The 72089-nt window shown below is 39.1% G+C and overlaps 1 protein-coding gene across 1 annotated transcript; it reads left to right on the forward strand.

Annotated features, from left to right (window-relative positions):
- Positions 1-3456: 3456 nt before the first annotated feature.
- LOC149782399 (heat shock 70 kDa protein 12A-like) lies at positions 3457-58089 on the forward strand. Its single transcript, XM_089935129.1, has 5 exons — positions 3457-3507; positions 9878-10186; positions 12557-12778; positions 32690-32846; positions 56327-58089. Exons 1-5 carry the CDS (start codon positions 3457-3459, stop codon positions 57394-57396), a joined length of 1809 nt encoding a protein of 602 aa, XP_089791255.1. The 3' UTR covers positions 57397-58089.
- Positions 58090-72089: the final 14000 nt, after the last annotated feature.

A 72089-nucleotide genomic window follows, 5' to 3' on the forward strand; every position in this document is an offset into this window, starting at 1 on the left:
TTTACAGTAGTATTACCTAATACTGCTTGTGTTGAAAAATCACGTTGTTGTATTGGTATATGGATTTTTTTTGTAACTGCATGAAAAGGTTTCATATTGGCTGTTCGAGTAATCTCATTATTTATTGCAGTTATCACATTTGGTAATCTTGCCACCCATTCGCGAGATCTTTTATCTTGAATAAATTCCTTCGCGTATTAATAACCAAATAACCGCTCAGCGAATGTTCGATTAAATCGTTCAACAATTTCCTCATCACGATGAACTGCAGCATGTCTTCGTCGTATTTTGACATTATGTTGTTTCATCAACGATGATACTGGACCAAGAAATTCTTTGCCAGGATCAACTTGTAATAATCGTGTCCATCGTAAACCACCTCGCTGATAAATTCGTTCAAACACATCGGCTATTTCAGATGCTGTTTTAGTTGATAGCGGTTCTGCATCTTTGTATCTACTTGCAACATCAACAACAGTTAGCGCGTATTTGTATGTTATTTTGACGTCGACCAATTTTAACGGTATCATGTGGTAGAAATATTATATCAGCATGATGAACTTCATTAGGAACACTAACATCAAAATGTGCAAATCGAATTTGATTAGGTAGCGGTAAATAAATTTGCCATATTGCTTGTTTGGATAACCACACTTTAGCAGTAGAATACTTGACTTTTGCTGCATCAGCAAGTTTACTAATTGCTGATTTACCCCTCCAGTATCCAATTGGGGAATAATAAATCGATTCCATTTGTATATTACATCCCCCTAGAGCTAATTTACCTTTCATCGCGGATCTTACTTAGCAATTAGCTAATGACTGTCTTATATTTTTATTTTTTACGAAATTTAATGAATGAATCAATTTCACATCTGCAATATGTCTGTCATGTAGGTGTTTGCTTTTATAAGCTACATCATGAACATGACACGCTTCATCAACAGCGTTTATTGGTTCTTCGCCTGGTTCTGGTTGATCCTGATTATCAAGCCTGATATCAAGTAGAGTACCAGGGCCACAGTAATTATATCCTGGAAGATGTTTTTCTCCAGAGTATTTAGCCCATGGAGTTCCTGGGAACTTTTACATTAATTTAGCAATATCACCACCATCTTTGTTAAGTAAAAACGAAAACGTTTTATGTTGCATAATGCACATTTTCCACCATATGCTATTCTCGCAGTTTTTGTTGTAACCGTGGATAGATCATTAGTTGAGGTTTTAGTTCTACAGCGTAAACAATATAGATTCATGTATTTATATAATATGGATATAATTGATTTCTCAGCGACTCGAAAACGAGAACCTGTGAAACACCATCCTGCGTTACCGAACTCAATTAGGATGATAATACTAGGACTATCTGGAAGTGAAAACACATAGTTGTTACTTAATCTTATAATGATATTGCTAAAATGGTATTTGGTAGCACCGTCTGTAGATGATCAGCGATGTTATGATGTGCTTAAAGATTTTAATGAAAACGCAAGATTATTGGATAAAGATAAAGATGTTATCGAGTTTATAACCGATATTGATGAAGGGCCATCTGTTGATTCCATAGACGGATTTATTAATAATTTAGTTGTATACGATGATGTGATGATGAACAAACAATCAAATCCAGCTAGGATTTTTTCCTGTTGTAGACATAACAACACTGATGTGATTTATGTTACTCAGCGATACACACAAATACCAAAAGTAATTAGATACAATTGCAATATTTTACTTGTGTTTAATGGAGTTGATACACATACGTTGCGAAATATTCATCAAACTTAGTGTGGCGGTGACATGGATATAAATAAATTTAGAAACATTTTTTCACGAGCGCAAGCTACTCCGCATGGATTTATAACAATATATTTACATGATCCTCGAACAAGATATAGAATCGGACTTGATAAAATATTTGGATAAATTAATAGCAACAGGAAGGGCGCGACCTCATATATATAAACAAAGTACATACTTTTTGTCGTATGATGTTTTGTTTTAAGCAAATTATATTTCAACCAAGTAGTCTGTTCGCCCTTCCTGCTGCTTGGTGTCTGTTGTATTTTCAATTTAACTGCTTCCAAATAGTTTAAGGTCATTGCTGTAAAGCTCGCACTATTTGATGTAAAAGGTGTGTTCGTTTTACATTGACGGGGTGGGTGGTTTCGGGCGTGGGCAGCTAGTAGCTTAGGTATTTCAACAACATTGTGGGACGTTTTAATTTTGGACCCATCTCGAACTGTTAACGTTTACGGCCATTGCCCGATTATCCATTCTAATCGTTTACGTTTATTCACCTATTCTTCGCGCCAGTTGGTTGATAGACTGTACTGACAACATTATTAAACATCCTTTACGCAACGACCGTTAAATAGAGAATCCTTTCGTTCTGCTTTTAACCCGTCAGTCTGCACTTTAAATGATTATTTTTGTAAAATGTAGTTACCCACTTACAAAAATGAATTTCTGATCGAAAGTGTCTTAATAAATGTTCCATATATATAATATATGTATATATTATTGCGCCTCGGTTGTCTTAAACTATGTAACAAAAAGCAAATACCATCAGGATTTGAAAAATTCAACAAAGAATTTAATTTCATAGGATGCAAAGTAAACATTTATGAAGAATGCATAGTATTGTTGTTGTTGTTGTTATTGTTGTAGGGCTTATAGCAATTTTTCAGCACACGATAGGCTTTACATTTCAGCCAGTATTAATGGTGGAGGAAGAACCCGGGAAAACCCCGGAAAGAACCACCGACCAACGAGAAGCTACTGGCAAGCTTTCTCACATACCCACATTAGCCGAATCTGAGACTCGAACCCACATAGACAGAGGTGAGATGGCAGTGATCCGTAACGGATAGCACTTTAGACCACTCGGCCACTCGGGGCCCCCATAGTGTTATGAATTAAATCACAAATTGTACTAAAATGCATGTGTGTTTGTTTGTTTGATTGTATTTTAACGGCGCATCATTGTTAGGCTATTTAGCGCCAAACAGTGCTATATGTATAATCTTTTAAAGTTACAAAAAGTCTTATATCGACCAACGATAGAAAAAAAATGGTTGAAATGAAAACGATAAGATGGTAGCGGTGAAAAATAAAACTTCCCGATCAACGGATGATGTAAATGGTTTATGTTAATGAAGAATGATGAAAAGGTATTGAAAAAGGGACTATATATGTTGCATAATAGTGCACAAGGTGATAGCATAACAGTTAGAGTTTATAGTAAATATTCACTACTTTCAGGAACTCTATAATACAAGTATGTTTATTGTATCAAAACGTTCCTTCATGTCATGCACATTGTAATACTGATCGCGCTTAGGTTGCAGGTCAAAACACTATATCATAAAAGTGCTTAACAGTGAATGGTTCATTACACGAATCGCACACTGGTGGGTCTTCACCTTTAAGTATGTTGCAGTGGGTAATATAAGTATGGCCAATTCGGATTCTTGCAATGACTATTTCCTCCCTACGCATGGTTATGTAGGAGGGAGTCCATTTTCCTAGAGTTGTCTTGATTGCATGAAGTTTGTTAGTCACTGCATTATTCCATGATGCCTGCCATTTATGCACAAAGACTTTTTGACCCTAGGTTTAAAATTTAGTATACGGTATTTCAAAATCAGATGGCTATTGAGTAAGGGCCATTTTAGCTACGCGATCAGCTTTTTCATTACCTTTAATATCAATATGGCTAGGTAACAAATCGTATATTATATTGTGGGAGACACTCAGCTCGGTATTTTCGACGAGTATGTTTTTTAATAATGGATTCTCCAGTTTTCTGTTGTGTAGTGACTAGAGTACTGATAGCGAGTTGGAGAAGAGGATACTGTTTAAAATATGTTTATTTTCTATATGTTGCAGAGCAAGGTCTATTGCTCTGATTTCGGCTGAAAAAATTGATGTTCCATTTGGTAAGCGAACTTGCGTTGTGTGATTTCCACAAACAAAGGCTGCAGAAGCCTTTTCCTCATCCTTTGATCCATCGGTGTAAATTTTTGTGTAGTTGTTAAATTCGGTGAGGAGTTCACGGTAAGAGTTGTGGAAGACAGAAAGATTTGTTTCGGATTTTTTCCATCGTCTAGCGTAAAAAGTACTTTTCGTTGTTTAAGTTGCCAGGGTGGTGTTTCGGAGATGGACGTTTTCTGAATTTTAGAACGATCCATTTTTTACTGTCAAGGCTGGATGATATTCTAATGACAACGGAAGGTATGGCGTTTGGTTTATTTTCGTATAAGGTTTTGTATTTGGGTTGAAAAACAGCCTAAAAAGCAGGATTCAGAGGGTTTGATCTTAATGTGAGAACATAATGTGCGGAAAGCATTCCTCTACGATGCAATAACGGTGGTTCGTTCGCTTCAGCTAGTAGGCTTTCACACGGGGATGTTTTAAATGCTCCCAGATCCAGCTTATTCCCTGATGATGATTTGGATCAAGCATTTTAAGATATGATTTTCTGGTTGAACCATACACAACGCAATCATAGTCCAGTTTGGAGCGTATATACGTTCTATATAAATTGAGTGTGACTTTTCTATCAGCACCCCAGTCAGTGTGCGCTGCTACTTTATGTAGATCGAGAGATTTTAAGCATTTAGCTTTTAAGTTCTTTAGGTGTGGAATAAAGGTCAGTTTTCTGTCAAAGATTATACCTAAAAATTTGGTTTCCTCAACAACTGGAATAGGAGTTCCGTCCAACGTGAGGTTAGGTTCATCGTAATGTTTTCGTAACTGACAGAAATGCATGCATACTGTTTTGGATTTCGAGAATTTTAAACCGTCTGCAGTGGCCCAATTTTGAATCTTGTTTTTATTTTGCTGTAGTTGTCTGTATGCATGTGCTTTGATCGATAACGTATTAGAAAATCATCAACGGATAACGAGCAATCCACACGAGGAGCCAAACACTTGGTGATGTTATTAATTTTGATGTTGAAAAGCGTCACAGATAAATTACTGCCCTGGGGCATACCCATCTCTTGCTCGTGCAGATCTGAGAGGGTAGAGCCCACTCGTACTTTGAATTATCTGTCTGAAAGAGGGCAGACGGCCTTTTAGACCTAGATCTGCAGGTCATTTAGTATCCCGTACTTCCATGTCGTGTCATAGACCTTTTCTAAATCAAAGAAAACCTCTACTAAATGTTATTTCTGGATAAATGCATCGCGAATAAATATTTCCAGTCTAACCAGATGATCATTGGTGCTACGGCCATATCGAAAGCCACTTTGGAAAGGAGATATTAAATTGTTAGTTTCCAAGTACCATACAAGCCGAAAATCGATCATTCGTACCATTGTTTTTGCACACACAGCTGGTGGGTGCAATAGGTCGGTAGCTGTTGGGATCTTCGCTATCTTTACCTGGTTAGGGAACTGGTATTACAGTTGCTCTTTCAAAATTGTTGGTACATTACCAGTAATCCATTAATCACTGAAGAGTTTCAAAAGAGATGTTAGTGACGATTCTGGAAGGTTTTGAACTAAAATTGTTATTGTTCAATTTCAGATGTCGGAGAGGATTTTGTTTTCTCTTTCCGTTGATTTTGCGTATAGTGTCCCAAACTTTCTTAATAGAGGAAAGAGAGTTTAAAAAAGAAACATATAGCAGCAGGCAGGGCGAACAGACCAGACTCGTTTTCCATATAAAAAGCTCTACAGAAAACTTTGTTCGAAGAAGGGCTGATTTACCAAAATAAATGCTTCCACGATGATTAAAAATCGCCATAATATCCGAAACACACTATAGGTCAGCCCCCCCCCCCCCCCCCCGCTGCTGTCTTTGTAATCTTTTTTTGTATCCAAATACTTTGTCAAGGCCAATTCGATATCTTGTTCGAGGATCATGCAAATTTACAGTTATAAATCAGTGAGGAGCAGCTTGAGCATGACTAAAGAAATTTCTGACTATTTCTTAGAGTGTGTGTATCTATGCCGTTAAAAACAGCTAAAATATTGCAATTATCTCTAATTACTTTTGGTATCTGCGTGTACCTCTGAGTTACATAAATAACATCAGTGTTTTTGTGTCTGCCTCGGGAAAATATTCTTGCAGGATTGGGGCCGATTTTTGATTTTTGAGAACTTTATTGATCGCGAATGATTCTTTAAAAATCTGAAATAAATTTAGGACACTTCGCCCTGCCTGCTGCTATTGAAACAAATCCATAACGAGGCTAAATGTCCGCTGATGACATCACTGAAAAACAAAACAAATCGCATCGAGGCTAAAAAATCCATCTTGAGGCATTAATTTCATGACATAATTAGATCATTTTGGGTTATGGGGAAATGCACGATATTCCTATAATAATAATATTTTATCGCGCATTTCCCCACATCATAAATGTCAAGATGATGACGATCAGATTTTTGTTTTCTGATTTATAAAGTCATCTATTGATGGCTGGGTATTTCGTCGAGTAAAGTATTCAGGAGATCTTGTTATGTAATAACAACATGAAGAACGATAATCTTTTCCACCACAATCTTGGTATATCTTAATTTTACCTCGCAATCCCTGTTGGCAAATTATACATGGTTGAGGCCCTAAATAGCCTTTTCTGATTAAATTATTATGATACCAACAGTATTCGCCGCGGCAATTTTGCCCACAAATTTCTACTGATTTTAAAGGTAGCCAGACGCATTTGTTCATGATATATATATATATATATATATATATATATATATATATATATATTATTTACGTTAAAATTTATTTTTTAATTAGAAATATATCTTTAAGTCCGTATACTATAGGATGGGTGAAAAAAATGTTATGTTGGTGATTTAACCTGAATAATTGATATTGTTCTATAAAAATCTAATTCATGGCTGTAACATTTTATACAGGTTTAATATTAGGATCACCATTAAAACAGTTGAACATGTATTTTCGTAAGGGTTTATGTTATTTGTATTCCCAAATACATAGTCTACCACTCATATTACACGTTTTATGTTATAATTTTAGTAATATGTTTCTAATTATAACTAACATAGTATATTGTAAACATTATGAAAGATTCCATTTGGTAATAGTTTTATTAGAAAATGCTAATAGCGACCTGAGGTCAAGTAGAGAACTATATTATCTTGTCATGGGAAAATATATACATAAGTGCTTTAAGATTTAACAAAATCAGTTTATATTATTCCGTGACCATTTTATCATTGGGGCTGAAATTTATATTTGTATTTCTTCTCTGGAAATATAAAAGTGCTATGATAACATTCTTGGTAATAGAGACTTCACTTTATAGTGAAATTTCAATAAGGATTAAATCTTCGATTATATTATTGTGATTCAACAAAAGATTGTTGATACATCAACACTGTTCCAACCAACACAGACACATCAACACTTTCGGCGTTAGATTTAGTTTGGAATTCCACGGATGTTAATGCAGGTGTATTATTAGGACTTGTGTCTGTAATTCGAGGATTATTTTCGGATTTAACTCGCAGTGCCGTCAATTATTTGTATTTTCACCTTGTATGCTAGGGAAATAAATTTATTTCATTTTACAAAACTTTTAGTTTTGCACTATTTACGATTACTATATTTTAAGACCAGTGAGTCTTAATAGCCTGGCAGAGGGAAGTAAAATCAACTTTGCCATATACAGTCTTTAAAAGTGTAATTTGATAGAGATAACTCTGTCACACACAGTGAGGATGTAAATGGTGGAATGCAATCTGTAGTGACTCTGGTTTAACCTTAATCTTAGGCATTAAGAAATGTTATACAGTCTGGACTCTAAACTGTATTATATATAACAGTTGTAAAAGAGTTAACGAAACAGCTATTCCATGAATATGTAATCCAGTTTACTGATGTTCCAACGCGAAGGAATAAAGTCTATAAGAACGTTTATATTGTAGATTCTCCATTTGTGAATCAGCATCTATATGGAATGAGTCCTTTCAAACAGGAATATTTGACAAAAGAAATTCAGTATTCTGTGAAGATTCATTTAAAATTCCAAGTAATACGTTATACTTCAATTATCCATGTATTCTTCCAAAGAAAAAGTCTGGATTTGCAGCTCCAGATGGACTTGATCAGTTTAAAGTTATACCCTTGCAATGAAAAGATGTCCAGCAACATTCCAAAATTTGATGAATTTGTTAACATCTGGTCTGGATAATTGAAACGCATACATGGTTGACATCAACTACAACCATACCTACTAAGACCACTTTGAAACCATTTGTACATCGGCTCAATGATGCAGATTGGATGGTTAATATAGGTAGAAGTGAACTAGCCGTGGACAAGTTGAACACTTATAAGTTAATATCAAGTCTCTCTCTGTATTCCCAGTTACTGTTAGAAGAACGAAACATATTCGATACTTAGTTATTACTGGATGTTGTCCATAGTATTTCCAAAAAGTCTTCCATAAATCCAAAGCCTCTGACAAATTCATTTTGGAAAGAAATTAAAGTGTTGTTGGTCTGAGAAATGTCCGGAATATTGTGACAAGTTAGTGACCATACCTAAAATTGCACCTGTTCTTTCCGCAGTCAAATTTAGCCAATTATCTAAAATATATGTTGATGCAAGTGATGTAGTGATTGATGGGATAGTATTTCAAGGAGATACGAATTGTGTTGATTATCCAATGTTTCGGAACATAATCAAGCAAAGGTACATTATTCCAGAATCCAGAATTAATGTTTGGAATTACATTTTGAGGTGAATAATATTTCAGCTCTTTCTCTGGTAGCTAAATTTAGAAATCACGATATCCATACCTTTCCTAGCTAAAATACACATGAAAAACCTGGAAATTGTTGAGGCTCAGCTTAATCCTGCAAGAATGCAAAATTGATATTACATGTAAATACATCATGGAAAATATAATATGATACACTGTAGCATATGCACTATAACATGTACATAAGTGATATATTGCTTTATTTTGTGTAATTAAGTTTGGTGTCATTAGTAAGAAAACCAAGCTAATGAAAGTCAAATTATTATAGAATTATATGCATATCTAACAAGACAATTGTAATTCATTAGGAACACCTTTGGATAATTAGGAGAATTTGGATTGTAATTTAAACTACTGCAATTGTTGGCGCTATAATTTATATTGTCGGAAATAAATCGCTTGCTGACTTAGCTTACATGATTGGTTTCAGTTTTGTTCTGTTACAAATTATATAAACATACCAATAAGCACTTAACATCAGGTATATATATATGAATAAGAGAGGGTGCCCTATAAGGCAAGACACTTCAAACAATGTATAAATTTAACTACAGTTGAGGTGAACTGCCTCTAACAATGTTACCCTTTATCCCCAGTCTAAGCATATGGTCATTTTAGCAATATTTCCCACAAGTACCCATACTTGCGGTCCACAATTTCCAATCATACTATCATTTACCCACAATGTTAAACGTATGAACCGATTTAACATAGGATTTCTCCCATGACCCAATATCGCCCTAGCATGCTAACCTATGGGCTAATGTTAACTCGTGTACGACTCCCAATCCTCCATACAGCTACTAGTATGAAAATACGTTATTATCTTCTTGCATCTGCTCCTCATGGTGGGTTGAGTTGCGATGGTGTAAGAAGTAAAGACAAATTCGTGGCAGATACAATGCTATGACTTAGATCAGTAACCGAATCCAAATTAATCATACTAACAAAGAAACGTGTTGGTTTTTAAACCGGTGTTTAAAAGTATTATTGATATTACAACGATAAAGGGAGTAAAACCACTTTGTAAATGCAACCGAGCAAGTACTCTCTCTCTCTTTCTCTCTCACACACACACACACACAAACATTCATCGTTCATAATGACTATTTATATCTTTTCTAGGCGGCATCAAAGGAACTAGAGCATATTATTGTTGGAGCCATTGACTTCGGGACTACGTTCTCGAGTTGGGCATTCTCGTTTAAGCATGACTATCAGTCTAATCCAACAAAAATTTACACAAAATCCTGGAACAGTGGGACAAATATTTCTGTTAAGGCACCAACAACAGTTCTCATCCGTCCCGACCAAAAAACATTGGAAGCTTTTGGATACGATGCTGAGGACAAATATGCGCAATTGGTTGCAGATAATCAACATCATGATTGGTACTACTTCAGGAGATTCAAAATGAGCTTGTATGAAGATAAGGTATGAGAACGCCTAAAAAGAGGACGAACATATATATATATATATATATATATATATATATATATATATATATATATATATATAAATATATATATATATATATATATATATATATATATATATATATATATATATATATATATATATATATAAAGAGTACAAATCGTATGTCATATGGCGAATACCAGTCATATCAAGTGCATTGGATCCAGCAAGGGATCACGTTTGTCAGGGATTGATTAAGATAAATGTAATAAACTGACTACGAACCATGCAAAACTAGTATCTAACTTGATAAGCGTGTTCGACTCTTAAATGAGTCTTTCTCAAAGGCAAATACAAAACATAGACAAGACAAACAAATAAAACAGAAAAACCGTTATCTTAGCAAAAGTGTATGTGACCCAGGACTTGCGACGTGTAACAATGTGCGTGGTTGTCATGAGTGAGTGAGCGAGTGATCGATCACGGTGCATGATTCCCGTGCGTCAGGAGTATTACAATCACTTCCCCGCCAAACTAACAAAAAAGCTTCAGGCATTCCTACTCTAGATTGGAGACGGACAACACCTCGAGTTTTGCGAGTTGCGAAGAGCACTGGTCTTTCACGCAAGTGAAAGACAAGGGATTGAATACAATTTTTAAAAAAAACTAACCTTTCGAGTCTGTATTACCTCGAACCATTAATAAATCCCACAATCGACGAGCTAGTTTATTTCAACCCGAAACGATATAGAGCTCACACGTACATGACTATGACTTGTTGCATATGCATGAATATATTTTATATTGACATAGAAATCGATGACCCATAGAGACATCTGTTATTTTATGCAAATTTATGTACGCGCACATTATATCTCCGATACTGTACTGTTATGGTTGTAATTATAGGCTATTGGGTGACTAATAAGCACATATAAGATCTGTAGCATCCAGTATGTCGGAGAAACAGAAAAACTACACAAAAGGATCAATCTTCGTAGACCTGAGTGGATGAAATAGAAGCTGTACAGAAACCCAGTCGCAGGGCAAACCTTCAGTGATATAACACTTAAAGCAATTGCTCATAGCCCCAACTGGACTTCAGAAACCAGGAAAGAAAAGGAATATTACTGGATACGACGCCATAGAACACTGAAACCATGCGGTTTAAACAAAGAAGACTAGAAAAAGACAACCGTTCACAAATAAAATTATCTCTTTGCAGCCGACATGTTTTCTTTTCAATAATTTTCTAAATGTGCTTATTGGTCACCCAGTAGCATATAATAACTAATTTGCGCGTACATACATCTGCATAAAATAACCGATGACGCTATGGCTCATCGATTTCTATGTCAATATAAAATATCTTCCAGTATCCGCAACAAGTCATAGTCATGTGAAGTTTTGCAAATACAACAGATTTTCTGTTTTAGTTGCTTGTCTTGTCCATGTTTTGTGTATGCCTTTGAAAAAGACTCATTAAGAGTCGAAAGCGCTTAGGGTAGTTAGATACTAGTTAAGGAGATAAGTGGAATATGTAATGTCTGTAATATTTGCACACTATCCAGCATCAATGATAAACAAAATGCACGTAATTTAGTCCATTCATTAATTCATAATCTTTTACCTGATTGTCGCCATGTAGTAATTAGCAGTATTAGTTTATTCGCATTTCAAACTAAAGAAAAGCCCTCGATGTAACAAGCAAACAGACTGGTAACTGTTCTTTTCTTTTTCAGTAAATGACCTATTTCAATAAAACAATGTTTCGTCTACCTCCAATTTTTAATGTCTAATGTTATGACTTCTAAAACAAATTAAGTAAATAAAATGGAGGGACTGTTGTATGAATGTGTACAAATATTTACGGACTTTTTATATATTATCAAAGACAGTGAACTACATCACATCTGTTTCTTGAAAACATAGACACGCCCATGCAAATATGAAGACCATATATTTATCAACAAACTTGTGTTCGATTCTAACTGCCAATACATTGACAGTGATTGGGATCCCTTTGCCACAATCAGCTTTGAAATTATAAATTGATGATCAAATTTACTGTTTTATGCATTTTTATATCCTTGATGCCGTTTGTTTTTTAATCGGTAGGTGGGTAAAAACAAACTGGAAAGTGTATTGATATTATAGTTAGCATAATTCCACCAATGAGGCTTATATTACAATATAACCCCAATAAGGATTGCATTATTAAAGATTAAAACTTTTGTACATTGTAATATTTACAATTTTAAAATACGTGCCATGGCAATTATTCCTCATTATTCAAAATATATTCGAACAGCTGTTAGGATTCTTCATCCATTGTAAATGACGTATCAACCATTACAAATCAAAGGAATATCGTTGTGATTGCAGACACTCAGTCGTGTGAAACAGATTGAAGATGAAGAGGGCAAGACACTTTCTGCAATGACGGTCATCAGTCTAGCCATAGGACACTTAAAGAACGACTTATTATCCGTGTGTGCAGGACAGATAACAGGAGGGATGTCTGAAAAAAGCATTTTCTGGGTCATAACTGTTCCAGCTATATGGGACGATAAAGCTAAGCAGTTCATGCGTGAGGCTGCTATAAAGGTTTTGAGTTTGATTTCGTTTGAAAATAATTACATAAGTCTTATGATAAAAGGAAAATACCTAACTTTCATCGTACGTCTACATGTAGTTTGAATATATAAAGAAAACAGAAACCATACCAAGAAATAAAAAACACAATCCCTAACATAATTGATTTTGTAATTGTAAGTCGCTAATACAATGTTTGGAAGCGAACGTTCTTAGCCTTTCCTTAAAAGTTAAAGTAGACATACTTTATTAAAAGCTAAACACAACTACCACTCGCTCGGACATGAAGGTTTTATTGCCCGATTATCCGTCTCTTCTAAATTGAATCTATCCATACTTTCAGAATTGTCAAAAACACCAGACTAAATTAAATAATTGAAACCGTTTTTGCGTTGAAACTAATTTGCATTCTTTTTTATTTCACGTTACTTCACGCCGTTCACTGTAACCCACGTTATTAATACTAGAGAAACTCTTGATCAAAGTTTGCATTCATAGACTTTGCATCAAAACCTTTCGAGTTTAATCGCAGTTGATCTTGGATCTTCGTCTAATATTGTTTCATTTGCTATAATTTTACATATACGACTGTATGAACAAACCCTCTTTTAAATACTTATTATTCAACTTTAGCAAACGGATTGTCCATGTAGCCAGACCTCTCAATTATTTGCTAATACAATAACTCTTTACACCTTAGTAAAAAAGCGTCGTATTCATAAATACTCCCGAAGTTTGAAAACCGAACTGAATAAATAACATAAAATGTAACAATACCTGGGTAACTATGGTCACAAGCTAAGATAAGTTATCCTTGTTGAAGCCATTCAGTTGTATCGAAAATTATCTTTCTTTAGTCAAACGTTTTCAAAGTAATTAAAATAGAACACACAGTGAACACATTCTCCTAGAATCTAAAATTTTGCCGTTGATACGAATATGTAATCAATAGGCCATACGTTTATGGTTCCATTCAGTTTTTCTTCTTTGTGTTTTTCTTGTAGTAAGAGATAAATAAGTTCATTAGGGATTTGGATGATCAAACTTATGTTTGTCTCAAACTATTGTCATATTGATCTGAGCTGTGTTGTTACTACTAACATGTTTCTTTTTGATCACTAAGGGGACGTTGTGGCCATTTTTATGTGGTCGTCTGAATTCATTGTTCCGACTTAATAGTTCATGTGTCTTATCTCGTTTATAAGAACGCGGAACGATATTATAAACTGAATATCCCTAAACACCAGCACTATGTACGTCGTCAAAAAGGGAATTGAAACATAAAATGTTTCAAATAAACATAAATCGTTGGGTTTTTAAGTCTATGTTAGAACGCGAAAACGCACACCTGACAATGCAATAATCGGCAAGTTGTCTTAAATGGTAGGCGCAGTTTAAATGATAAGGAAAAGGGTTTATTTTACAATGAATTACACCAAACAATTTCCAGTTGTATATGCATTGCATATCAGCGCGTCTGATTGATTGATCTGTAACTAAATTCTAAATGGTGATTCCCTGCCCACTTTTTGCGTATGAAACAGTTATGTTCAACAACATGCTGAAATATATTGAAGAGTACCGTTGGATTTTGAACAGATTATTTTTCTTAATGTCGATCAAAGTTTCAGAAGTAAAGTATCATGCTTTGCTATTTCCGACAATTGCATTTACAAGGATTTCGCAATATATTATATTGTTTCTTTAAAGGAACTCCATGCAACGAGGTGTATAACTATAGTAATAATAATAATAATAATAATAATATATTAAAAACTACATGTAATAAAACAAAGTAGTTTCATGTGACATAACCTTTACATTCAAACGTTTCACTTGCATTTTGTCATATTGTGCATGCCTGCAATAAATGCTACGATAAATCATGCATTAGTTTAAATGTAGTAATTTACATGTTTACATGTGTTTTTTCATTACGCATAATATTTTATGAGTTATGCAGGTGAGTATTCTGTAGATGAAATTAAAGTGGACAGTTAATTGTAAATTTAAGTTGTCATTAATAAACCGATGTCATCTTCAGAAATATTAATTTCTATTTTTTTAAATTACCGGTCAGTGTCAAAGTTTCTATTTCTCTGTTTTTGAAGTACATGTGAAAGTAGTTATATATTATAAACGCTGTGACACAGCAATTAGTTGCTCAAAAAATTTAAATTTTTATGATATTTCAAACGTTCACAAATTATACGCATGACTATTTTAAATCAATTACAGGCACATTCATTTTCATTTTTTTTAAAAAATGATATGACTTCATTTTCATAGTGAAATTCCAAACTGTAGGTTGTGTTTCAGGTTCATGTGCTATTAGATACGATTTTAAATATTCAAATGGATACTATGTTTAAGTCGGATGATATGTTTGGTATCCTTGCTTACTTATGATTATCGATTATCATAACGTGCTCTCTTTCTCAGCACCAAGTCGGTGGTATCAGGTGGCCAACCTGAAAATATAGCAACGACAATTTATGGTCCGATTGACAAAATGACAGACCATGCTGAAAAGGTGTTTATTTCCCAGTTACCTGTTCATGGTTACCATACATCCTGGTATAAAAAAAAACAAATCTGCGAACGGAACATAAATCTTTGCCAGTAGGATATGTTCTCGGTGTACTAGCACACCGCAAGTCAAGCAGCGAAATAAACATATGGAGGTAGAATCACCGCCTTGCTATTTACCCCACAAAAAAAAATTTAGCACGACGAAATGAATTAATAACATTATACTAGTAATACATATGATTGGAAAGGATCAAAGCAACTGATCCAAAATGGTGAGGACAACTGGCTGTGGCCAACAGTATGTCAATGAATATTGATAGGTAAACGCCCATCATTTGAAAAAAGACGGCGTTCTTTACCCATATAACCAATGCTGGTTTGGTGCAAGTGGGAAAATTCGAACTACAATGGAAACTCTGGAATCCTCAAAACTGTGTGCATGTAATAAACTGTTCTGTGAGAAATGCTGTCAGAGACCATTTTATTCATTCATTCATTCATTCGTGTGGTCGTTGGGCACAAAACGAGTATTTCACTCACTGGCATACGACTTCCCTGGTAAGGGCCAAATTTAGAACTAATCGACCAGTTTTAGAAGCTGGGAAAGATTCTTCGTGATCAGGGAAGCAAACAGTGATTCTGACACAATTCAGCAGTGACGAAGAAGCAAATCTGGCACTCTAAAGTTGCAAACGGAGGAGAAACCTAAAGGCTAAACGAAAACGTTACATTTTCACAAGTATGGCTGTGGATGCTCGAAGCTGACGCCGGCTCTCGCTGAAGAACAACTATCAAAGACTATAGGTACAGTCAAGGTGATATTAACGTGAACGGTCGCGCGACAGCAAGGTGTTTCTGCGTCCATTCGTAGCGTTTCAGGAGATTGATCGATTAAACTTGGAACAAAACACCCTGTGACGTTTCATAATCTCGGTGTGTCATGGAGACTAAATGGTCATCACGGTCCAACCGAAGAAACTCAGCTAGATTTTGATCATAGTCATGTATCATGTTCTTGTCGCTTGCTTTTGTCCTTATGTTGCGTGCTCATAACGCTGACACATAGCTCCATATATCTCAGAAGGAGTTCACAGTCTTGTATCTTATATGCTACTTTTCATTGGAACATCTGGATTAATTCGGATAAATTGCCGTTGTTGTACATATCTGAGTATGTGCGGACAAGACACGTACAGGTATCGATGACTACAGATTTATTGCGGTTATATTGTCGGACAAACACTGTTTCACGAGTGGAATAGGTGGACTAATGAAGGTCGACAACAAAAAAAAAACATGTAATATTTTCTGAATATTTAGCCAAGTGAGCTAGATCATCACGTGTAGTTGATCATGCGCGTAATTCGCATATAAGTATGCCCAACAACATAAACAACCTGAGTCAATGCCAAATTACAAAAATATGATCAGAAACCGACAGAAACTGTAGAGCAACACTACGATAAGCGGCGTCGCAGTTGCATTCAGCTATACATGGCAGGCCAAATACAGTTGTACTATATGAGCGACATATGATTTATTTTAATAACGCGCGAAAAGCACATTGTGGAGTGCAAATAACATTGTCGGTCTCAGAGGTTTCCGATATGGCCACTATCGCTGAAATATCTGGTTGATTTTCGCTGCAGCACTAGCTGTTTCAGTGGCCGCTGCTTTGGTACTCTTGGGCATGCCAGACACGAAATAGTATAAGACACAACGGGAGGCATGAAACAAAGAATTTTTCAAACCAAAAAGGAAACGTTGCAGGGGCAAAGAAGAACACCATAACATTAGCGAGCAAATAAAACTCCGGGCAGTGAAAATATCTATGTGGAATTTTGATTTGCTGGATACGGTGCGGAACAAAAACAAAAGCAAACTTAAGAGCAGTTACATGCATGATTGTTTACCGGCGGCGACAAATATACGTGAAATAGAGCAGAGGGGGCGAATCGGACATTTTGTCCAATCGTCATTTGGCTTAATTAATACTTTCTGCACTCAGCGGATCCGGTGTCGTCAGCGCCTGGTAAAAAAAAAACGACGTCGTCGTCGGGGGATCGTCCAATCGTCATTTGGTTTAATTAATACCTTCTGCGCGCCGATCTCCAGCGTCGTCAGCGTCCGGTAAATACATCGACGACCGCGTCGATGTCATCGCCCCCTCTGCTGCTATGATCTTACAAACAGAGTGATCACTAACTCCTCCTCTTGTAGATCAATTAGGTTATTTGACTGATCGGTAAGTCTAAAATTAATTCTCGTTAAAAACCGATTATGGCATCGCATATAGACCGGATTAATCGGGTTCTCAACGATAAAGAATCCCGGAGGGGCTGTTGGTGAAAATGAATAAAGGATATACCCCTGTTGAGCTTGATTTGATTGCTTGGTATCTACCTGGTAACTCCCTTCGATAGCATCACACACTAGATTGATTGCTATCACCGATGCGATATTTACGTTGTATGGAGCAATATGCCTACCACCATCTCCGTTATCGTGTCTGAGGATATAAGTTGACGGGCCGAGAAAATCATTAAGAGATTTTCTTAGTTCTGGTGCGTTGTATCCTGGAAACTTGAGATCGGGTAAATCGTCTTCTGTGATATTATACTCGGTTAAAAATTTTTGTTTATTACCATCGCTGTTAGCAGATATTGTCTCAACGATTCGCTTATTAATATATTCCATGTCTGATATAAGTTGGTTTAACACCTCAACGTGTTTTCGTGCTTTTGTTTTCCGTAGCTGTTTTAGTTGTGATTGGTAAATATAATTAATCTCGGTAAACGCACCAGTGATATCATTTAAACTAACTGTGGCCGCGGCGGACAATTTAGGAGTTTCCTTATACGGAAAATACCATTGCATGGTATTCCTGTCTTGAAATATAAACCCGCTGGGTAATAACGCGCCTTTTATAATAGACAAATCAGTTCGATACCGGGGATTAATCTCGTGATACGATTGCGCATTCGTGTGCAAGTCCGCGGAGATTTCATGAGGTGGATTCTCGGGCCAACCTAGTATGGTTCTTATTGAACTGTTATAGATATCAACCATATACCCCGGTGTGCTTATTTCAATCGTCGACGATAACGTCGGTTCATGAACCGTAATAGCGATTTTTGATTCTTTTCCTGTGATTGATTTTACCCTGCGTTGAAATTCTTTATTGATTTGTTCCATTTGGTATGACCCAGTTGGTATTGTGACCTCCTTCCAGTCTGGGGTCCCATCGGGTTTATTTGTCCATGCAAAAACCAGCGAGTTATTAGGTTGTTGTCCGTTAAATGCGTCCGATGGTCCGATGATAATTGTTTGGTCGGCGTAAAATGGGGAAAGTGTGGTATTTATTTTTTTATAGGACTTTCTACACTTTCCCCATACACGGAATTTTGTTGGGGAAAGTGTGGTATTTATTTTTTTATAGGACTTTCCACACTTTCCCCATACACGGAATTTTGTTGGGAAAAGTGTGGTATAGGATTTTCCACGCTACATCTGTCCCGAAGAAATGGGCCGCCCGGGTTTAACCTGACTCAATTGGCGAATTCGGGTTGTTGTTGTTGTTGTTTTACAAAATAAAAAAATTTCCATTGGAATAATGCCCCATCGGCGAATGCTAACCGACGAAGACGTCAGGGAAATCATGCGGCTCCGTGGAAAAACACCAATATCGGAAATAGCTGATCGGTACCGAATCAGCTACCAGCGTATCTACAAACTATGGAAAAACGAACCCGACAACGATATCAGAATGATAGATCTCAGCATCGACGATGAAATAAAACAAATTGTTGACGCACCCAGTGATGCATCGCCGGTGATGAATTCATCCATGGACGCCATCGTGGATAAACAAACCATTCAGGACTTGCAATGGCGGTTAAATAATTTGTCCAACGAGAATAAATCATTGCAACGGCAACTCAGCGCCGCGTTGGTGCAACAGAAACATGCCGCTGATAGTACAGTCGCGTATGATCGTGTGCAACGTGATTATGATCTGCTACAACGGCGTTACGATGATGCGCAACGGCGTTACGATGATGCACAACGGCGTCATGATGATGCGCAACGCAGCGTTGATAGACTCCAAAACGAGCTTAGGAGCGCTCAACGAGAACTTGCTGCAGCGAAACATGATAATGCGCTACTGATTCAGCGAATCGATGATATAACGGATGAATACAACATGTTGGCCGCAACCACGACGCAGACACTCGACACAACCACCGACAGTAAAAAAAAGAAAAAACCTCGTGAGGATAAATTCGTGATGGAGACAGTTCCCGGTGTAATATCTCCCGAGGACATTAAATTCGTGACCCACATGGACAAGGCGTTGCGTTGAACAAAGTGTTATTCCTTTGTAATCGAAATTCCGCCATCGATGCGCTCAACGCGATATTTATTTCCAATACTAGCTAGGACAGCCGCCAGTATTCTATAGTCCTCGCGGCGTCTTTGCTGATATTTCTCCCTCAGACGGGCCCGGGCTTCAGCTTCCCTGTTTTCATGGACATAACATATATGAGTGACGCCATCGGGACCTTTTTCAGTAATTATTCTTCGGCCGGTGCCAGTAGTCCTGTCACGAACTGCGATTCGCGGGTTACGACGCCTGTAATCATGAAGTGCAGCCTCAAATTCTGACATTATTATAATAAGAGTATCTTTTAAATGTTAAAAGATATTATCCCCGCAGGGGGCATACGAGGCGATAAGTTACCACCGCGGCGTCTGGCGACGAAATAAATATTTCGAAGAAAGAAATCATTGAATGAGGCGCCTGATGGAAAATACCTCCGTTGCGTTGTCGCGGCGACGGTGGGTTAGTTTTTAGCGGGCGTCACAAAATTTGGGGAAAGTGTGGAAAATCCTATAAATAAATAATACCACACTTTCCCCAGTGGCTTTCGTGTACGGGGAAAGTGTGATTTCCCCGCCGGCAACGCGGGGGATGTTTGACCGTTTTACCTAGGGGTCGCATGCGAAAACACAAGTCCGACTTGTCTGTGGGACCGTTTGAGGCTTCTACGCGAGCCACAGTCGCGATGAATGGGTCGGTTGTGGCAACGGTCGACGAGGTCATGTTTCATCGATGGGGAAAGTGTGGTATTATTTATTTATAGGAATTTCCACACTTTCCCCATTTTACGCTGGCCAATCTGACCCGTCATATCGAGAAAACCAGCCGTTGACCGACCACACATGAAATCGTAACATTGTAGTGTGCGTGTCCACCGCGATGACGTCCCTACCGGCGAATCCATCGTCGCTGACGGTTGTTAGGTCGTCTACGAGGTCGGATCGGGGCCACTCAGGATAATACAGCGTGTAGTTAGATCGCTCAGCGTGTTTAGTATCATCCGATTGTAATCTTCCACCGAACCCCTTGTAAATCAATTTAATTTTTTCAATGATGTGTCTTGGCGTCAGGGTGCCCTTCCTAAAGAACTTTACGTCCGGAAATATATCGCCGAAATGTTTCAACAGCGCGTTGTACTTGTCAAGTTGATCCGGTTGCGCCAACATCGCTGAAATATTTTTGATCAACTCGCCGCGGTTAACTGGCACACGCGCCGCATCTAATCGATCCGGGACAACATCGGGTAGTCTTAGCGCGTTAAGGACATCGCGAACTATTTCAAGTTGTTGTCGCGGAGTGATTTTATCGGATCGACACGGAGTCGTTATAACAGCGCTACCGTTATTATGTTCATCAACGAGAACCCGCTGGTATCGTTGTAACCGTAAAACGTTCCTATCGAGATGTTCTATCCTGTCGCTGTCCAGTTTGCTTACATCGGTTTGAAATACGTGATTGAGATACATCAATTTTTTCTTGTACGGTTCTAATCGTTCATCAGGGTTATATTGATGGTATTTTCGCGCTATACCATCCCCAGCCGCGGCTATTCTTTCGCCGACCGATGTCTTCAGAAATTCATCTACGGCGGGGTCATCATTAATTTCCGCGTCGATGACGCGTCCTTGTATTCGTCGTTTTTTTTTTCTTCCATGTTTCGTACTCATCTGGTAATTCCCACTCAACTGAATAGCCGGTTCGTTTCATCATTTCAACAAGTCGCCCGGTAAAATAACACTTGGAGTTGTTTTCGTCGATGATTGTACTTATAAAAGCGTACCCGTAGCCGGAATTCACATCGCTGAGATTCGGCGCCCTGAACAACAACTCCGACGACGATAAATTCCTTTCATGTGATTCGATTGCGGAAATAATTCCATCGCGGGTCAGTGGAAGCTCCGTGTGAATCCGTTTTGTTGCCGAATAATGTATTTCCGAAATATTTCTGAATCGATGAATTGCCTGTTTGGTCGCCTCCACGGACCCCAATTCTTCGGAAAACACCGCCATGTACCCGAATCGCGGGTCCACGATGGATACTCCGGCCTCGACGGTATGATTGTAGATCACCACGTCGATGTTTTCAAACGCCGCAGTGGTATCAGCGAAATCTCGCTGTTTTTCGGCCGAGTCAGTGTTCGCGTGATAATATTTTACTCGGTATCGTAAATGCTGTAACACCTTAGCGATGGACTCCACAGAATAATCTCCGCGTCGTTTGTTATGCGTGAAAACCACTGTGGGGATTCCACGCGTCAGCGTTTCTAACAGTCTATTATAGTTATCGCTGTGAGACCGTTCCACAATAAACCTCTTTCCATGATCGGGCTGATACGCGTTAATAATCAACTTCATGTCCTGGCGATTTAAGTGTTTTCTGAATAATTCTAAGTCATCGTTGTTGGCGTCCGCGTCAAGTACAATTACCCGTCTCGCGGATGAAATTAGCCATGTCAGTGCGCCCCAGATCTCTTTGCCGCGACTCGATGAGGCCACCTGTCGGAGAATTCCGTGCCACTCATCCAACAATAATACATCAGGAATCCCCCGGACGCGTACAATCGACTCTATTTGTGAAACGACTCTACGAGGCGTTTTAACGTTGAATATAATATCCCCATGGATATTTTCGTACGTTTCGAGACTATGATCGATGGTGGTTTTTCTAGTGAATGTTTTTCTGTACGAGACGCACAACACAGACTGATCGTCTCGTATTGATTTCCACGCCGACTCTGACTTGCCGAGTCCACAGTGGGATCCGTCCATGTAGTCATCGTTGAAAATAATTTTACATCCCCGGCCGCCTTCATGAACAGGTGGCTCGCAGTAAGTGTAATCGGGAGTCCTCTTGGGAAACTCACCACTGTAGTCTCCGCGGCGATAATTAAAACTCCTTACATACCTTTCGTAGAGGGTTTTATCGTCACTAGCGGCTCCAATATTACGCGGTATTATTATTTTTTGCGTGCTTCTGTAACAACCGATTACAAACTGATCAGAATAAACGCATACAAACGCGTCAATAGCCTTCCCCTCGATGAATCCACCGATCTCATTGTATCCGTGACGTCGCCGGCATATGCTGCAAAATGAGCCCGCAACTCGCCCCAGCGATATCATGTTGCTGAGTTGGTTTGTAGTCCCGGTGATCTGATCGGGCTGTCCGGACAACAACGTGGAAATCTGTCGAATTTGTTCAGCAGTAAGATCATCACACTCGGTGATTTCAGGTTCCGGTTCGGGTTTAAACTGTTCGTAACACGGCTGAATAGAGACCGGACAAGATAGCAGCGTGCCGGTGAATCCAACAGGATAGATTAATCGCTTATCAACGCTGTTTGGTTTTGCCGACCTGGTTCCGGGCAATTTGATGCTATGCAGCCCAGCTTGTGTATCAACATTCCATGTTGGTCTATCCGCGGCGACTTTCTTTAGCAGCGCCCGATGTTCCTCGAAATCCACCGGGATCGTTTTCAACAGGATGTGATAACCGCCGCGGGTTTCAAAAATCAAAACATCGTTGATAGAATCAACTAAATCGTTGAAATACGACAACAACTCGGCCAGCGATGGCGTCTTGGAATCCACGTCGATGGTAGGATATCTACATCGGTGTTTTGGAATGATTTCATTGACCGCGGAATACCCCCGAAATTCCCTTATGTCCGGATCATCTACAAACACGTAAAATTTCCCCATTTGTTGGATGATTACTCCACGAAACTGATAGTCTGCGACGGTGAGAAGGTCAATTGCGGATTTTTTACTGGAAACGCCCCAAGACGGCCCTAAATGCCTTCGGTAGTATTCTCGCACGTCGTGATACGTTTCCGGGGACGTAAAAAATTCATCCGGGGACTCCTCGTAGTAAGATGTTCCGCGCCCCAACGCGTCGATGAAGGTGTTATTGGAATAATTATTATCCATTATACTGTATACTTTTTAATATTTAATTGAATGCTTATTAATAGTTAATAATAATGGTTAATCCGGCGCTTGCTGTCAATAAATGTAAATGGCTTCCCCAGGGATCAAGGGTCACGTGTGGAAAAAAACTGCTACGGTGAGTTTTGCGGGGTACATAATTGTAGATCAAAACAGGGGAGCAAGGACGGTCCTCAGCCCTGTCTCGGATGTGGCAAGGGCGTCCGAGGAAAGGTTAGAATTTGTATCGGTTGTGGAAGCCCCCAGTATCGGTCAGCGGTAGAATACTGTCAACGAAAGAATAAACCGATACCATCCCCGGAAGAGTTTTAAAATTCCTATACCACACTTTCCCCAACAAAATTCCGTATATGGGGAAAGTGTGGAAATTCCTATACCACACTTTCCCCAACAAAATTCCGTATATGGGGAAAGTGTGGTATTTATTTTTTTATAGGAATTTCCACACTTTCCCCACACACGGAATTTTGTTGGGGAAAGTGTGGTATAGGAATTTCCACACACGGAATTTTGTTGGGGGAAGTATGGTATAGGAATTTCCACACACGGAATTTTGTTGGGGGAAGTGTGGTATAGGAATTTCCACACTCGGAATTTTGTTGGGGAAAGTGTGGTATAGGAATTTCCACCATCGTTCAACTGCGTTCTGTTTCCTTTCGAGACTTTTAAAACTCTTCCGGGGATGGTATCGGTTTATTCTTTCGTTGACAGTATTCTACCGCTGACCGATACTGGGGGCTTCCACAACCGATACAAATTCTAACCTTTCCTCGGACGCCCTTGCCACATCCGAGACAGGGCTGAGGACCGTCCTTGCTCCCCTGTTTTGATCTACAATTATGTACCCCGCAAAACTCACCGTAGCAGTTTTTTTCCACACGTGACCCTTGATCCCTGGGGAAGCCATTTACATTTATTGACAGCAAGCGCCGGATTAACCATTATTATTAACTATTAATAAGCATTCAATTAAATATTAAAAAGTATACAGTATAATGGATAATAATTATTCCAATAACACCTTCATCGACGCGTTGGGGCGCGGAACATCTTACTACGAGGAGTCCCCGGATGAATTTTTTACGTCCCCGGAAACGTATCACGACGTACGAGAATACTACCGAAGGCATTTAGGGCCGTCTTGGGGCGTTTCCAGTAAAAAATCCGCAATTGACCTTCTCACCGTCGCAGACTATCAGTTTCGTGGAGTAATCAACCAACAAATGGGGAAATTTTACGTGTTTGTAGATGATCCGGACATAAGGGAATTTCGGGGGTATTCCGCGGTCAATGAAATCATTCCAAAACACCGATGTAGATATCCTACCATCGACGTGGATTCCAAGACGCCATCGCTGGCCGAGTTGTTGTCGTATTTCAACGATTTAGTTGATTCTATCAACGATGTTTTGATTTTTGAAACCAGCGGCGGTTATCACATCCTGTTGAAAACGATCCCGGTGGATTTCGAGGAACATCGGGCGCTGCTAAAGAAAGTCGCCGCGGATAGACCAACATGGAATGTTGATACACAAGCTGGGCTGCATAGCATCAAATTGCCCGGAACCAGGTCGGCAAAACCAAACAGCGTTGATAAGCGATTAATCTATCCTGTTGGATTCACCGGCATGCTGCTATCTTGTCCGGTCTCTATTCAGCCGTGTTACGAACAGTTTAAACCCGAACCGGAACCTGAAATCACCGAGTGTGATGATCTTACTGCTGAACAAATTCGACAGATTTCCACGTTGTTGTCCGGACAGCCCGATCAGATCACCGGGACTACAAACCAACTCAGCAACATGATATCGCTGGGGCGAGTTGCGGGCTCATTTTGCAGCATATGCCGGCGACATCACGGATACAATGAGATCGGTGGATTCATCGAAGGGAAGGCCATTGACGCGTTTGTATGCGTTTATTCTGATCAGTTTGTAATCGGTTGTTACAGAAGCACGCAAAAAATAATAATACCGCGTAATATTGGAGCCGCTAGTGACGATAAAACCCTCTACGAAAGGTATGTAAGGAGTTTTAATTATCGCCGCGGAGACTACAGTGGTGAGTTTCCCAAGAGGACTCCCGATTACACTTACTGCGAGCCACCTGTTCATGAAGGCGGCCGGGGATGTAAAATTATTTTCAACGATGACTACATGGACGGATCCCACTGTGGACTCGGCAAGTCAGAGTCGGCGTGGAAATCAATACGAGACGATCAGTCTGTGTTGTGCGTCTCGTACAGAAAAACATTCACTAGAAAAACCACCATCGATCATAGTCTCGAAACGTACGAAAATATCCATGGGGATATTATATTCAACGTTAAAACGCCTCGTAGAGTCGTTTCACAAATAGAGTCGATTGTACGCGTCCGGGGGATTCCTGATGTATTATTGTTGGATGAGTGGCACGGAATTCTCCGACAGGTGGCCTCATCGAGTCGCGGCAAAGAGATCTGGGGCGCACTGACATGGCTAATTTCATCCGCGAGACGGGTAATTGTACTTGACGCGGACGCCAACAACGATGACTTAGAATTATTCAGAAAACACTTAAATCGCCAGGACATGAAGTTGATTATTAACGCGTATCAGCCCGATCATGGAAAGAGGTTTATTGTGGAACGGTCTCACAGCGATAACTATAATAGACTGTTAGAAACGCTGACGCGTGGAATCCCCACAGTGGTTTTCACGCATAACAAACGACGCGGAGATTATTCTGTGGAGTCCATCGCTAAGGTGTTACAGCATTTACGATACCGAGTAAAATATTATCACGCGAACACTGACTCGGCCGAAAAACAGCGAGATTTCGCTGATACCACTGCGGCGTTTGAAAACATCGACGTGGTGATCTACAATCATACCGTCGAGGCCGGAGTATCCATCGTGGACCCGCGATTCGGGTACATGGCGGTGTTTTCCGAAGAATTGGGGTCCGTGGAGGCGACCAAACAGGCAATTCATCGATTCAGAAATATTTCGGAAATACATTATTCGGCAACAAAACGGATTCACACGGAGCTTCCACTGACCCGCGATGGAATTATTTCCGCAATCGAATCACATGAAAGGAATTTATCGTCGTCGGAGTTGTTGTTCAGGGCGCCGAATCTCAGCGATGTGAATTCCGGCTACGGGTACGCTTTTATAAGTACAATCATCGACGAAAACAACTCCAAGTGTTATTTTACCGGGAGACTTGTTGAAATGATGAAACGAACCGGCTATTCAGTTGAGTGGGAATTACCAGATGAGTACGAAACATGGAAGAAAAAAAACGACGAATACAACGACGCGTCATCGACGCGGAAATTAATGATGACCCCGCCGTAGATGAATTTCTGAAGACATCGGTCGGCGAAAGAATAGCCGCGGCTGGGGATGGTATAGCGCGAAAATACCATCAATATAACCCCGATGAACGATTAGAACCGTACAAGAAAAAATTGATGTATCTCAATCACGTATTTCAAACCGATGTAAGCAAACTGGACAGCGACAGGATAGAACATCTCGATAGGAACGTTTTACGGTTACAACGATACCAGCGGGTTCTCGTTGATAAACATAATAACGGTAGCGCTGTTATAACGACTCCGTGTCGATCCGATAAAATCACTCCGCGACAACAACTTGAAATAGTTCGCGATGTCCTTAACGCGCTAAGACTACCCGATGTTGTCCCGGATCGATTAGATGCGGCGCGTGTGCCAGTTAACCGCGGCGAGTTGATCAAAAATATTTCAGCGATGTTGGCGCAACCGGATCAACTTGACAAGTACAACGCGCTGTTGAAACATTTCGGCGATATATTTCCGGACGTAAAGTTCTTTAGGAAGGGCACCCTGACGCCAAGACACATCATTGAAAAAAATAAATTGATTTACAAGGGGTTCGGTGGAAGATTACAATCGGATGATACTAAACACGCTGAGCGATCTAACTACACGCTGTATTATCCTGAGTGGCCCCGATCCGACCTCGTAGACGACCTAACAACCGTCAGCGACGATGGATTCGCCGGTAGGGACGTCATCGCGGTGGACACGCACACTACAATGTTACGATTTCGTGTGTGGTCGGTCAACGGCTGGTTTTCTCGATATGACGGGTCAGATTGGCCAGCGTAAAATGGGGAAAGTGTGGAAATTCCTATAAATAAATAATACCACACTTTCCCCATCGATGAAACATGACCTCGTCGACCGTTGCCACAACCGACCCATTCATCGCGACTGTGGCTCGCGTAGAAGCCTCAAACGGTCCCACAGACAAGTCGGACTTGTGTTTTCGCATGCGACCCCTAGGTAAAACGGTCAAACATCCCCCGCGTTGCCGGCGGGGAAATCACACTTTCCCCGTACACGAAAGCCACTGGGGAAAGTGTGGTATTATTTATTTATAGGATTTTCCACACTTTCCCCAAATTTTGTGACGCCCGCTAAAAACTAACCCACCGTCGCCGCGACAACGCAACGGAGGTATTTTCCATCAGGCGCCTCATTCAATGATTTCTTTCTTCGAAATATTTATTTCGTCGCCAGACGCCGCGGTGGTAACTTATCGCCTCGTATGCCCCCTGCGGGGATAATATCTTTTAACATTTAAAAGATACTCTTATTATAATAATGTCAGAATTTGAGGCTGCACTTCATGATTACAGGCGTCGTAACCCGCGAATCGCAGTTCGTGACAGGACTACTGGCACCGGCCGAAGAATAATTACTGAAAAAGGTCCCGATGGCGTCACTCATATATGTTATGTCCATGAAAACAGGGAAGCTGAAGCCCGGGCCCGTCTGAGGGAGAAATATCAGCAAAGACGCCGCGAGGACTATAGAATACTGGCGGCTGTCCTAGCTAGTATTGGAAATAAATATCGCGTTGAGCGCATCGATGGCGGAATTTCGATTACAAAGGAATAACACTTTGTTCAACGCAACGCCTTGTCCATGTGGGTCACGAATTTAATGTCCTCGGGAGATATTACACCGGGAACTGTCTCCATCACGAATTTATCCTCACGAGGTTTTTTCTTTTTTTTACTGTCGGTGGTTGTGTCGAGTGTCTGCGTCGTGGTTGCGGCCAACATGTTGTATTCATCCGTTATATCATCGATTCGCTGAATCAGTAGCGCATTATCATGTTTCGCTGCAGCAAGTTCTCGTTGAGCGCTCCTAAGCTCGTTTTGGAGTCTATCAACGCTGCGTTGCGCATCATCATGACGCCGTTGTGCATCATCGTAACGCCGTTGCGCATCATCGTAACGCCGTTGTAGCAGATCATAATCACGTTGCACACGATCATACGCGACTGTACTATCAGCGGCATGTTTCCGTTGCACCAACGCGGCGCTGAGTTGCCGTTGCAATGATTTATTCTCGTTGGACAAATTATTTAACCGCCATTGCAAGTCCTGAATGGTTTGTTTATCCACGATGGCGTCCATGGATGAATTCATCACCGGCGATGCATCACTGGGTGCGTCAACAATTTGTTTTATTTCATCGTCGATGCTGAGATCTATCATTCTGATATCGTTGTCGGGTTCGTTTTTCCATAGTTTGTAGATACGCTGGTAGCTGATTCGGTACCGATCAGCTATTTCCGATATTGGTGTTTTTCCACGGAGCCGCATGATTTCCCTGACGTCTTCGTCGGTTAGCATTCGCCGATGGGGCATTATTCCAATGGAAATTTTTTTATTTTGTAAAACAACAACAACAACAACAACCCGAATTCGCCAATTGAGTCAGGTTAAACCCGGGCGGCCCATTTCTTCGGGACAGATGTAGCGTGGAAAATCCTATACCACACTTTTCCCAACAAAATTCCGTGTATGGGGAAAGTGTGGAAAGTCCTATAAAAAAATAAATACCACACTTTCCCCAACAAAATTCCGTGTATGGGGAAAGTGTAGAAAGTCCTATAAAAAAATAAATACCACACTTTCCCCATTTTACGCCGACCAAACAATTATCATCGGATCATCGGACGCATTTAACGGACAACAACCTAATAACTCGCTGGTTTTTGCATGGACAAATAAACCCGATGGGACCCCAGACTGGAAGGAGGGTACAATACCAACTGGGTCATACCAAATGGAACAAATCAATAAAGAATTTCAACGCAGGGTAAAATCGATCACAGGAAAAGAATCAAAAATCGCTATTACGGTTCATGAACCGACGTTATCGTCGACGATTGAAATAAGCACACCGGGGTATATGGTTGATATCTATAACAGTTCAATAAGAACCATACTAGGTTGGCCCGAGAATCCACCTCATGAAATCTCCGCGGACTTGCACACGAATGCGCAATCGTATCACGAGATTAATCCCCGGTATCGAACTGATTTGTCTATTATAAAAGGCGCGTTATTACCCAGCGGGTTTATATTTCAAGACAGGAATACCATGCAATGGTATTTTCCGTATAAGGAAACTCCTAAATTGTCCGCCGCGGCCACAGTTAGTTTAAATGATATCACTGGTGCGTTTACCGAGATTAATTATATTTACCAATCACAACTAAAACAGCTACGGAAAACAAAAGCACGAAAACACGTTGAGGTGTTAAACCAACTTATATCAGACATGGAATATATTAATAAGCGAATCGTTGAGACAATATCTGCTAACAGCGATGGTAATAAACAAAAATTTTTAACCGAGTATAATATCACAGAAGACGATTTACCCGATCTCAAGTTTCCAGGATACAACGCACCAGAACTAAGAAAATCTCTTAATGATTTTCTCGGCCCGTCAACTTATATCCTCAGACACGATAACGGAGATGGTGGTAGGCATATTGCTCCATACAACGTAAATATCGCATCGGTGATAGCAATCAATCTAGTGTGTGATGCTATCGAAGGGAGTTACCAGGTAGATACCAAGCAATCAAATCAAGCTCAACAGGGGTATATCCTTTATTCATTTTCACCAACAGCCCCTCCGGGATTCTTAATCGTTGAGAACCCGATTAATCCGGTCTATATGCGATGCCATAATCGGTTTTTAACGAGAATTAATTTTAGACTTACCGATCAGTCAAATAACCTAATTGATCTACAAGAGGAGGAGTTAGTGATCACTCTGTTTGTAAGATCATAGCAGCAGAGGGGGCGATGACATCGACGCGGTCGTCGCGCTTTTTTACCGGACGCTGACGACGCTGGGGGATCGGCGCGCAGAAGGTATTAATTAAACCAAATGACGATTGGACGATCCCAGCGTCGACGACGTCGTTTTTTTTTTACCGGGCGCTGACGACACCGGATCCGCTGAGTGCAGAAGGTATTAATTAAACCAAATGACGATTGGACAAAATGTCCGATTCGCCCCCTCTGCTGCTAATAGGAATAATCAACTCAGATTCCAGGAAAGCTATAGTAATCATTGGCTCGCATGCTCAATTGATCTACGCACGGTTATTTATTTTATTGATTCATATGGGCTAACACCACTGTTAAAATGTATCAGTTATGTGGATATCAATGTTGCCAAGACATAAAATGACGGATACACCTACCTTTTTTACTAGAGGCCATTGCGGCGCTTGTTGCAATCATCAAGTCATCAGCCAAAGTGATGTTTGGAGTCGCCTCCAATCAAGTAGCCGCGTTATATACAGCGAGAAAGCAATTTGTCTCTGCATAATCAGAATAGTAATACCCCAAACAAGGCTGTGAACATCTGTGGACGATCAAGACTCCATGAAAGACTAATTAGCCGCATTAATGAACCTTACTAATGTAGATCAAAATCAGTTTGTGTTTAAGAACAAATTTAGCTAGCCGAAATCCTTTAATGTGAACGTAAATGGATTATCACTAGGATGTTAGTGTGAGATAGATTGGGTTGACATAATTTATTGTAGTAAATTATATTCTTGTCATTTTATAAACTATAAACGCTAAAGAAATAATACAACTTATCTTTTAAATATGGACCTGTATAGACCTCGTCATAAAAGATAGACGTATGGTTCGTATTGTTCCTTATGTACTATCATCTCAAAGTTGTTTGCATGTTTCGTCGATATCATTGAAAAATGTAAGGACACGTATGTGTCGCTGTTGAATTGTGTGTTATGGAGGCATTTAATCTCTCTCTCTATCTTTCTCTCTCTCTCTATCTATCTAACTATATATATATATATATATATATATATATATATATATATATATATATATATATATATATATATATATATATATATATATACATATATATATATATATATATATATATATATATATATATATATATAACAAGATTTATATCATCGTAATAGATTGCATACATGCATGTAGTTTCGAGGATTCCTACCATCGATGTTGACTATCACTATGGAGCTAAATATTGGAGATCCTACACGCAAACTAAACCCACAGTGATTACATGGCACAGGACCACGGCTTTTTAAGTCACGATCGGCATATGCCCATCAACATTCATTGACATACTGCTAACCAAAGCAAATCGTCTTCACTATGAGGCCATTTGCATAATTATTTTGAATATTATATATTACTTTTATATGGTTTCTAATTAAATTGAGCTTGTGGAAAAAGTAGCACGGAGTAGGTCCCCCAACGTGTTTTTATTTCGCTGTTTCATTGGCAGTGTGATAACACAACAGGGACGGATCGTAGTGGAAATAATTTATTTCCCAGTCGAGGTTTCGTGTTGTTACACCCGTCTCTATGACAACATAACTTAACGGAAAATAAAGTTATATCCGTATGATATGTGCTTTTGTCAATCCGATTGTAAAATGTCACATTTTGAGGTGCTCCCATCGCTTTCAACTGTTTATATGTTCATTTAGATGACATGCATCAACTCAGTGTAAAACTATACCACTTCAACAATGTCCTGGAGACTGCTCAACTAGAATCAGAGAGGCCTGTAATAGCCAAGCGAGCCAGATTAACTATACATTAGCCTTTATTTTATGTTGCCACTGTTTTACCAATACATTAAATATAGGTTTTTACAAATAGCTATTGATTAACACCAAAAACACGTATAATTTCAGGCTGGTATTCGAGATTTTCAGCTAGCCCTTGCTCTTGAACCTGAGGCAGCTTCCATTTACTGCCGGTATATTCCCCTCCAGACGAAATCTATAGAAGGCAAGACAGCAATTGTGCCACTGTCAGAAGGAACTCGATACATAGTAATTGATGCCGGAGGTGAGGAAATACAAATTGATTTAAATGCAGTAGGACTTTTAATTTCGGAATTTACTCTTTCAATAAAATTTGAAAGAATTAGTTTACGAGAAGACAGCTTTGGGCCCCCGTGGGGAATTCTGATTTGCCGCATGGAGCATCCCGGAAAAAAAAAATATTACACAATATGGTTGACAGGAAAATACTATAGGTTCAACAGGATCTAACTAAGCGGAAAATATCACATTTTCTCCATCTGACACTATTTGACAATGTAGTATACAAAATATCGTAAATAATTATTCCGACTGGAAACATGTCGGTCGCAGTTATACTCCAGGCAAGGACTGTGACTACTACTGTCAAGAGAAACCACGCCTGCCATAGCTTGCAAATGAATTATAAAGGTGGTCATACTATTCATTCCTTTAATATTATTTGTTATTCTTTGTTAGAGTTCAATTTGCTAAGAATGGTCTTCTGTGAGTGTTATTTCACTTTCCACAGTTAATGAACATAAAATACGGGCGGCTGCCATTTGTTTTGTCGGCATATTGATATAATATATATATATATATATATATATATATATATATATATATTGTTTACAAAACTCAAATAGCCCGAAGCATGTGATCCTCTAAGTCTAAATTTGTCTCTGTCCCGTAGTCTAAGGGAATGTTCACAAATCAGGAGTGTTGATTTGCCTAAGAAAACATTGAGCACACTAACAAAATGTAATTATTTCAGTTTTTCAAACACGTTAGTAGATTACGATTATTCAGTCCCTCGCTGTTTCCTATTTGCAGGTCCCCCACCATTAGAAATATTGACAAATTGTATCGAAGTTAAACACTATGAAATATAAATAATACTATTTCTGTGATCCATATTTGATGGGCTACCTTTAATTAGCGTCGATTTGACCTTTTTGAATAATCGTGTGCTTCCTCTTGTTCGAGCCTTCATTCATCACTGGTTATATATGTATATATATATACATATCGAGAGTTACCTATGAGATTGTTTTACAATTGAATTACACAATTGGGATTAGCTGCTCAAAAAACGTCCAGGATATTGTTTTTCGTGTTGGAAGAACATATTTAATTATATTGCATTTGTATCCATTGCGATCAAAAAGTACTTAGCAAGCCCATTCAACTGATATACGAAGTTGATATTTTCTGCAATTATGATGTAAAATAATTATTAAAGTACTAACCTTTGGTCCAAGTGGAATTTGAGTCAGGACGAGATTTTAATTTCAAAGCTGCTAGTCTTAGGCCTGTCTCTGTAAACACAATAATTGTTTCAGAATTTTAAATAATCGTATCAAATGTTAAAGAACAAATATATCCGACTTTAATGAATCTAAATTTTTGTCTTGTTGGGTACAAGTTTTAAATATTGTAATAATACCTTCAAATTCCCTCCGAATTGTTCAAATGGTTGTCTCGGCGAAAAGTAATTAGGGCTTTTTTGTCCCTAAGTAACTATTATGACTTGACTAACCTTCAGAAATATGGCATGTTGTTAGTAGCACGATGTTGTAGCTGGTATATTGGAATTTCATGTTCTCAGCAAGTTAATATGACGGCATACTATCATATACATTCTCCACCAATATTACACGACTATGTACGGAATGTATTACCATTTCTAGCAAAGTCTAAAGAAACGCAACACAGTACACAGTGCATATATTATGGGCTACTTTAACATGTTGTAATTGAATCTGAACATAAATAATCTCTGTGGTCAATTAAAACACATAGAACAGACACATGCAATCGGCCATTTTCGCAATGAAAATCAAAATATCCGAAAATGGTCGCTACGTTTCAGCGGTAGTATCATGATTATTATGTCGCGTATCGAGAGTAGAATCAGTTTCTTTAAACTGTTTTTAGATAGTAGGAATAATGTTATCTGTCGATGAAATATTCACGAATAAGCCCTGTAGTGAATGGTACGACAACATTGAAAAATATGAACCGAGACTAGCGGACATTTTCAAATTATCACTTAGATACTAAGTTTTCAGTGCAGTGTAAACAAAGCTCAGCTCTGTAAAACGTCTAGGTAGTAGAAGGAAACATATTATACAGTTTTGATTCCTGGTTAAATCGCGAATAATTAAAAAAATTGAAATGTGCTAATTTCTACGAATGTTAGGGAAGTAAACGGTTTTAGCCACTGTGCATTGATCAAGCATCTGAAAAATAAAAGAGAACCAACTGTGGTAATGACCTCGTTTCTGATTCAAACAGCACACCAAGACCCATTTCGAAAGTTATGGACAGACAGCGGGACTGTGTTCATTTCTCAAACTTTAGCTGAGCTAGGCAAAATAAGTTGACAACCACTTGGCCCAGCTAAAGAATCATTGTCCACATGCGTATATTGATCGCCTCCACATCACTTACCGAACCCGGTTTGAGCGCTTTTTCTTGGCTATCGGCATAAAAAAAAAAACGGGAACTGGGGTGGGGAGGCCCACCCTCATATCATTGAGGCGTTAAACAGTCATAGGCAACAGGACAGTGGGCATACACCGGCCACATTCAGTCCAAAGGCATGCCACAAATACGAGCGAACGACTTAGTGAGTGCAGTACATGTAGCTTCTCGTGTTGACAGAAGTTCGTTCGTTTGGTTTGCACGCAATTACTATTGTACACGACATAACAAAACTATAGCAATGGAATAACTCATCGGTGATTGGTGGGCATTCACATGATTTACCTAGAAGAGCCTGTATGGGACCTTAAAGGATTGTGAACTGCAAGCCATACTCGCCCTAGCCAGTGCAGGCGCAATTAGCCCAATCAGGAACGGGGCGAGGTAATACGAGCAAAACCGAAGCCAGGTTGAGCGAAAGTAGGATTGGAATATATTTGCGAACCCTCTCCACGACGCATGCTCAGCAGCGCCCACGGTTAGGTTAATCGACACATGCTCTTGCATTTTCTCTTGATGTGGCATTTCAGCCACATCTAATTTGCCCAAGCCATTCTTCCTCAGTTACGCACCGCTGCAAGCACACAGCCAAGCTGGGCAAAATTTTACTGGCGGTGAGTTTAGTAACGTGTTTCGTATTCCCATTTACTTGTGTTGGTCGTACATGTGCTCATGCAGGCGATACTTGTACAGGAGCTTGTGTATTCCAATGTATTTGAATAGATATTTGAGACAACAGAGTAGTTGTCTGTGTTTTCTTTGTTCTGTGTTTTTGATGATTTGTAACTGTCAGTAGTCAGGCAGTTACAACAGCGACGGAGTGTCTGCAGTACTGACTTATCCTTTTGTCCGTCGTTTTGATAATTTTGTCGTCTGAATGTTGGCGACTCACGCGGTGGGTTGTACTGCCATTGTTACACTGATGATAAATAAAGCGGCTAGCACAAACGTCATACTACTTCACCTGTTCTCGCTCATAAAGAACAGCATGGATGACAAAAAGTATTCGTTCTGTCACTGGTTACGCTGTTCTTGCGTATCCGGTCAGGACACCAACTGGACGACAAGTTGTTCATATAAGTCTTTGGCATGTTGGACCTCGTTTGATAATGCGACGTCGCATATTTCACTCGTTTTATTGCTACGGCAAAGATGCAATTCGCGTAGGTAGTCAAGTTGGAGTGCATGTCGCCATTACCCTTGCTGGCCTCGTCAGTCTCGCCCGTTACCTGGTTTTGCCGAGCGCAGTTGGTGAAGAGTGATGTGTGCTGCTTCTCGGTTGTTCATATGTAGGTAGGGTATTAGCATATATATATATATATATATATATATATATATATATATATATATATATATATATATATATATAAGCAACTACCCTGCTTTTGTTGCACGAGTTGTACCTGGTTAAATAAATAACTTGGGATGGACATAACTAGTTTCATGCGTCTAAAGGCCATATTGCAGTTGCGATCTGTCCACTGGTCGGATATCTTTTAATTCGTCTTACCCTTTGTGTGCTTGCAGCTATCCATGGATCCTTGTAGGTGAAATTCAGTCTGAAAAAGTCGCGGTAGCTGGGGGGGGGGGGGGACATAACACGCGTTTGCCTCTACTTTCACTATCATACGATTGCTTTCGTTGGTTAACAGCTAACACACCTGCTTCTGTGCCTCACTGTAAGATCTGCGAGCCGTAAAGTCTCCAGACCACAGTCCTAGCAAAGCGCGCAGTGAGGTTTGCATCGACCCCACACCATACACAGGGAATGGTCCTATTGACTCTTCGGAATCGCTGTGAGTGTTGGTAATTGCATTTACCAACACAAATCGAATAGCAAGTGTTTCTGGACCCACGCATATTTGCCTGTACATCTAGCATGTTGATATATTTCTAAATGGGTAAAAAACTAATATATACCGGAGAAGTTTGTGGACCCTTAATATTGTTTGTAAAGATTGTCTTCGCCTTACGATATACTTGACGGACAAAGGCAATCATTGTGCTGGAGCCCTAACACTAATGCCCTGTGATTAAGTCTTTTGAGAGATCATATATATGATGCTTGACAACCGATCTGATGTTCAACAGTGTCCAATTCGAGCGGTAAACATAAACGCAACCCTCTCCCAACCCCAAACCCAAAGAGAATAAAACAACAACAAAAATATGAAGAAAAAAAAAAACAGAAGAAAAACGCCGGTATATCGTAAACGAGCAAAAAGTGTCCTTCTTTACACATTTGTAGGTTGCATAAAGTGCAGGATTATTTGGTTCCAAAATCCTTCTATTAAGAGATATTTAAAGAATAGTTTGCACAACTGATTTGTCAGTTATTGGTGCAATAGCCAGTGACACACACACACACACACACACACACACACACATGCACATACACACCCGTCTAACTTGCCCGTCGATTAGCTTCCAATATTTTAGATTCTTTCTTTCCATGCATACACATCTTGCACATAAGCACGCTGCAAACAGTTTTATATAGATGTAAATGTTATAGATGTCTGAAACATCATCTTTTGTTTAAACAATGAGCTTCTAAATCCGATCCCTTCTAATTATAAGACATTGTTCTGAATCGACTGATACAGGCCTCTCTCCCTATACGTTTTGTTTGTCTTCATCCTTACTTTTCTCTGAAATGACAATACCGTGGGTAGTCGGTGTAGCACTAGCCCTTGACTGGGTCTGTTCATTTAAGCCACTGTTGTTCCAGCATAAATTAACAACAAGACTGTTATAAATATAAACTGAAGCTATGAGAGGACTGGTAGTGAAAACTCCGGTTGACACGTTTTGCAATTTCCAAACAAAAATGTTCGGCATGTTCCAAAGACATTGCAGTAGCAAGACATATATTCATATTACACATTTTTACATGTCTGTCTTTAGTAGATATTAGCATAGATTTTCCTTAAATGCTGTGGCAGAGAAAGTTTTAAGGAAATCAGGTAGTTTGACTGTATCAGATAACACGAACTGAGTTATTGGTCGCCAATACATTTTAGAGTCTTTATAGTTTGAGACATAATAACTATGTCCCAGTGAACGATCTTCATATTCGAGTTCGTCTGAATGTTTCAAATTCGAAGGTGGTTTCATTTGTTGGTCAGGTAAAATCTGGTCTGAATATATAAGATTATGTCTATACCTGGAACACCAAAATCGTTGCTATTGCTCAAAACATCCGATCGGTATACCCTTTAGATTGTCAGCATTATAGATCGATTGCAAAATTCAAGACTTTTTGTTCAAACACATAGTTGTTACATTTCAATGGTCTCAAACTAAGTAACTGAAAACAAAAGAACGACAAGGTTTGTAAAATTGAAAAATAATTTAGTTCCTCGGAACACGAAGTGAAATTTAAAAGAAACTGACAGTATTGTCATTTAAACCCCAGATGAACCTAAATGTTGCAGTGCTAGACATTTCACATTAGTGACGTTCCAACTGATATTGATATATATATATATATATATATATATATATATATATATATATATATATATATATATATATAGATCGCTGATTCTTTTCAAACAAAAATTGTAAGCTGATAATAAGACTGAAAACTCTCTGGACAATTAACTACACTCATAAATGCTTGATGTCTCTAGGAGAGCGTCCCGTTCTTTGTACTAAAGTTAATGGATCCACTCTGATAGCAAAGTCATTAAGTACCCAACGTAGAAGAATCCAATGTTTTGTGGGAATGCAACAAGTTTATGAAATCTTACATATTCATGATTTTGTACCTGATGCCCCTGCGCTAATACATACCAAATTATCTCAGAATATCCATTCCAAAATGGCCTTTAATTGCATCATTTTTATTTCTCTCTCTCTGTCATCACACCAGGATGTACCGATCATAAAGAGTACGAAATGTACAACCTCTTCCGTCTATTTACGCAATCAGGCAGATGCCATCAAAACAATCTAAAGGCTTCCGATCTTAACTTTGCATGCTTAGTGTTTTACAAGATTTATGGTAACTTTCAGAGTTTGAACTTACATAACGTGTTCATATCTGTCAGAATTATAGAGTATTGTATACCTTAAATACTCTAAGACAAACAGAAACAGGTTTTGTCAGAAAAAAACAAAACAAGAACGTGTAATTAAATATATTAATATCATTTTAAAGTAGCAATTTTATCGTTCATAACAATCGCATTCGAAAAGAATGGATTAATTGCTCATTGATTAAGAATGAGAGCAAATAAACTTAAATGACAACAAAACAGATTTTACGGCATTTGCTACCAAACTAGACCGCAAGCTTGTCAAGGCCATACTAATATATATATATATATATATATATATATATATATATATATATATATATATATATATATATATATATATATATATATATATATATAAGCAGCAGAGGGGGCGAATCGGACATTTTGTCCAATCGTTATTTTGCTTAATTATTACTTTCTGCACTCAACGATCTAGTGTCGTCGGCGCCTGGTAAAAAAAAGATAGACGCCCTCAAATGTGGATACGCCGGGCTGTCTCCGTCGCTGTAGGTAACAACTGTACCCAACCTTGTTCCATTGGACAAGAAAGCTGTTTTGCAGTTCACGTATCTATTTTTTGCCACTGCGTCCTTGATTACGAAATCATATTCTGCGTCATCTATAATCAGCCGTGAGCAATATCGTTTGTAGTCGCAGTTTTTTCCACCTTGTGTGAACTTACCAATTATTCTTCTACCGAGATCTTTTGCCTCGCGGTTTCGTTGGTTAAATATCCTCCTGGACCATTCGATGATATATTCCTCGTCGGCATCAATGTTTTTTCTGGACTCGTCAATTATGCTGTCTAGACGCTCCGGTTCTGGTAACCAGACTTCAGTCTGCGCCCGGTATGATATAATCGCGTCACTGACAATCAACGAAACTAGCATGTCTGATATGAGTTGATTTAACACCTCAACGTGTTTTTGTGCTTTTGTTTCCCGTAGCTGTTCTAGTTGTGATTGGTAAATACGATTAATCTCGGCAAAATACCTATTAATATCATTTAAACTAACTGTGACCACGGCGGATGATTCAGGAGTTTCCTTATACGGAAAATACCATTGCATGGTATTCCTGTTTTGAAATATAAACCTTCTGGGTAATAACGTGTTTTTTATAATAGACAAATCATCTCGATAACTGGGATTAATTTCATGATACGATCGCGTATTTGTGTGCAAGTCTGCGGGGATTTCATGAGGTGGATTCTTAGGCCATCCTAGTATGGTTCTTATTGAACTGTTATAAATATCAACCATATACCCCGGCGTGCTTATTTCAATCGTCGACGATAACGTCGGTTCATGAACCGTAATAGCGATTTTTGATTCTTTTCCTGTGATCGATTTTATTCTGCGTTGAAATTCTTTATTGATTTGTTCTATTTGGTATGACCCAGTTGGTATTGTAACCTCCTTTCAGTCTGGGGTCCCATCGGGCTTATTTGTCCATGCAAAAACCAGCGAGTTATTAGGTTGTTGTCCGTTAAATGCGTCCGCTCGGATATTAGGCCAACTGTGATATACTCGCAATTTTGCCAGCGCTATTTCCTTCACTGGAACCGGCGATGGGAAGTTCACACTGAATTCGGGTTTTGTTGACGTTATCGATATCATATTTGTTTGTACCGGAGTGGTATTCTCCGCGATCCGCTGAAGTAATTGAGACCCTTCGGGGTTCAGCGACATTATTATTATTCGTTGTTTTTAGTATCTAATTTCAACAACCAGGTGGTTCCGGCTTCCAGTTGAAAATCCTCGATTTTTGACATCGCGGAGCTATATAACTGGACCATCGTGGAGAATTCAACATCGGATACGAACAAATTATCAATCAATAACGAGATCAACCCGGATAATTTCGAGTACGCGTCGGATACTATTTGATGTTTTACTGTATACTCGTCGAGTTTTTTCTGAAAACACGATGATATCTTGCTAGTGATTGCGTTGGCGACTCCAGCAATTGTTGTCATCGCGGAAACAGCGATTGGAACAGCGATCGGGGCTATCGTGGTCACCGTGGATAAAATAACACCGGTACCGGCTACTATACCCGACACCGAGTACACGACCGCGTCGATGGTGGTTATTTTTCTGCGGTATTTTTTTATTTTTGCGCGGTATTGTTCGGAAAGCGTTTTCAAATTCGCGGCCACGGGTCGTTTTTTTTTGTAGCCTTTCCCGGTTGCCTTCTTCAATGCCATCCCCGCCGCGGTACCAACGGCTCCTAACGCCGCCGCCTTAGCCACTGCTGGGGCCGCCGCGGCAATCAATGCCGGAATCGCAGCTAACAGCGGAAATATCCCACCGGTCTTTTCCATGTTTTCAATTGCTGCGGCTGAAAAATCTATTTGAACACCCTTTTTATTCTTCATCGCATCATTGAAATGTTTTATTTGACGCGCCGTCAACGATATCTTATGATTACCACCTGCCATCTGTGACGGCTTCAGCGTTATTGTGGTTCCGCATTGTTTAGCCGACTTTGATCGTAATTTCTTGACTTGACCATCAGTCAACTCTACACTGACGACACTATACGACATTTATTGTAAACGCGTTTTGTGCTTTCAATTACATGTTTTCCACTGGCGCATCAACGATTCTCATTCGTCCACCAACGCCTTCTAGCAGCATTGATTTATCGCTGAGAATGACAGCAACCGCTCTATAATTAACACCACCCGGGGCTATACGAGCTCGGAAGTGTATATCAACGACGGATTGTCTCGTTAAATCAAGATGTTCCAGCGAAAAATAATAAATCGGATACAGGTTTTTAAAATCAAGTTGTGATATTTGCAAACCAGTGTCGACGTTTTGATCACGACCCATATACGACAGCAATCGATGGTACACACGTGCGATATGGTTGTCGCCGTAATTAAGCTGTATATCCTCGGATGGTTCCTGTTGTCCGTTTATTCTCAGTGAAACATCCCTGACTCCTAATTGATCAAATATCATATGGCTGTGTTCTTGACTGCCCAATCGTTCCCTATTCTGTAGCGCTATGAATATATGACACGGGGCTGAAACACCCTGTTTTGACGCCAAGTGCCATGTAAACGTATCGGCGACGTTATCCTCTTTAGCATCAGTTGTTACCGCTAGCCAACTCAACAACGATTTCCCCCCCTGTTCCATAAATGCTAACAATCGTGCTTCCGTGGTAACTGATGGAGTCAGTACCGGCATCCACAATGCCATTTTAGTTAAAACGACTTTACCGGCAGCGACACCAGCAGCATGCCATATTGCATTGTTATCATCGCCCCTTCGCGTCAGCGCGATTGTATGCTTAGCCCCATAGATAACCTTCCTGACATTTCTGCAGAATCCAAATATGTGATGGAGTGGAATCGCGCATGAAAACTTTCGGCGTTGTCCTTGCAACATTCCTACTCGTGTTGCAAACCCTAGATTAAAATTATCGTTAGTACTTTTTATAATATTGAAATTAGCGCCTGGTCTTGCTCTGCGGTCTGGATTGGCTGCTTCAGCCTGTGGGTCAACTGCGGTATCTCTTTCCGCCAGCACGTTGATGTACTGAAGATGGTCAGCGTTATTAGTGATATCCTTCGCAAACATCATAGATGGGCCCGCCGATCTTGTATAATCATCCGAATATCTCGCCAACCCAATTATCGTCGTTGCAACATCAACCTCGCGTTCTATTGACTCAATTTCTCGCCCGTCAATAAGATATCTGGCGCTCTCAAATAACGCCATGATACCGTTGTTGACGAAGCCAACTCGAACACGAGGGTCATCTGCGTATGGTGCATTATCGGCGGCATTTGTCACGAGTTCTCCCTCAATTTCGATAAACGCTTCACACGGCAGAAAGTATTTACTGGTATCTTGGACTTGAAGTTCAATTCGCGATCGTAGGTCAGGTTGCGCTGCATAATAAGAATAAAATTGATAATCACGGACAGAATCATCCCTGCGCACTGGGGCGTCCATATCCATATATATTATTTATCATGTTGATGTTTTCAATTGCGATTTTTTCGTCGTAGACCACTTCCCGCTATCGCGTTCATGAGCGCGTTGGTTGCCGCATCGGCGGATGGCGAAGTCGCCAACGACGGAGTCGTCGCCAACGACTGAGTCGCCGCCAACGACTCTAATTTTTCTTCCACGGCGTTATTTATTACTTTACTGACATTTGCAGGCATCACTGTCGTTGATGGCATCTGTTTTTTTCTTGAAAATCTCTTGGATTTCACCAACGACATTAGTTTGTTCCGCGCGGCTGAAAGCGCCTTTCCGGCAACATCTCCAATAGCACTAATTCCCTTATCACGAATAACATCAATAGCCTTCATTCCTAATTGTTTGGCTAACGGCGCTACTTTTGGAGCCATTCTTGTAAATAACCCCGCAATGGTGCTACCGAGACCATCTCCATAGTACGCGCGGTAAACAGGCAATCGCGAGTTTACCACGTAAACGAGTACTGGTTTATCATGGTTGTAGTGTATGATCATCTTTATTATAAAAACACCAGTTTTCCAATTAATCATCCACAAGCTCGTCTATGAGCGTTCGATATGCATTAATGTCCATGATACCGCCTGCAAATAAGCGCTTGCAAATATCAGCGGCCTCATTGATTATTTCCGTAGAGTTATTTCCGGCTCGTTTTCCTCCGATTAGTACTTCCAGCCGTGATATATCACTGAGAACACTATTAGGGCAGGTAACGCCGTAGGATTCTTTACCAACAGAGTATCCTTTTCCTTTTTTTGGTGTTATACTCTTAACTTCCTTGTGGAATGCGTCGTAATCGGATTTACTACGATGTGGTAATGCATCTTTATGTTTACTTGCTAAATACACTATTCTTGCCCAGTCCTTTAACGACTTTATATTTTTCTCGTAACCGCTATTGATATGCTTCTTATCTCGTATGCTCTTAGCAAAATTGTTGGCAGTAAAATTAATTAATTCTTCCCTGTTGCTGAAGCCTCTAATTTGATCTATTGTGCTCTTCTTGAGTACAATACGGGGTATATTCCCCTCTTTTTCTTCCGGTATTTCTTCTTCTGGTATTTCTTCTTCTGGTATTTCTTCTTCTGGTTCTTTCGCAGTAGCGCCTAGTTCTTCCTCGTCGGCCATTGTAACATAAGGTTCTTGTGGTTCGGTTATAGCGAGTGGTGGTGGCCTCCGTGTTGTAGCAGCCGCTATTTTTGCAGGGAGTGTTTCTAAAGACCTTTTTGTTTGTTTTGTCTCTGCCGCTATCTTTTCAAGCGCACCAAGAACGGGTACAGTTACCGCCGTAACATCCTTAGTCGCTTTAGTTACCGGGGCAAATAACTGTTCACTTCCAACAGCAAAATCAGTTTGCATTTGTTGTCGCGTTTGAAGTTTCTCTCTCACTCTGTCTCGTAACGGTATAAACTTTCTAAGCGCTGCTAGTCGCTCTCTGGCTAGCCGAGTAGTAAGTGATTCACCTACCATTATTGCAAATTGCTCCGCAAATTTCTAATTTTCCGCCGAGTGTACCATCGGGGGTTCCACGGAGTTTTCGTCTATAATCCTTCTAATGTTTTTGATCTTACTAGAAATCTCCCGGCGTCGTTCATAAACACGTTTGAGTTTTTTTCGTATTATTTCAACGGCAGTGAATAGTCCAATGAATGCATTTGCGTCATTGTGGTACAAGTTTTCATTGATCGTATGTTGTAGTCGTTTTATAAAAAAGTACTCGCGGGCCAGGGTAAAACGCCCCCGTTTTGATTGTTCGTTAATAATCTCATAATCGGATAATATTTTTTCACTGTCGAGACCATCAGATAATTCAATTCCTTGATTTTTTAATTTTGAAATCTCAGTTAATATATTATTGATGTCTTCGATATTCATTATTCTTATAAAACATCTTGTTTTTAAATAAAAAATTTTAATAAAATTTAAGTTAAAATTTAATAAAAATTATATGGACAGTACAATGCCGTAAATCTCCACTCGAGTGTTGTGGCAGATTACAGGCATACATGGACAGTACAATACCGTAAATCTCCACTCGAGTGTTGTGGCAGATTACAGGCATACATGGACAGTACAATGCCGTAAATCTCCACTCGAGTGTTGTGGCAGATTACAGGCATATACATATACTTAATTAAGGACATTCACATCTTGGAACCCCAAAGCATACATCTCCGGGAGGGAGGCCTAGGGTGACAAACGTCATCGTAGACCGCCCAGAAGATATGCTTGGGGGACATCACTACATGTACTTAATTAAGGATGAATATATTTACAATGAAATGATTGATGGATGATGGGACGGCACAAGACAGCACAAACATAAAACGGCGGGGCGGAACTCTACGGCCAATTCAACCAATCAAAAGCAACCCAATTAAATTAACCCGGTTGCATGATTGTGAACAAAAGACAACCACACGCCCGGGTCAAGAGCGTGGGTTAGTTTTGATTGGTTGAATTGGCTTTCGAAAGCCCCAGGCTTATAACGAGTCATCTTATATATAAAGTGACTAATACAGCAGCGTCAGTCACAAGGTGTGTGTTAATTTGAATTCCCTTGAATCGTTTGAATCCTTAAATACTTATTAATGGTGTTTCACGGCATTTAAATGAAACCAAATACTCAAATAAAACATTAAAAAAAAGAATACAGCTGTTAGATAACAGCGTGTATTTCATTAGTTTTCATCGTAAAATGATTAATTAATCGCAACATTAATTGGACTTCAAGGGACGTAACTCTTGTCATGCGACGCTATCACAAAACGAGTTATCTCCCTTTGATGTTATATATGAAAATCGAATTCTGTGTCCGGTCTTTTTTGAGATCTCTGTTTTAGTTATATTTTCTGCAACAAATCGTACTGCGGGCATACAAATATCAAAATATCTACTGGCTTCATTCATCGACTGAAAAGTTTTTTCTTCGTGCGTTGTTGTATCAAATGACTTTACGGGTTTTGCTTTTTTTGCGTGCTTCCCTGTTTTACCTTTTTTGACATTCTGACTTTGAGTAATGGACTGTAGGTTTATAAGAGAATTATCAGTCTTATTATTATTAATATGATCAATCACAAGCCCATTCTCGATTAATCCGTTAAATGCTTCAAATACCGCCCTATGAACAAAATACTTCTTTTTTCCGGCACCAAACATCAAATATCCCTGATTATTTTTCCATCCAACCGGCTTCTTCAGTTTGCGGTTTCGAACAATGCCGTCGCGAGATGCCTCGTAATTGACGAGCACAGGATGCGGCTGAAATTCTTGGTCCATTTGTATAATAATACTACTTGTCTAATTCATTATTTGGTTTAATTATAAACCTTTCAATGTAGTCTTGAGGAGTTTTGATGATTTTGTCGGCGGTGGGGTAGATGACGGCGTTTTTTATTCGTTTATCGTAATAACGCTTTAACTCTCTGTATCGCTTTCCGCCACAATTGATACACAACTGCGATTTTCCTCTTACACCGACGTGACAAACCAAGCACGGGAGGGGGCCAAGAGAGCCATTACGAACGCTTTGTAAATGATACCCGCAGAATTCACCTCTGCATGATTTATTGCACGGGGTTGTCGACCCAATCATCAACCATTTGCATTTATTCATTATACTATATTCTTTTATTTAAATACTTGTTTTAATTATATGGATGAGTTTGAGAGATTAGCAGTAATTAAGCCCTGGAAAAATATTAAGTTCAATCTCGATAGAATCCTCAAGGACACACCAAAAGCGTTAATAAACGATAAAACACTGTTGAGTAAAATACGCGATTGTATCAATGAATTCAAGCGTGATGGTGCATCTCATAGTTGGTCAACATTTCGAATTGATGGTGTTGTTGATGCTACCATGAACGACAACCGCGCAGCAATGATAATATCACAACTTGACGGTAAAAGGTATTTCTTCAGAGTAAAATTCATTGTCCGGGTGGAATCAGGCGATTGGATCATACGTGATAAATTTGAACCAGTTCTCAGCGACAAGAAAACAGTCATTGTTAGCCGCGACTCCAAGCCGGGGTTGTTAACCGGAATTGATAGACCATACTATGAACGAGCGTATCCTGAAACAGCAGTTGTTTATGGAATATACCCGTTAAATAAGAAACCTGATATCGGAAAACTGAAACCGATGAAACAGTCAACTGGGATAAATTGTGTAGCAGAACGAATAATAGAGCATTGATTATTCCTATTTCCCGTGTATGCCCGTCTATACTTTTTTTGTTCTCTGTAACCTTAGTAATGAGTGTATTTATTTCCTGTGTGTGCCCGTCGATATTTTGTTTGCTCACTTTAGTATCAAAAATGATTATTCTTATTTCCCGTTCATGCGAGTCTATACTTTTTTTGTTCGCTTCAACCTCGGTTTTGAGCGTTACTATTTCCTGTCCATACGCAGTGATATCATTTATAGTTGTTGTAATCTCATCCAGCTTGGTATTTTTTTTACCAAAGAATTTATCAAAGTTGTTATCGACCCTGTTAAAATTTTTTCGCAACGTGTAAAATTGACCCGACAGCGTTGTAAACTCCGAAATAGTAGTTTTTATCCCCGCAAGATTCGGTTCGGTTACCGTCGGGGTCCCGAAAAAACTAGCGGTAGTGAGCTGTATATCGGTGATAGATTTTTTCACCTGCGCGTCAAGTTCGGTCACCGATTTATCCAACCTTGTAAAACCGTCTCGGATTAATGTTATCGTCGATAGATGTTCACCCGGTTTGAGTCGTCCGTCGCTGGTATACAGCGCGATAGTGTCCTCGGCGGCATCACGCCGTCGTGTTAAAACGTCATTCAGTGACACATTACTGGATTTCAATTTACCCTGGCGGTCTTGAAATACAACTATTTCACCTGGGTCAACACTTGTTAAATTCAACGTATCAGCGATTTCATCCTCGATTAGTTTTTTTATGTCATCGGTGGCAGGCGTTTCCGTGGGTTTTTTCAGCGCCGAAACCGGTCGTCCCCAAATATCAATCATCGTTATTGTAGAAAAAAACGGCTTTTCTAATTAACCCGCCGGGCCTCTACGACCCCACTAGTGTATTCGTTTACAACCACATGAGGTGGTTTTCGCGATGATGAAATCGCCGCGAGTACGTTCAATACCTCACGGCCACATATCGGTGGGTCACTTAACTGCTGTGTTGGCAGCGTGGAATAAAAAACCCGTGCTGAACACGCCCGGGCTGAACACGCCCGGACATACCGCATGAACTCGTTCGGCGGGGCTAACCCGTATGAATCAAAATAGACGATCGCACGCGGATCAATCGCGTATGCAACCCAATGAGTTCCCGCTCCGGAGGACCCATCGAGGTTAATTATACCGGTTTCAATATTCCTTGGTGCCGCCGGTAATTGATCCCTCATAAAAACACCTCTAAAGTTTTTTATCGCTAACGCGTTTGCGGCGTCTATTAAATCAAAATTAGACATTGGAGTCATTGACTCCTGCGTTAATAAACGGTTCCCGGTAGTCTTAGACCCTTTCCCGAGTACCATGAATACGGGGTTCCCGGTAGTCTTTGATTCATTTTATATTGACGTAGCGTATAAGGGAAACGTAGCCGAGTTTACTAGTCCGGACGAGAGTTGGGGTACATGGAGAATTAAAAATGAAATACGACGCGATTATTCCCGGTCAGCAGATGTCACCGTTGAGAACAACTACTTACGCGGTGATAAATTGTCAGAATGGTCTAATGCACCATCGTGTTCTGATCCAATTTGTAGACACAAAACAGTTTATTTAAGCGGCTGTGGCGGGTCGGGAAAGACGACTCGGGCAATTGAATTATTTCGAACGCGGGCAAGTATAATCGTGCTTACACCGACCCATAGACTAGCGCGAGAGATAAAACAACGAAATGTTGACGCCGTTACTTATCACAGCTTTTTTCGATACAGCGGCGGTGAGTGGACTCCTGATCGAATGGGTGAAAAATTTATTCCCGACATTATCATCTGGGATGAGATATGTACTGTTTCGTTAGATACTTTACAAATGTTTCTTGAGTGGTTGTTGCGCGCGAATACAGCGGTAATCATGTGTGGGGCCATGGCCAACCACCACCATTTGTCGGCGAGGGTCCACATGATTGGTTAAAGGGTTTTGTGGACTATTATGAAGAAACCGATACTGATTACCGGGCACTTGATGAACAACTGCGCGAGGTTAAAAAACTAATCAGATTACAGCCGGATAGAATTCAGTGTGAAATAATCCGCGAGGTAATTCCGGAAACGCCGTTGAATGAATTCTGGGAAACATGGAGACCAAACGATTTGATTGTAGCGAGCAGAAAGATAGTCAGAGACACACTTCAGCGGAAGTTGTTTACGTTGCATAAGGAAAAGTTTCCAACGCGTCCAGTGCCGTTATGTTATAGACCCGCGGACACACGGCGGCAGAACATTGAAGTTGAAATTCCAGGCCGGACAGAAAAACAAATTCTCGTGCTGAATGATATCGTGCTCGTTGATATCGGCGTCGTCGAGGACGCGCTACGTGCTGATAAATCCCCGTGGACGCTAGGATACGCAACAACAATACATTCCTCGCAGGGACTAACCATCACGGACACAATTGTTTGGATGGTTGATAATCGCATCGAATGGTCGAATCTAGTCTATCTTGCAGTGTCCCGAGTACGAAGGATAAATCAGCTTCGAAGAATTGTTATTGACGAAACCACCGACGAAGCCGGCGACAAAGTCACCATCGATGCAAGCGTCATTGATAGAAAACTCTCGGGTTACCGCCAACAGGATAAAAAAAACAGCGGCGTTTTGATATTGATGCCGAATTAATAATCTCGCTACGACAACAACAGAATAATCACTGCGCGAGTTGCAATTGTATAATGAGTTGGCGTTATTCGGATAAAGACACTCGCCAATTTACCGTGGATAGGATCGATAACAGTCTCGGTCATGTCAAAAACAATGTGAGGTTGACCTGTCTTGAGTGCAATAGACGCAACGGCGCTAGTTAAGACCACGTGGGGGTAATTGAGTATCGTTAGGTATCACTTGTAGTTGCTCGCGTGTAAATCCGCGCTGAGGAGCAGTTGAATCCAGTCTATAGATCGGTGGTCTACCAGTTGATCGTGTTATCGTTGATACGTTATGTGTGGTAACACTCCAAATAGGATCAGTAGCTCTTTTTTTACCGCCTTCAAGCTCTCCTGGTTCATATAGATATCTAACAGTGACATCGCCAAGAATCGGCTTGGAAACGCTATTTATTTTTGATTTTCCGGGTATATACTCGTATTTAATCGCGTCGCTGGGCTTCATGTTGATTGCTCGGGTAATCTCGTTATTTAACGCTGCAATTACACCTGGCAACCTTTTAACCCATTCACGAGATCGTTTTTCTTGGATGAATTCCTTCGCGTATTGATATCCAAATAACCGTTCAGCGAGAGTCCGATTGAATCGTTCAACAATTGCCTGATCACGATGTAGCACAGTATGACCTCGTCGTACCGCGACGCTATGATGTTTCAGCGTTGATAAAACAGCGCCGCGAAATTCACTACCGGGATCAACTTGTAATAGATTTGGCCAGCGCAGAGGGCCTCTTCGATAAATTCTTTCAAACGCAGCGGCTACTTCAGTTGCCGACTTTGTTTTTAACGGCTCCGCTTGTTTGTATCGACTCGCAACATCAACTACGGTTAGCGCGTATTTGTAACCGTTGTCATGCGGCAGAAATAATATGTCAGCCTGATGAACTTCATTAGGTACGCTGACATCAAAGCGCGAGAAGTTGATTTGTTTAGGCGGTGGTAGATAGATTTGCCATATAGCCTGTTTGGATAACCAATTAGCCGCAGTGGTCTTTGTTACCTTTGCAGCGCTTGCAAGCTTACCAATTGCGGCCTTCCCCTTCCAGTATCCTCTCGGAGAATAATAGATGGATTCCATGTTGTTATTATAAACGCTAGCGTTTTCAATTACCAGCGCGAGAAGCTCCGCTTCCAATCATTAATTTACCTTTCATAGCCGATTTTACCAACCATGAGGCCAATTTTTCTTTGACGGATTTATCGGGAATAGCATTTAATGCGTGAATTAATTTTACATCCGCGATATGACGCTGTTGCAGATCGCTACTTTTGTAAGCAACATCATGAGCATGACACGCCTTATCGATAGCGTTTATTGGATACTCACCGGGTTTGGGCTGATTTTGATCATCGAGTCTGATATCTAATCGTGTTCCGGGGCCACAGTAGCTATATCCTGGGAGGTGCTTTTCTCCTGGATACTTTGCCCACGGTGTTCCGGGGAGTTTTGCCAATTTGGCTGCGATGTCACCTCCTCGCTTTTTTTTAAAACATCTCCGGGTCTAATAGAAATAAATCTAAATTTCTTTGTACCGCATTGTACACACTTGCCAGTAAGGGCCGATCTGTTATTTCTTGTTGTAGCGGTTGTCATATCATTTGTGCCAGTACGTACTCTACACTTCACACAATATAGATCCATAATTTATGTATAGAGATATGAATATAATTGATTTTTCGGCGACTAAAACAAGAGAACCAGTTAAGCATGTTGCAGCGTTACCAAACTCGATCCGGATGATTATCATCGGACCATCTGGATCCGGCAAGACGCAATTGTTACTCAATTTAATAATGAGATGGATGAAGTGGGATAAGTTGTATTTGGTTGCTCCTAGCGTAGATGATCAACGATGCTACGAGGTGTTGAAAGATTTCAACGAGAATGCATCAGCGATCGCTAAAAAAAATGTTATTGAGTTTATTACAGATATCAATGATGCACCAGGTATCGATGATATTGATGGCGACGTTAACAATCTAGTCGTGTACGATGATGTTATGTTAGACAATCAAAAAAACCCAGCTAGGATATTTTCCAGAGGCAGGCATAAAAACACTGACGTGATATATGTCACTCAACGATACACTCAGATTCCAAAAGTAATTAGAGACAACTGTAATATTCTTGCTGTGTTCAACGGCGTTGATACACACACGCTACGAAATATTTGGCAGACATGGTGCGGCGGTGACATGGACTTTAATGTTTTTCGAAACTTTTTTAGTCATGCTCAGTCGACCCCACATGGATTCGTAACGATAAATTTACATGATCCTCGGACACGATATCGTATCGGACTTGACCAAATATTCGGTTAGTTGTAAATAATTTTCATTGTAAATAACCACTTAGCAGCAGAGGGGGCAATGACATCGACGCGGTCGTCGATGTGCTTACCGGACGCTGACGACGCTGGGGATCGACGCGCAGAAGGTGTTAATTAAACCAAATGACGACGCGACGATCCCCCAACGACGTCGTCGTTTTTTTTTTACCAGGCGCCGACGACACTAGATCGTTGAGTGCAGAAAGTAATAATTAAGCAAAATAACGATTGGACAAAATGTCCGATTCGCCCCCTCTGCTGCTTATATATATATATATATATATATATATATATATATATATATATATATATATATATATATATATATGGGTTGTCCATTCATTATGTCAACAAAATGGGGAGGGGTTGGAAGAAGTTTGACAATTGTTGACATGTGGAGTGGGGAGTTCAAGATAAATTGACGTCAACAATGTTATTTTTACAATAAATTCAATAAGTCAAAAAGTAGGAAATTAGTCGGTGCGTTGGTATGGCACACACTCGCTCGCCAGTCTTCCATATGATCTATATTGTCCTTCCATTCAGTTGTCGTTGTTTGAACGGATCTGCAAAATCTGTCACCTCCATGTTACTTCACAAGTCATGTTGATGAAGCATGTTCAACAGCACCGACAACGCGATCTTGGGCCTAGGCAATTACCACATGCTCCTCAACCGCAAAGAATTCGGCCAATACCAGTGGCTGCCAAAAGACAGACAAAGATGATGGCAATTATTGCTCATGGAGAGATGTTAAGTGCAGAATGGTTAGATGAAGATGATGTTGACTTGTCGGGTGTATCGGTCCCACTAGAAATTAATGAATCAGCCACTATGCCCATTATAACAATTGATGAACATTTGGCTTCCCCATGGGAAGATGATAGAAGCTAGAATATAAACTCGAGATTTTTTCATGAATTTAAAGTGTCATAGTCAATTTAAAATCTGTTAGTCAAGTAAAAAGATTATTAAAATTTATTTGTAGACCTTTTAATTTCCATAATTCTATTTTTAGCATAAAAGCCAGCCGTATAAAATAGTGTTAGTTTGTAGGTGGGGGGTAAAATTGTATTAAGGGGGTCACTGAAAGTTTGACAGTTGTTGACAAGGGTGGGTAAAAAATTGCCTAAAACTTGTTGACATAATTAATATATATTTGAACGTTGAAGAAAAAAATCCTTATGAGTGAACTCACAATCATTCAAATCTTTTGGTTTAAATATATTATGATCTGAAGTCTGTCAGATCTTTATCGCTCTGCTATGTGTCTATTTACTCCACCGAGCAGCATCAATATGCATATTTAAAGTGTTAAGAAAGTCTCTTCATTTTCGTATAAATACAATCCTTATTGTGAAAATGAACACATTCTGAAGCATGATATGGGGAGGCCAAATTTACAAATGTCCCTGTCCCAACGTGTTGTAAAATATATGAACTTCCTATAATTGATGCAGTCATGCAGCTTATAACTACAATGGCACATAGTATAGAAAGCCAGGCTAATCGTGACATTACAGCGTTTCCACATCAATCGAGCACAATTTAAATATACCTACTCAAAAACATTTATACCCTCTATACTCTGTTCAATTATTTACTGGACTATGAATCGATCAGAAAGAGGGTAGGTGTCTCATTCATACAGAAAACAAAACCTCTTGTAAAAAGATCCATAATGCAAACCTTTGACTCTGCATTCGTGCTTATTGCCGATAAATAAAATATCCTTATTAACTAACGCTGTGAAATAAAGAGCTTTTGTCTTTCACTGCAGCAGAAGAAGTAAAATACATTTCTGCTTTAACAAACGTAATACAGGTACGTGCTATTAGTAACTGCTCCATCATTTCGGTTACTGTTTTTAACTATATCAACTAAAGGGTCATGCTTCGCAAGAAGTATGGATAGTTAATGGTGCAACTATTAAAACTTGATCTTTAAGGTAGTCGGTGAACGTACAATAGTTACCTACTTTAGTACAAAAACAATGTTTTCTGCTTAGAATAATTATCAAATCCGTTCATAGAAAATTGTTTACAATTGTATTTTCATACAAATCCACATATTAGTTACACTTCCCCGACCATGACAGTCAATAGAGAATTAAATACGCTATGGCACCCACGCTTTTTTAAAACCCTGGATTATTTATTTTTAAATTAGACTCTTTATTAAGTTATATTAAAAGCTGCATTGATATATCTTTATTTTCAGTGTCTGCTACATACGAGTGCATATAACCGTGATTAAGTAGCATCATATTTTTGTGATGTGTGCTTGGTCGTGAGGGAATTCGGGCTCGTGTGTGCAGGCAAGGAGATGAGTGCCGTTTACCCGTGTACCTGGGTTCGAATCTCCGAAGAGTGCGAATTAAAAATTATAAATCCTGTATGATAGTATTGTTTTGTATTAAATATTAATCCTGCCTACTAATAGGCAACTCCTTTAAATATTCTATTCTGTAAGTGAACTGCAGCGCGTGCAATGTTCAAGTTGTTAACTATGCTGTGTTTGTAGTGCTCTATTTTCTTCATTTAAACCATTTGTCTTGCTCAAACTATAGGTGTTTTACATTTATTTAACCAAAAACAATGTCAATAGACGGTCAAAACTAACGAAGCAACTTATCAATTTGAAAAGCATTTTGTAATTTTTGGCAAAAGGTTAAGAACTATATTTTGTAACGGACACACTGGACATGGCTGTGGATAGTTTATGCATTCTGTCAATACACAGTTACTTGTAGTAAGTGAACTGCGTTGGGAATGTATAATATGTACGCTGTTTCTTTAACCAGCCTTGTGTCCTTTCAGCTAAAACATCTTGGTATATCAATATTTCAGTGTGATACTATGCATATATTTTATTTATATCACATACAAAGACTCACTCTTGCATTTTCTAAGGAGTTAAGATTGACTATATAAAAATGTTAACTAACAGAATTTTCACATCCGTGATCGGTGTGTCCGCTACAAAATGTAATTATGTACATCTTGCCGCAATTCACAACCCTCTTTGGAAGTTGAGTATACTGAAAGAAGTAAACAAAATGCAGAAGAAGTGACATTTAAATATATTTACATGACCCAACTTGAGACAAATCTATATAAATTATTGGTTTATATCTAGCTGAACTCTGTGTTCAGTTTACGTTTGGAAACGTTCTTGCAAAAGAAAATGAAATGGTGTATGTTCACTGAAATATTATTTTGTATATAAAATTTGTAGTTACTATTCCTCCATGTTTTATATTTTGGACCTGACCTTGTTCAAGTTGATTGTGTTACTGAGGAGTAAAGTACTGTTATATTGAAACTTATTTGGAATGCAGTATGAACGTTATTCATTTGGACTTGTGATAAATCTTTAAAGTATAATTTGGGATTTTATTCTCATTAGTGTACGTCCTTATATATATATATATATATATATATATATATATATATATATATATATATATATGTATGTATGTATAAGTACCGAACAATGAAACAGATAGACGGACAAATTAATGCAGTCACGTTTCCGCTTTTTTTTTGTTGAAGAAACAAATAGTTAAGTTCAAGAATAAAGATTCAGATTTTATGAAAGGTTTATGTTAAGAACGTGCAAAGATTAATTCATTTTTCTTATACGCCACTCTAATAATGATAACAATATTTGCATATAGATAACATTTATCTCCAACGATGAAATGTATGACAATTACGTGAACTTGTTGAAATAATTGCCTTCTAAAGGTTTTAATAATTTTTCTTAACGATCCTGTATCAGGTGGCACAATTGATGTAACAATCCATGAGGTCATGCAAGATGGGAATATAAAGGAGCTTCATAAAGCAACAGGTGGAGCATGGGGAGGACAACAGGTGGATGAGGCTTTCAGACAATTTTTGATTAAAATATTTGGCGGTCCAGTGATTAAAAAGTTTCAGGAAGAGGCAATGGACGACTATATCGGAATATTTCGTGAATTTGAAGTGAAGAAAAGGAAGGTTACAGCAGATGATGTTCATCAGTGTATCGTAAATTTACCCGCTACACTGGTTGAAATATTTGATGAAACGAATAATGAAACACTCAAACAAGCTATTGCTCAGACAAATTTCGCAACAAAAATCGAACTTCTGAAAGGAAATAAGTTGAGATTAGATCATTCAGTGATGAAAAGTTTCTTTGAAAAAGCTGTGAAAGGTACCGTCGATCATGTTCAGACATTCCATGACGCATACGAGCTATATAGCATTTCGATTGCCCTTCTTGTCGGTGGATTCTCAGAGTCATCCATGCTTGCCAGTGCCATAAAAGAAAAGTGTCCTTCATGGAAGGTTATAGTCCCGGATGATGCAGGACTTACGGTACTGAAAGGGGCAGTCTTATTTGGGCATGATCCATCGACCATAGCGTATAGAGTTTGCCGATATACGTATGGGGAATCTGTGCCAACAGACTTCAAAGATGGTATACATCCCAAGAATCTTCTGAAAATCACATCCGACGGCCGCAGATATTGTAAAAATATCTTTCAAACATTTGTTGAAGAAGGAACGTTATTTAAAAATGGTGATATTATGTTTGACGAGAAAGGTATACACCCAATAAAAGATCAAGACCACTTTGCTATCAGAATTTATGCCACCACAGATAGAAATGTACTGTACACCACGGACGATTCCTGCATATTTATAGGAAAATTGAAAGTTGGGCAATTAGATATGAAGGTCCCTCGGATGCAAAGACATACACATGTAATAATATCCTTTGGACAGTCTGAAATTAAAGTTCAGGTAACAGACATGAACACTGGCAGAGAATTAATGGCTTCATTTGATTTGCTAGAATGAACCTCAGTAGACCTTGCCAAAAACCATAGGACTGACATTTCCTGTATTTTGGTTTCGATCTCTAAGTTTTATTACACATAAGTAGAATATCTTTCTACAGCACTTTTAATGTCTATATGTCTTTTTTTTACAATGAAATTGCACGTTTCTTTGATTTCTTTTTATTATTCTCCAGCGTCCATTTTGTCACGCTGTCATTTGTTTGGAATGTTGTACATATCTCTCAAATTTAAAATGTTGAATGTTTAATATAAAGTTTAAAATATTTCAGCAAGGTTAATACACGAGCCAGTGGCTTTGCCAAATAGATGCAAATTCTTTTTTTGTGATGGTATGAATGTTAGCCTATGATGAAATATGTGCAGTCACCTACATGTTGTACAAATTTTAAAGCATTCATACCATTTTGAATTTGTCTTCCATATGTAATTTATAATTTGTATCTTTTACTTAACGCCTACCAAAATGTATTACATTGCCTCGCTAATGCCACTATTAGAATTATTACGTTTTAACACGTTTGAATTGTTCTACTTAAACATCAATGAACATGATATCTTCATACAGCATTTTGAAGTGTCGTCTGAGGTGTTCACCAGAACAAAGTTTTGATTCACATATCGACCGCATACATATTTTCCTTTCAATCAAAACCTTATTCCTAGTTTATCAGAAGTATTACTCTCGTATCAATTATGGCATGTACGTAGTCGTTACAATTATATTTGACTACATGTTATTAATACAAGTCTATAATATTCAGAATGAAACTTTTTTACTTTATTCATATTTCTTCTTGCACCCTACTCTCTGTATATAAACCCTTCAGGAAAGTTAATGTAGGCATAGTTGCATATTTAATAATGTTTTCTGGCAGTAAATATGCATTTGTACAAGTTTGTATGCTCACATGCCCCTCTAATATTGAACAATCGCATATTCGTATTACTTAGGATCTGTATTCATAACATTTATACTCATACTAAAACTGTTGTGCTATCTATATACTAGAGCAGCAGAGGGGGCGAATCCTACAACTTTTATAGAGTTCCAAAAACCGAAATAAGCCTTCCAAAAAAAAGGATTAATAACCTTAAAAATTAAAATAGCTAACTACAGAGGCTCTCTCTAAGATTTTTCCTCTGGGTTAGTTCATGTTATTTTTCCAACTAAAAACTTGTTGATTGCGTGTATATTGCAAAATACGAACCAACTTGAGGTCCCCCGCCCCCTCTGCTGCTATAATTAAATCATTATGTTATAGTAAAATGGTACATCCTGAATCTCATACTGCAAGGATAGCTCGAGAACGATTAGAAGCAATCAAAAAATTTCTTCCTGTTAGAGATTTATTCAGAAAAAATCTACAAGCGCAGCAAGAAGCACAAGTTGAGTACAAAAAAGACACTGAAAAGTTATTTAAACCCGTCACTGCGGTTACTGGAAAGGTTTTAACCGCAATCAAAGGGAAAACTAAGGAGGAGGTAGATAAGGAAGGTGGAAAGGAAGAGGAAGGTCTTTTTCAAATAACTGAAAAAATAGCAAAAAGAAGTAAACAAACAAAAAAGATTTTACGAGATCTTCCAACTAAAATAGCTGCAGCTCAACCTCCACCCGATGAAGAAATATCTGAGGATAGTACTGAAATAGGTGATGAGGAGGATCGCACACCAGAAACGCAGCAAGTAAGGGCTAAAGTTGATATAAACGATAAGTTTACAGACAAAAGTATTAATTATATAAAGGAAACTAAAGACATAAATAAATTAGTTGAGTTTGCCGCGAGGTCTTTTAATCAACGAAAACAAATTTTAAAGTCCGAGTATGCCGATAATCCCGTGGGTCGTGAAACCTGGTACAAACGGATTTTTCGTGTACACCATGAAGCTGATCAAGCTAAAAACAGATATATTAAATTTATTAACGCAATAGATAATTTTTTGAAAAAAATACAGCAACAACAAGCGCAATTTCCCTCACCACAACAATCTCCCTCATCACAAAAGTCAAAAATTCCTCGATTAGTACAACCGCCTCCCCGACCACAATCTCCAGAAAAAGAATTTCATGATGCACCAGGTGCCACTGGAAGCGGTTTGGGAAGTGGTTTTATTGCCTGTCCTAACAGTGTTCTTTCTGACGTAGAACGACTAGAAATACTAATTGGAGGAAAACGTGCAGGAAACAATTCTTCAGAAATTGTTAATGAAATATCTGATATTTGTCGAAGATTATTTCAAGGCAGTATTATGGATCGTACCGTTTTTCGTTCTCTTATTGATGAAATTGCCGATGATTATCACAGTGACTAAAAAATTAATTAATTAGTATATAAAAAATGATTATATATACTGCTCAACGTGGACCGATCATGGTCAGGGTAGTAAACTCGAGATTTCCAAATTATAGAATAATTTACGGAGATGGACTTGGTGATGTTGTTCAGGGTTTATTTAGAAGGATGGCTCCAAAAGCAATACCAATTGCAAAACAATTAGGGATGAAGGCTATTGAGGCTCTTCGTGATAAAATTCCTGGCGCTATTGGTAATCTTGCCAGTAAAGCGTTCTCGACTGTCAAGGACAGACTAGCTCGATTAGTACGAAGAAAACAGCAGCAACCAATACAACTGGTCAGCACTGAAATTATGCCAGCAAATGTCAGTAAAATAATAAATCAAGCCGCAAATCAAAAACTAGGGGAATTATCTGAAGAAGCAGAAAGAAATATAAAAGCAAACTTAATAGCAGGAAGCGGTCTTTAGATCACCATTTGGAAAATTAGTAATTATAATAAAATGTTCAAGTGAATATCTGACCCAGCATTTGACATGGATGCACCGGTCCTCAAAGATGAATCAGTACGTGATTATCAATTTTATTCTTATGACGCAAAACAACCAAATCAGCGGGGGAGAATCGAATTACAGGTTCAGGATACAAGTAGATTTGTCTTGCCGGCTGACGCGTTTATTCAAGTAGAAGGTAATCATGTAAAGGCGGACGATACTAACTACGGTGACAATTTGCGAGTTGGTTTTGTCAATAATGGTATCATGGCATTGTTTAGTAGCGCCACATACATGACTGATGGAAGAAATATTGAATCAATTCAGAATGATGTTGATGTTGCTACAACAATAATTGGTCTAGCGAGATATTCTGATGATTACGCAAGATCAGCTGGCCCATCAATGATGTTTCCGAAGGATATCACCGACAACGCCAATCAAATCCAATTTACTAAATTACTTACGCCGGTAGCTACTGGAGTTGCTGATCAGTTACAAGCTGACAACCCTACCCGTGAAGCTCGACCAGCTGATCCTTTTGAAATCGTAAAGGGTGTTGCTTCGACTTTCAACACTGGATTTGCAGCACGTTATTCGATGTTTAAAGGGGATAATAAGAATTTTTCTTGTGCAATCCCTTTATCTCACATCTTTGGATTTTGCAGAAATGTTAGAAAGGTCATCTTTGGAGCTAAACACACAGTTGTGCTCGTAAGAAAACCTGATGATAATGATGCAATCTGGCGAGGTACTGGTGCTAATGATGCTGGTAAAGTAAATATAACGAAGTTTTCATTGTGGATGCCAGTAATGATTCCATCTATCACTGAAGAACAAAAATTACTCTCTTTTACGGATCAAGGTGGTAAATCATTGCTATCATGGTTGACAGTGACAACAGATTCGACTATAAGTTCTATTAATGGTTTATTCACATGGAATATAGCATCACAGCAGGGTATTTCTGCGCCACGACATATTTTTATTGCTCTACAAGATAATTACCGAAATAATAATCAATTACTTTCACATATGATATTTGACAAACTTGGAGTTAATGAAGTTTCCTTGCGGATAAATGGACATCAAGAACCAGCTGAAGATATATTGTTAAATTTCGATGAAAATCACGTAGCGCGTGCATATCATCGTTTGATGTCATTTATGGGACGTGATCAAAACGTGGATACTGGGCTGCAAATATCACAGTTAGATTTTACAAATCTATATCCGATTTATTATTTTTCGCTGGAGCATCTTGATTTATCTAAACAATCTGTTGTTGATATACACTTTCGTGCTCATGATATAGTTTCTCCTGATGATAGGCCTGGCCCGCCTCTTGTACGAGGTGCTTATAGAGCAATCGCTGTCATACTCAGTGACAAAGCGATGTTACTTGAAGGTGGTAGTGGACGAATGAGAGTCGTTGATGCACCGGTGGAAAATCTTTAATCACGTTATTAAACACAAGTATTATCATAAAATGCCATATCATCACGTTAGTGTCAGTCTGACTCCTGGTCAGATTAAAAACCTTCAATCAAATTCAGCTAAAAATTGCGGAATGAAATTATCACTAAAGCGAGATCAGATCACGCGTGGTCAAAATAAATTATCATTATCAGAACGTCAACTTAAACATTTCAATGACGCTAAACAATCAAAGACAGGCGTCAAACATAATCTCTCTGCGGGTGCGGTTAAAGATTCAATTAAAACAGGCGGTATTTTTCCACTTCTCGCGGCTATTCCAGCATTAATTGCCGCAGCGGCACCTGCCGTAGCAAAGGCAGCGGCGCTAGGTGCTGTTGAAACCGCTGCTGGAATGGCTCTAAAGAGAGCAACAGGACAAGGATTAAAAAAAAGAGGAACCGGATTAAGATTACCGGGATCTCGTTGGGGAAAAGGTCTGAGTCTTCCAGGATCTCTTCGTTAATTCCAGCATCAAATTTTGATTTACTTGATTCCACCAAACAACTAAAAATAAAAAAAACTTCAGAGGTGTTTTTATGCGAGATCAATTACCAGACCAGCCAAACATCGTTGACACAGGTATTATTATATGAACGTTCTGGACCTGGTACTCACTGGACCGCATACGCAATTGATCCACGTGGAATCGTTTATTTTGATTCGTACGGTTTAGCTCCACCTCGTGAGTTTATCAAGTATGTCGCACCACTTCACGCAGCGGTTTGGTATTCAACGCTACCAACACAAACAATGACGGATCCGCCAATATGCGGCAGTGAAGTAATTAATGTACTAGACGCTATATCAAAGTCATCCAAACCGCCACATAAAGTCGTGGATGATTATACAAGTAACCGCTTCGTTTTAAACAAAAGGTCATATTATAATGGTTGATATTTATGGAAGATCTTCTTCTACCAGTAAGAAAAAAAAATCCGACATTGATCTGTCGAAGTTCGCGACTAAAAATGAACTTGCCGATATTATGAACCTGACTGGAGTTGACCCAGATGAGGTTGTTCTTTTTCATGACCGATACGGAAAACTAAAAACGAGTAATATCAAATGGAATGATATAATTCGACGAGTGCTCGGTGCGGTCACGGATAACATTCCTGTGTTTACTAACTGCGGTAGAATCAGGGATTCAAGTATATCATTTAAAACCATCAGAGATGAAATTACAAAAAGCGTTGCTAATCGTGTAAGAAGCACCGGCGACACAATGACAGGTGAACTCAGCATGAACGGAAACAAGATAGTAGTGTTAAGAGATCCAAATTCCGACGAAGATGCCGCGACAAAAAAATACGTCGACGTCAACCACAATACCGTTGACGGTAAATTATCCACGTTGCGGGCAGAGTATGATGTGTACGTGGGCACTTTTGGAAGATTTCGACGAAATTTTCAAAAAACTGATGAATCCATAGATAAATTCTTCGGCACTCCGCACGCCGTTGACATAAAACTCGTTGATATCAAAAGTAACCTAGACGCAACTAAAAAAACATTAGATGTCGTGCGAGGAATTCCTGATATCGTTAACAAAATTAATCTGATTAAAATTCCGGCCGGAATAACTCCCGGGCATATTACCAATATCGTATGCACGGTGTCATCTGGATTCGCAACATGGTCACAGCAAAATAAAACTATCAAATATACCGCAATAGTCACTGGCGTGAACAGGCTGTCTGTGTTCAGTGCTGCAAAATTCGAGATTTTTACGACGTACCCATGGCGTCATTCCACCGACAGGTTTTCTGGAGTTGTGTCTATCATATTAAATAGCGGAAACGAAGAAGTATTTATTCTGATAAGAAATTAACCGCAGCTTCTTTCTGGTAGTGTCTAGAATTTGTAGCTGAAACACCTCAATTGTTTACTGCATAAAATATAATAAACACGTCAGCATCGTACAGGTACAACCAAGCACGTGAATGGCAAACGAACTTAAAAAAATCGAGTCGAACAATATCCGATAAAAATAAAGAAATATCGACGACGACTAGCTATCGTTGAAGTAATCGTTTATTCATTATCCGCTGATGTTGTGTCCACAGGCGTATTATTATCAATTGGCAAGTTCACTCAAGGAGGATCATACGATCATAAACGACATTGTGCAAGATTGGTCATGGACGATGCTGAGTTAGATTTTATAATCGCTGATACAACGAAGAAAAACACGTTTATAAGTCGAGAAATAGCTTTCTTGGACGATGAGTCACCCCAGTATACTCATTTAGGATCATCGATGCTCGCATATGTTTCGATAAATCTATTATCAATCATGAATAAAGTTTCCAAGTTTGCTGTTAGAGTTGCCACGGACTCGTTTTATATCAATAAAAATCACTCAGGACTGTTAGAACAACTACATATCGATACTTATGCACAGTGGGGTTCGTGGAGAATAAAATAGAAAACATAATCGATTACTCCGAACCCGCTGATGTTACGATCAAAGATATTTACCTGATAAATAATCAGATATCAAAATTATCTTCTGCACCATCGGTGTATGATCCAATAACTAGAAATAAAACGGTTTATCTGAACGGACCGGGTGGGTCTGGTAAGACGACCCGAGCAATCGAATTATTTCAGAATTCAGATATGATCGTTTTAACTCATACACATAGACTCGCGGGAGAGATGAAACAACGAGGGGTACAGTCGTGTACTTATCACAGCTTCTTTCGATGGAAGGGTGACATATGGACTTCTTCGAGAATGGGTGAGAAATATATTCCTCGGATCATCATTTGGGATGAAATATGCACGGTGCCGTTAGAAACATTAAAAACGTTTCTTGATTGGCTATTAACAAGAAATACTGCTGTGATAATGTGTGGCGATCACGGTCAACCACCACCTTTTGTTGGACCATCTCCACATGATTGGCTGAAAGATTTTGTTGACCACGCTGAAGAAGTAACTGATGATCATAGAGCACTTGATCCAGAATTAAGGGAGTTTAAAAAACTAATCAGACTACAGCCGAATAAAATTCAATGTGAAGTAATGCGCGAGGTGATTTCAGAAAGACCCATGAACGACTTTCTACAAACATGGCGACCAAATGATCTGATAGTTGCAAGTAGGAAGATAGTCAGAGACACACTTCAGCAGCGGTTGTTTCAGTTACATAAAGAAAAGTTTCCAACGCTGCCAATTCCGTTATCTTATCGACCAGCAGATACGCGGCGACAAAATATTGACGTTGATATACCAGGACAGACCGAGAAACAGAATTTAGTGTTGAATGATATTGTTACAGTTGATATCAATGTTGTTGAAGATGCGCTAAAAACAAATGAATCCCCGTGGACGCTAGGATACGCAATGACGATTCATTCATCTCAGGGATTAACTATTACTGATACAGTTGTTTGGATCGTCGATGATCGTATCGAGTGGTCAATCTTAGTTTATCTCGCAGTATCTAGAGTCAGAAGAATATCTCAACTACGACGGATTATCATGAACGAGTCAGTGATCAATGATGATGATGTTGACGGTGATATAATAAGAAAAAAAATTAACTGGTTATAAACAGTGTGATTAAAAAAAAATAAACGCGACTTTGATCTTAACGTTGAATTTATTAATACGCTAAAACAGCAGCAGAATAATTACTGTGCGAGTTGCAATTATGTAATGTTATGGCGGTATCTGAAAAATAATCCAAGACAATTTACCGTACATAGGAAAGATGCCATCTTGGCCATACACGAGATAATGTGATGCTGACCTGTCTTGAGTGTAATCGACACAAGGGTGCTAGTTAAGTGATTTGGGTGGTAATTGAGTGTCCTTGGGAATTATTTGTAGTTGTTCACGCACAAATCCACGTTGAGGAGCAGTTGAATCTAGTCTGTAGATTGCTGGTCTGCCAGTGGATCTTGTCACGGTGGATATCTTGTGTGTCGTAATACTCCAAATAGTATCAGTCGCTCTTGTTTTACCACCTTCAAGTCCATCTCGTTCATATAAATACCTTCCGGTCACATTACCTAGTATTTTCTGTTTTTCAATATCCTTTCGTTGTATTGGTATATTTTTTTTGGTAATTGCGTTAATAGGTTTCATGTTGGTCGTTCGAGTAATCTCATTATTTAATGCGGCTATCACACTTGGTAATCTTGCAACCCATCCGCGAGATCTTTTATCTTGAATGAATTCCTTCGCGTATTGATATCCAAATAACCGCTCAGCAAGTGTTCGATTAAATCGTTCAACAATTGCCTGATCACGGTGAATTGCAGTGTGTCCTCGTCTGATTTTGACATTTTGTTGTTTCATCAGCGATGATAATGGACCTTGAAATTCTTTGCCAGGATCAACCTGTAATAAATTTGGCCATCACAGAGTCCTCGTTGATAAATTCGTTCAAACGCATCGGCTACTTCAGATGCTGTTTTAGTTGCTAACGGTTCCGCATCTTTATATCTATTTGCAACATCAATGACAGTTAACGAGTACTTGTATGTTTTTCTACGTACAGTATCATGTGGTAAAAACAGAATATCTACTTGATGAGCTTCATTAAGAACACTAACATCGAAATACGCGTACTGAATTCGTTTCGGTGATGGTAGGTAAATTTGCCATATTGCTTGTTTGGATAACCACGCTTTAGCAGTAGATTGTTTGACTTTTGCTGCATCAGCGAGTTTACTAATTGCTGCTTTACCCCTCCGATATCCCCCTGGACTATAATAAATTGATTCCATTTATTAAATACCAGCTCCTAATACGAGTTTACCTTTCATTGCAGATTTTACTAACCAATTAGCTAATGATTCTCTGATATTTTTATTTTTTACGGAATCTAGCGAATGAATCAACTTCACATCTGCAATATGCCTGTCTTGTAGATCATTGCTTTTATAAGCTACATCATGAGTGTGACATGCTTTATCAATATCATTTATAGGATGCTCATCTGGTTTTGGCTGATCCTGATTGTCAAGCCTGATATCAAGTCGAGTACCAAGACCACAATAATTATATCCTGGTAGATGTTTTTCTCCAGGATATTTAGCCCATGGAGTTCCTGGGAACTTTGACATTAATTTAGCAATATCACCGCCATCTTTCATGGGTAAAAACGAAAACTTTTTTCTGTTACATACTGCACATCTTCCATCGTATGCTATTCTCGCATTTTTTTGTTGTAACCGTAGATAGATCATTAGTTGGAGTCTTAACTTTGCAACGTAAACAATATAGATTCATATATATATATATATATATATATATATATATATATATATATATATATATATATATATATATATATATATATATATATATATGGATATAATTGATTTCTCAGCGACACGAAAACAAGAGCCAGTTAAAAACCATCCTGCGTTGCCAAATTCGATCAGAATGATAATAATAGGTCCATCGGGTAAGACGCAATTATTACTTGATCTGATAATGAGATGGTTAAAGTGGGATAAATTGTATTTGGTAGCACCATCAGTTGATGATCAACGATGTTATGATGTGCTTAAAGATTTCAGTGAAAACGCAAGATTGCTGGACGAAGATAAGGATGTTATAGAGTTTATAACCGATATCGATGAAGCACCGAGCGTTGATGTTTTAGATGGATTTATTAATAATTAAGTTGTATACGATGGTGTGATGCTGGACAAACAATCAAACCCTGCCAGAATTTTTTCACGTGGAAGACATAAAAATACTGATTTGATTTATGTTACTCAGCGATACACACAAATACCAAAAGTGATCAGAGATAACTGTAATATTTTAATTATGTTTAATGGAGTTGATACGCACACGTTGCGAAATATTCATCAAACTTGGTGTAGCGGTGACATGGATATAATTAAATTCAGAACTTTCTTTTCACATGCACAATCAACCCAGCACGGGTTTATAACAATAAATTTGCACGATCCTAGAACAAGGTATCGTATTGGACTTGATAAAATGTTTCGATAAATTGATAGCAGCAGAGGGGGCGGGGGACCTCAAGTTGGTTCGTATTTTGTAATATACACGGCATTAACAAGTTTTTAGTTGGAGAAATAACATGAACTAACCCAGAGGAAAAATCTTTGAGAGAGCCTCTGTAGTTAGCTATTTTAATTTTTAAGGTTATTAATCCTTTTTTATGGAAGGCTTATTTCGGTTTTTGGAACCCTATACAAGTTGTAGGATTCGCCCCCTCTGCTGCTACTAGGTATTACAAGACAGCAAAGCGTGTGCAGAACAGCCAGCTTTTACGAAAAATATTAATGATGCACATGTTATTTTACTAGTGAAGATTTTGTTAGAAATTTATCTTAAAGTCTGGTTTAGCTAAGCTCCTTCTTATTTCGAGAAATGTATCTTGTCAGTGTCAAAACATCATGTAGCATATTTTGCAAAGGATATGTACTTATATAACATTTTATTTCAACCTCCGGTTTTCAAATTTCTTTTCGTTTGCCTCGCTTCGTTATATATAAACCCACATAACAGAAATGTTCGAACACAAAGCAAAACGTTGCGTCACGGTATTAACATTTCTATACTTAAGTTGAACATTATGTAATTAGATCGATTCTATATCAACAGGGTTACTAAATAGAACAAACAATATTAGTGTTATCAGGAACGTCGCAAATCTTCTGTTGAGTACTAGCATTAAACTGATATAAAAAACATGGATCAAAAACGTAAAGAAATCGCACGTGCCGAAAATAGTCTCTTGCTATACTGATGCGCATAAGGCATAAACTGCCAACATTGTTGGAAAACATTAATTTATATTTATCACATTTTTGAAGAAACCTCAATACAACATGTGCTGCATGCAATCTTCAAAGTAGTTGGCCACGAAAGATTGGTGTTAAAATAAAATACAATATACTTAAGGTAGGCATAATTTAAAACAACAATTTAAAGATAAACTTAAAAAGAACATTTTAACAACGTTACATAAAAAACATATGAACCATTAAAACAAGCATGATTTGCAAGACTTACTATAGCAGCACTATACATATCAAAACACACAGTGAATAATTTCAAACATGAGCAAGTAAAGCATTTCAACAGGCAGTGATCAAAAGGGAATTTAATATTTGGATCAATTAAAACCACATTATATAATCAGTTCAATGAACAAAAGTATTTTTAGGTAATACTGTTAATTGAAATTAAACGAAGAAGCAGCAAATTAGGTCTAAAGATCATGCTGCGATGCAGTATATGCCTTTACTGAAAATTGAAGGAACTAACAACAGGGCACAGCAATAGCTAACACAAACATTAGTGGTCATCATTGTGGGGGTGCTGGTGGTATTATTTTCAGATATTACAGGTATAGTCTTTACCATTCCCGAAGAAGTAAAGATCTAAATAAATTAAAATTTGATTGTTCTACAATGCAGTTTGGTAGCTCATTCCATTCAATGACAGATGCATACATAAAAGATTTTGTTGCCAACTATTTAAGTTTTAAGTCTTGTGTGTTCGTGGTGTCGGAGCCCTGTTTCGGCTAGTAAAAGGAAACTGGAAACAAATTTGGTGGATCTGATTTGTGAATTAAATATTCCAGCAGCAGAGGGGGCGAATCGGACATTTTGTCCAATCGTTATTTTGCTTAATTATTACTTTCTGCACTCAACGATCTAGTGTCGTCAGCGCCTGGTAAAAAAAAAACGACGACGTCGGTCCATCCTACACGATGGTGACGTCATTTGGTTTAATTAACACCTTCTGCGCGTCGATCCCCAGTGTCGTCAGCGTCCGGTAAGCACATCGACGACCGCGTCGATGTCATCGCCCCCTCTGCTGCTTACAATGAAAATTATTTACAACTAACCGAATATTTGGTCAAGTCCGATACGATATCGTGTCCGAGGATCATGTAAATTTATCGTTACGAATCCATGTGGGGTCGACTGAGCATGACTAAAAAAGTTTCGAAAAACATTGAAGTCCATGTCACCGCCGCACCATGTCTGCCAAATATTTCGTAGCGTGTGTGTATCAACGCCGTTGAATACAGCAAGAATATTACAGTTATCTCTGATTACTTTTGGAATCTGAGTATACCGTTGAGTGACATATATCACGTCAGTGTTTTTATGCCTGCCTCTGGAAAATATCCTAGCTGGGTTTTTTTGATTGTCTAACATAACATCATCGTACACGACTAGATTGTTAACGTCGCCATCAATATCATCAATACCCGGTGCATCATTGATATCTGTAATAAACTCGATGACATTTTTTTTAGCGATCGCTGATGCATTCTCGTTGAAATCTTTCAACACCTCGTAGCATCGTTGATCATCTACGCTAGGAGCAACCAAATACAACTTATCCCACTTCATCCATCTCATTATTAAATTGAGTAACAATTGCGTCTTGCCGGATCCAGATGGTCCGATGATAATCATCCGGATCGAGTTTGGTAACGCTGCAACATGCTTAACTGGTTCTCTTGTTTTAGTCGCCGAAAAATCAATTATATTCATATTTCTATACATAAATTATGGATCTATATTGTGTGAAGTGTAGAGTACGTACTGGCACAAATGATATGACAACCGCTACAACAAGAAATAACAGATCGGCGCTTACTGGTAAGTGTGTACAATGCGGTACAAAGAAATTTAGATTTATTTCTATTAGACCCGGAGATGTTTTAAAAAAAAGCGAGGAGGTGACATCGCAGCCAAATTGGCAAAACTCCCCGGAACACCGTGGGCAAAGTATCCAGGAGAAAAACACCTCCCAGGATATAACTACTGTGGCCCCGGAACACGATTAGATATTAGACTCGATGATCAAAATCAGCCCAAACCCGGTGAGTATCCAATAAACGCTATCGATAAGGCGTGTCATGCTCATGATGTTGCTTACAAAAGTAGCGATCTGCAACAGCGTCATATCGCAGATGTAAAATTAATTCACGCATTAAATGCTATTCCTGATCAATCCGTCAAAGAAAAATTAGCCTCATGGTTGGTAAAATCGGCTATGAAAGGTAAATTAATGATTGGAAGCGGAGCTTCTGGCGCTGGTAATTGAAAACGATAGCGTTTATAATAACAACATGGATTCCATCTATTATTCTCCGAGAGGATACTGGAAGGGGAAGGCCGCAATTGGTAAGCTTGCAAGCGCTGCAAAGGTAACAAAGACCACTGCGGCTAATTGGTTATCCAAACAGGCTATATGGCAAATCTATCTACCACCGCCTAAACAAATCAACTTCTCGCGCTTTGATGTCAGCGTACCTAATGAAGTTCATCAGGCTGATATACTATTTCTGCCGCATGACAACGGTTACAAATACGCGCTAACCGTAGTTGATGTTGCGAGTCGATACAAACAAGCGGAGCCGTTAAAAACAAAGTCGGCAACTGAAGTAGCCGCTGCGTTTGAAAGAATTTATCGAAGAGGCCCTCTGCGCTGGCCAAATCTATTACAAGTTGATCCCGGTAGTGAATTTCGCGGCGCTGTTTTATCAACGCTGAAACATCATAGCGTCGCGATACGACGAGGTCATACTGCGCTACATCGTGATCAGGCAATTGTTGAACGATTCAATCGGACTCTTGCTGAACGGTTATTTGGATATCAATACGCGAAGGAATTCATCCAAGAAAAACGATCTCGTGAATGGGTTAAAAGGTTGCCAGGTGTAATTGCAGCGTTAAATAACGAGATTACCCGAGCAATCAACATGAAGCCCAGCGACGCGATTAAATACGAGTATATACCCGGAAAATCAAAAATAAATAGCGTTTCCAAGCCGATTCTCGGCGATGTCACTGTTAGATATCTGTATGAACCAGGAGAGCTTGAAGGCGGTAAAAAAAGGGCTACTGATCCTATTTGGAGTGTTACCACACATAACATATCAACGATAACACGATCAACTGGTAGATCACCGATCTATAGACTGGATTCAACTGCTCCTCAGCGCGGATTTACACGCGAGCAACTACAAGTGATACCTAACGATACTCAATTGCCCCCACGTGGTCTTAACTAGCGCCGTTGCGTCTATTGCACTCAAGACAGGTCAACCTCACATTGTTTTTGACATGACCGAGACTGTTATCGATCCTATCCACGGTAAATTGGCGAGTGTCTTTATCCGAATAACGCCAACTCATTATACAATTGCAACTCGCGCAGTGATTATTCTGTTGTTGTCGTAGCGAGATTATTAATTCGGCATCAATATCAAAACGCCGCTGTTTTTTTTTATCCTGTTGGCGGTAACCCGAGAGTTTTCTATCAATGACGCTTGCATCGATGGTGACTTTGTCGCCGGCTTCGTCAGTGACTCCGTCACCGGCTCCGTCAATAACAATTCTTCGAAGCTGATTTATCCTTCGTACTCTGGACACTGCAAGATAGACTAGATTCGACCATT

Source organism: Sinohyriopsis cumingii, chromosome 15 (assembly GCF_028554795.1).
Source record: "Sinohyriopsis cumingii isolate HCF-2022 chromosome 15, ASM2855479v2, whole genome shotgun sequence".
In the NCBI taxonomy this organism is placed as follows: domain Eukaryota; kingdom Metazoa; phylum Mollusca; class Bivalvia; order Unionida; family Unionidae; genus Sinohyriopsis; species Sinohyriopsis cumingii.

What these genes read in the sequence shown, in the direction of transcription:
- LOC149782399 (XM_089935129.1), top strand. Translation starts at nt 3,457, where the DNA reads ATGGCCAATTCGGATTCTTGCAATGACTATTTCCTCCCTACGCATGGT. An exon ending in TGAGCTTGTATGAAGATAAG is followed by an intron (nt 10,187 to 12,556) that starts GTATGAGAACGC and finishes TTGTGATTGCAG; the next exon opens with ACACTCAGTCGTGTGAAACA. An exon ending in TGCGTGAGGCTGCTATAAAG is followed by an intron (nt 12,779 to 32,689) that starts GTTTTGAGTTTG and finishes GTATAATTTCAG; the next exon opens with GCTGGTATTCGAGATTTTCA.